Source organism: Oncorhynchus nerka, linkage group LG23 (genome assembly GCF_034236695.1).
Source record: "Oncorhynchus nerka isolate Pitt River linkage group LG23, Oner_Uvic_2.0, whole genome shotgun sequence".
NCBI classification, from domain to species: Eukaryota; Metazoa; Chordata; class Actinopteri; order Salmoniformes; family Salmonidae; genus Oncorhynchus; species Oncorhynchus nerka.
The window spans coordinates 55074505-55146593 of NC_088418.1; the positions used below are offsets into that span (position 1 = coordinate 55074505).

Below are 72089 nucleotides of genomic sequence, written 5' to 3' on the forward strand. Positions count from 1 at the left end.
ACAAAGGCAAATTATTGCAGAAGGCATTTGTTTGTTTCTTTGGTGTCCCTCCTTTGAGCTGTTGGAACACTGTACAGTGACTCAGGAGGAGATCTAGTAGTGCTTGTTGTGGTAGATAGTGGACGATAGAAGGCACCTGTCGAGGGAGAGAACACCCGAGATAGGTTGCTTGCTGAGGGGGAGAGTGTGCTTGGAGAATTGCTTGACGTGGAGGGGGAAGTGTGTGAGAGAGTTTGTGTGTAAGTTGGGGAGTATGATGAGTGAGAAAGTGTGTGATAAGGTGTGCTCAATGAGGATGAAGGGGATAGTGAGTGAGAGGTACTGCTGGCAGGGAGTGTGTGAGTAGTGGTTGTTGAGCGGGTGTGAGCCAGAGATAGGGGGCCAGTTAAAGGGGAAAGTGCAGGAGACAGGGTGCTGGCTGAGAGAGTGAGTGTAGGAGAAGGGGTGGGGGGTTGGAGAGCCAGTCTACGAGAGGCTGTGCTGGCTGGGGTCGTGAGTGTAGGAGAGGGGTACTGGCTGGGGTAGTGAATGTATAAGAGGTGGTTCTGGCTGGGGTAGTGAATGTATAAGAGGGGGTGCTGGCTGGGGTAGTGAGTGTAGGAGAGGGGATACTGGCTGGGGTAGTGAATGTACAAGAGGGGGTGCTGGCTGGGGTAGTGAGTGTATAAGAGGGGTACTGGCTGGGGTAGTGAGTGTATGAGAGGTTGTATTGGCTGGGGTAGAGAGTGTGTGAAAGGGGGTACTGGCTGGGGTAGTGAGCGCACGAGAGGGTGTACTGGCTGGGGTAGTGAATGTACAAGAGGGGGTGCTGGCTGGGGTAGTGAGCGTACGAGAGGGTGTACTGGCTGGGGTAGTGAGTGTGTGAGAGGGGTACTGGCTGGGTTAGTGAGCGTACGAGAGGGGGTATTGGCTGGGGTAGTGAGTGTGTGAGAGGGGGAACTGGCTGGGGTAGTGAGTGTACGAGAGGGTGTACTGGCTGGGGTAGTGAGTGTGTGAGAGGGGGTACTGGCTGGGTTAGTGAGCGTACGAGAGTGGGTATTGGCTGGGGTAGTGAGAGTACGAGAGGGGGTGCTGGCTGGGGTAGTGAGTGTGTGAGAGGGGATACTGGCTGGGGTAGTGAGCGTACGAAAGGGGGTACTGGCTGGGGTAGTGAGTGTGTGAGAGGGGATACTGGCTGGGGTAGTGAGCGTACGAAAGGGGGTACTGGCTGGGGTAGTGAGTGTGTGAGAGGGGATACTGGCTGGGGTAGTGAACGTACGAAAGGGGGTACTGGCTGGGGTAGTGAGTGTGTGAGTGAGGTTTGCAAATGAGGGAGTGAAATCTGGGCCTAGGGTGGTATCCACCAATTGAGAACTTAGGGCTGGCTTTAAGAGGACTGGAGATGTTAATGGGGTTTGGTCAGGTTTTGGGAGAAACCGCGAGGCGGGAAGAGAACAGGTTGGATTAGAGGAAGTTGTGGCTGCAGTTTTAGATGGACTCAAAGTGGATGGAACTCTCTTCGATGTGGTAGCAGCAGCTGTGGCTTGAATCCGGTTGGATTTTGGGGTTAAGGAAGTGGATTGGATAGAGACAGTCTTGAGTGGAGCTGGAGCCGAAGAGGTCCAGTGCATGACGCCATCATCATATTTGATGAGGAACTCGGGGTACACCTGGTGCTTTTCAAAAACCACATATATGGATGGGTTCAGGACATTGTCCACACAGCTGTCATAGAGAGTGGGGCTTCCCTCACCTTTTGGAGGGGGACGACGGAGCGCCGAATTACCCCGTGTGTAGTCACCAACAAGCACCTGACAAGCAAACATGGACCTCACTCCTGAGTGGCTGGTGAAGCTGTGTGAGTACTTGGCATCCCTGGCAAAGTAACTCCCTTAAACAAACAGAGACGATCATCAGTAAAACAAAATGACTGACTATCATGAGATCATGACTGCTTCTAAAATCTGACTACATTTCTGACAGTTGGTTAACATGAGGTACCTTCGCCATACACAGTTCCATTGGTTCCACACAGCCTCCAGTCGAAGTTATCTCTGCAAATGGCATCTACGTGTTTTGGGTCCGTTCCGTGGAAGAGATGTAGCTCCTTGCTGTTTCTACCCCCGTTGTTTTTCTTCATCAAATCTCTTTTCCTGAGAAAGAGGTAATGACCATTAGCTGCTGTTAAGAATACTATTTTTGGATGGTTATTCCCTATTGGAATTTGGCCTCCAGGTACCATATGTAAAGCCAGAGGTCACCGTAAAGCAGCTCTCAGTAACTGGTATCTGGGCCCCTAAGACATAAAATGGTCTATGGTTGTCTTTAAGCGATTAAGACGTTTTAAATGTATAGTCTATTCAACCCCAAGGTGTCCGCCTTGATTTAATGCTTTGGCAGTGAAAAAAGATAGGCAAGATTATTTAGGTCAGCCCTCCCCTGGGAGGGGAGGGGGTGAGATTTGTTGAAGACCTCTTACATGAACATGTATGTCTATGTCTCTCTTGTCTAATAAACCTTTAAATATAGGAGATGTTCACCTCATATTTTGTGTCTAGCATTTCTACACACCCTGACCATTTCTACACCCCCTGACCATTTCTACACACCCATTTCTACACACCCTGACCATTTCTACACACCCATTTCTACACACCCTGACCATTTCTACACACCCTGGTTTTCAATTCCTGCTTCCCCATAATCTTGTTCAAGCAAGGGTTTACATAGTATTTTGGAAGTAACATGCTAGGATTGTGTGTGAGAGTTGATGTAAACATACCACTGGAAGACTTCCCAGAGGTCCCTGTTTTGGACCCTCTCGATGCTGGTGATTTGGAAGCCCCTCATGGTGTTGTTGAAAAGTCTCTGGACCTTCTGATAGTCCCTGTCAAAACTCAGAAGAGTGACTGTCTGCAGGAGGGGGAAAACAAAATGGTTGTCACAGCTGAAACCAAATGAGAGGAAATGTTAGACTTCCCTGCAAGTCAAAGCAGTAGAATCCCATGTAAACAAGTGACCTTGTATCCAATGTCAGGTATCGCAGACTTGTCCCAAGATCCAGGAACAGCTCTGAAATTCTGAGAGGGGTTGCGTGCTCCATTTCTCCTGAAATGACATATGAAAAATAATCTATTAGGTCAATATGGAAATGGTGTAATAAAAAGAAAAATGGATTCATAACATATACTCATTCTCAGTCCATTCCCATTCATATATTACCTGCTTCTTGCAGCTTGTGCGTCCACAGTTGAAACAAAGACTGGACGTCGTCTGACCATCCTTGTAGTACCAAATCTTTCGTTAAATTGAGTCATGTCTGTAATTACAATAATAACTATTTGAACCAGCATCCTTACAGTTACCGTTCGACATCTCTAACATCTAGGCGACCTGCTGCCGATGTTAGTACTGTAATTTGAGGGGTGTACACTACCGGTCAAAAGTTTTAGAACACCAATTCATTCAAGGGTTTTTCTTTTTACATTGTAGAATAATAGTGAAGACATCAAAACTATGAAATAACACATATGGAATCATGTAGTAACCACAAAAGTGTTAAACAAATCAAAATATATTTTATATTTGAGATTCCATCCTTTGCCTTTGATGACAGCTTTGCACACACTTGGCATTCCCTCAACCAGCTTCATGAGGTATTACCTGGAATGCATTTCAATTAAACATGTGTGCCTTCTTAAAAGTTAATTTGTGGAATTCCTTTCCTTCTTAATGCGTTTGAGCCAATCAGTTGTGTTGTGACGAGGTATGAGTAGTATACAGAAGATAGCCCTATTTGGTAAAAGACCAAGTCCATATTATGGCAAGAGCAGCTCAAAGTAGCTAAGAGAAATGACAGTACATCATTACTTTAAGACATGAAGGTCAGTCAATCCAGAAAATGTCAAGAACTTTTAAAGTTTATTCAAGTGCAGCCGCAAAAACCATCAAGCGTTATGATGAAACTGGCTCTCATGGGGACCGCCACAGAAATGGATGACCCAGAGTTACCTCTGTTGCAGAGCATAAGTTCTTTAGAGTTACCAGCCTCAGAAATTGCAGCCCAAATAAATGCTTCACAGAGTTCAAGTAACAGACACATCTCAGCATCAACTGTTCAGAGGAGACTGTGTGAATCAGGCCTTCATGGTCGAATTGCCTCAAAGAAATCCCTACTAAAGGACACCAATAATAATAAGAGACTTGCTTGGGCCAAGAAACAAGAGCGATGGACATTAGACCAGTGGAAATCTGTTCTTTGGTCTGGAGTCCAAATTGGAGATGTTTGGTTCCAACCGCCGTGTCTTTGTGAGACGCGGTGTGGGTGAACGGATGATTTCTGCACGTGTATTTCCCACCGTAAAGCATGGATGAGGAGGTGTTATGGTGTGGGTGTGCTTTGCTGGTGACACTGTCTGTGATTTATTTAGAATTCAAGGCACAGTTAACCAACATGGCTAACACAGCATTCTGCAGCGATACGCCATCCCATCTAGTTTGGGCTTAGTGGGACTATCATTTGTTTTTCAACAGGACAGTGACCCAAAACACACCTCCAGGATGTGTAAGGGCTATTTTATCAGGACGGAGAGTGATCGAGTGCTGCATCAGATGACCTGGCCTCCACAATCCCCTGACCTCAACCAAATTGAGATGGTTTGGAATGAGTCGGACCTCAGAGTGAAGGAAAAGCAGCCAACAAGTGCTCAGCATATGTGGGAACCGCTTCAAGACTGTTGGATAAGCATTCCAGGTGAAGCTGGTTGAGCGAATGCCAAGAGTGTGCAAAGCTGTCATCAAGGCAAAGGGTGGCTATTTGAATCACAAAATAAAATATATATATTTGTTTAAAATTCTTTTGGTTAGTACATGATTCCATATATGTTATTTCATAGTTTTAATGTCATCACTACTATTCTACAATGTAGAAAATAGTAAAAATAAAGAAAAACCTTGACTGAGTAGGTGTTCTAAAACTTTTGACCGGTAGTATATGAGAGTAGCCTTTTAGACTCTAACTGTAACTTGTTAAGCGCTTATAACTCAAATATATTATTATTATTACTATTATTACAGAAGGATGCACATGAGAGCTGTTTTGCAAGAGTGTTGATGTGTGTTACCTCTGAAACTCAGCTCATAAGACTGCTGGCCTGCAGTGAACTTCACCACAGCACTTTGATCCTCCTGGAACCTTTTCTCAAGGTCTTCACTGGTGATGGACGACAATCTGTGCATCTCTTTCTGTGATTTATAGGAAAAAACTCCAATTCAAGGGGAACAACAGTTTACCGTCTCTATTATTGTCCTCGTAACACATCAGCCTGTTTGAGTGCTTCACACCACTTACGATGGATGCGTACTGGATCCATTTGCCGTACTCGTCCTTCCAGAACCACACCCACTCTGTGGTGAGTACGTATGTGGGCTTGGTCACAGAGGAAACTGTGGAGAGACGGCGAACATCCCATAACCCGCGGCTCATGGAGTCGAAACGCACACGCTCAGATCCCTCACTGTGAAGGCATAACAAACGCAAATGGTTCAAAACTGGTTAATGGTTCAGAGAAAACTTTTGCTAGTTAAAGGTAGACTCAGGGAAATGACGTTGCCACAAGCAGCACCGCAGATATTGAGATGAGCGAGATGCAGGACAGTCACACACAGTAATATATCTGCACATGTGCACGGGTTTGCTTCACGCTGTTACAATGTGGTAGCCACGGGACCAAAACAGCGGGGAAGTTGAGGCTTGCGCTCCAACGCTCTTAGTTGTTGCGGAAATCGCTGAGTCTATCCTTAAGTATGACATAACAACATACTGTACCTGTGTATCTTAGAAGGGTCACAGAAGTCTCTCTCGATTGCTTCGTTTTCTGGCAGAGCTGACCAAGTCTGTCCACCATTCACTTCCCACTTGTAGGGCATTTTGAAGTGGACTCTCGAGCATTTCTCTGAAAGTCATACGTTTGCAGTGAGATGTGATATGATGCTGAGTATCATTGTTGCACCTGGGTAACAGCCAGATTTGTCCCTGAATTATGGTTTCACAGGGTTTGTATTGTGCATCTACTGACAACCTTGAAAGTTATAGACAAACTCATATCCGGCCGGCTGCCATAGCTTCTTCCTGAGTAAAAATGGGGCAAAGCCCTTGCAGCTGCCAAAGCAAACATAGGAAAGCTATCCTCTAGTCACTCTGCCTCCACACACAATATCTCCCTCGTTAAATGTACCTCCTTGTTTGCAGTCCTCCTTGACAAAGAACAGGCAGATCTCATTCCTCACTGTGAATAAATAAATGAACAAACAAACATTTAGTTACATGAAATCAAAGTTGGCAACAGGGTTGAGGTCAATTCCAGTTCACTCATGAAGTAAACCAAATTCCAATTCCACATTTTCCTCACTAGCTAGGTTTCCATCCAAACTATCTGCGCATTTTCCCACCAGAGACGTGTTTCCATCAAATTGACTTGTTGTGGATAAAAGGCTGTGCATGATGACATAGTGCACAGAAACATTACTTTTGCAGTGTACCGAATACTTGTTTTTGCGTTATATAGCGAATGTGCCCACTCAGGTATTGGCACGTGCGCTCTAGCCACCAGCTCGCAGATACAGTTGTGGGTACAGTGATGAGATTATTATGGACAAAAGAGCAAGATCATTTTTATTTGTCAAATGGCAGCCAAGCATTGATGATCATGTCACCAGAATAAGACCCTTGATGTTTATTGGAAAGGAGCATCAAGCGTATCACCTTGCACTTTCACCCCCCTGAGAAGTTGATCATAACTTGTTTCGTCTGTGGCCTAATAAACTGAATGCTTTCCTGAGTCGTAGTGGGAGGACCACACAACATGTCATCCCGTGACTCCAAGTTTACTTCAATATTTGGGAATAAAAGCATTTCCGCCTTTTCTCGCATAATAACTTACGTTGTCCAGCATATTTTTATGTCAACATTTGGAAAGTTTACCAATTATTTTTTCCCAGGCCTGTCATGACATTTTTCATCCAAACATGTACAGTTGAAGTCGGAAGTTTACGTGCACCTTAGCCAAATACATTTAAACTCCGTTTTTCACAATTCCTGACATTTAATTTTAAAAGATTCCTGGTCTTAGGTCAGTTAGGATCACCACTTTATTTTAAGAATGTGAAATGTCAGAATAATAGTAGAGAGAATGATTTATTTCAGCTTTTATTTCGTTCATCACATTCCCAGTGGATCAGAAGTTTACATACACTCAATTAGTATTTGGTAGCATTGCCTTTAAATTGTTTACCTTGGGTCAAACGTTTCGGGTAGCCTTCCACAAGCTTCCCACAATAAGTTGGCTGAATTTTGGCCCATTCCTCCTGGCAGAGCTGGTGTAACTGAGTCAGGTTTGTAGGCCTCCTTGCTCACACACGCCTTTTCACTTCTGCGCCCAAATTGTCTATAGGATTGTGGTCAGGCCTTTGTGATGGCCACTCCAATACCTTGACTTTGTTGTCCTTAAGCCATTTTTCCACAACTTTGGAAGTATGCTTGGGGTTGTTGTCCATTTGGAAGAGCCATTTCCGACCAAGCTTTAACTTCCTGACAGATGACTTGAGATGTTGCTTCAATATACCCACATAATTTTCATACCTCATGATGCCATCTACTTTGTGAAGTGCACCAGTCCTTCCTGCAGCAAAGCACCCCACAACATGATGCTGCCACCTCCGTGCTTCACGGTTGGGAAGGTGTTCTACGGCTTGCAAGCCACCCCCTTTTCCCTCCAAACATAACGATGGTCATTATGACCAAACAGTACTATTTTTGTTTCATCAGACCAGAGGACATTTTTCAAAAAAGTATGATCTTTGTCCCCATGTGCAAACCGTAGTCTGGCTTTTTTATGGCGGTTTTGGAGCAGTGGTTTCTTCCTAGCTGAGCGGCCTTTCAGGTTATGTCGATATAGGACTTGTTTTACTGTGGATATAGATACTTTTGTACCTGTTTCCTCCAGCATCTTCACAAGGTCCTTTGCTGTTGTTTTGGGATTGATTTGCACTTTTCACACCAAAGTACGTTCATCTCTAGGAGACAGAACGCGTCTCCTTCCTGAGCGGTATGATGGCTGCGTAGTCCAATTGTCACGCCCTGGTCTTAGTATTTTGTGTTTTCTTTATTATTTTGGTCAGGCCAGGGTGTGACATGGGTTTATTATGTGGTGTGTTTTGTCTTGGGTTTTTTGTAGGTATTGGGATTGTGGTATAGTGGGGTTGTCTAGAAAAGTCTATGGTTGCCTGAAGTGGTTCTCAATCAGAGGCAGGTGTTTATCGTTGTCTCTGATTGGGAACCATATTTAGGCAGCCATGTTCTTTGAGTGTTTTGTGGGTGATTGTTCCTGTCTGTGTTTGTTTGCACCAGAATAGGCTCAGTCACTTTGGTTTTTATTTTTTCCTTGTTTTGGAAGAGAAGAGAACGAACGCCATTCTCCTTGCGGAGATGGTGCTAAATACATCAACACGGTCGGTCCCTGGGATTGGGCTGGCCAACACGATTCGGTTTGCTTGGAAGGAAAAGGAGTTGGAGCTTTTAGGACGGGAAACTTTTGGAAGGATAATATTGATGGGGATTCTAAAGCTGACGTGAAGGACGTGTTTTGTTTCCAAGGCAACTCGTTGGAGGGAGCATACGACGTGGCACTATATACAGAGGAGAAACACGATGATATCCTGAGAAGGGCAAGAGCAGTGAGAGGTGAGAGGCCGATGAGCCACTATGAAATAACAAGCCTGGCGAAGAACAACTTTAGGGTTGTAACTGTTAACATTTACAACCCATACGTTAAGGACGAAGAGGTGAGGGCCTTTTTGGGGAGATACATGGATAACGTCTCCTCAGCAAGGCACCTCAAAGACTCCCTTGGGTTTTGGAATGGGAGGAGAGGCTTCCAGGCCCTCCTCAGAGAGGACCCAAAGGGACATGGTGGCTACCTCCATCCTCCTGCTATGTTCTCCCTAGGGGCTGACAGGGGGACGTTGTTTTATGCACGTCAGCCCCCATTTTGCAGGCGCTGTATGGCCTATGGACACATATTCGCCTCGTGCAGCACAAGAAAATGCAGATTTTGTGGATCTGAGGAACACGAGGCGAGGGATTGTGACAAGCCTAAGGCGTGCCACGGGTGTGGCTCGTCAGCACACCTGTGGCGGGGGTGCCCGGCTCGTCAGAGGTCATATGCGTCTGCGGCTGGGGGGGGGAGCAGGAGCGGGGGATGGGGGAAGAAGAGGAGGGGAAGGAAGCACGGCTCATGACCAGAGTACAGGTCCAGAGGGGAAGGCCGCAAGGAAGGAGGAGGAGCAAGAAGCGGCGGATGGAAGAGAGAAGGAAACGGAAGGCACGGGAGTAGGAGAACCAGGAAAAGGGTCGGAAGAAGGCAACCGAGTGGAGGAGCATGAGAGAGAAGAAAGCGAGGGGGGAGTGGTGGAGAAGGAGACGGTGGAAGAGCAAGTGGACTGGGGGGACTGGGAAAGTGCCCTGGTGGAAGAGATGAAGGGTATGGTGGAGGAGCTGGCGGGGGGGAGGGTGCTCTCCACTGCCGCCATCACCAAAGAAGAGAATGAAGAGGGTGCGATTGGCCGACAGTGAGAGGGAGGGGATGGCCAAGAGAGTGATGGGGGTGGGAGAAACCTCTGGGTTGCTGCTGGTTTCCCCAGGCCCTCAACTTCTGTTGGGTGGGGACACACCTAACAAGACTCAGGACTGGGTACAGGAGGAGGTGGGGAGTTTTTTGTTTGGGGACTCAGCCTCCCCGATTTTTTTCCAAACCAGCTGCAGCACTGGGGAGGGGGAGGAGTGTGGGGGTAGACCCAGGGTGCAGGGCACCCCGGAGCCAAACACTATTCCTGCATCCTGGGTTGGTGAGATGGAGGAAGAGGGGGGAATGTCGGGAGTACGGATGGTGTTCTCACCGGTAGATATGGAGCAGGGGAGCATCGGGTGAGTCTCCTGGTTTAGTTTTTTTCTGTCTGGGTTTAGAATTTGAGCGTATTACATGTTTTTATTTTATTCTTTCATGGGGTCTAATTTTACTTTTGTTAGTTTAAATGTAAGGGGTTTAAGGGATTTTGTTAAGAGGAGGGCGGTTTTTAGTTATTTGGAGGGTGTGGGGTTTGATTTTGTTTTTTTACAGGAGGTTCACCTGAGGGATAGAGGGGATGTTAGTAGGTTTAAGAGGGAGTGGGACAAGGGGGAGTCGGTTTGGGGTATTGGGGGGGTGCACTCATCGGGGGTAGGGATTTTGTGTGGGCACAGGGAGGTAAAAGTGGAGGATTCTTTTGTGGTAATGCAGGGGAGGGTTATAGGGGTGGATGTCACGATAAGGGATTGTAAATTTAGATTAGTGGTGGTGTATGGGCCACAGGTGGTGGCAGACAGGAGGGAGATGGTTGACTGTCTGACGCCCCTGTGTGTCACAAATAGGAAATTAGTGATAGGGGGGGATTTTAATACAGATTTAGGAATAGGGGGGGATAGCAGTGCAGGCGCCATTGCCGGGCTAATGGCTTGCCATGGTCTGGTAGATGGTGGTCTGCACACTACTCCGAAAATGGCCGGTCCTACATGGCGCAACTCCAGGGGGGTTGAGCGGAGGCTCGACTATATTTTTGTACCCAGGTCTTTGGGTAAGTTGTCTGGGCGGCTGTTGCCTGTTTTCTTTTCGGATCACGACGGGGTGCTCCTGCAGGTGGGGTCGCCAGACTGCCTCTTTGGTAGGGGGTACTGGAAGTTAGATCGGGATGTGCTGGAGGAGCAGGCTTTTGTTGATGGGTTTTATGGTTTCTTTTGGAGGCTTGTGAAGGCCTCCAGTCCATGTGCAAGGGGGTGTTAGAGTGGTGGGAATTAGTTAAGGTGAGGATTAGGGCTTTTATAATAGGGTATTGCAAGAGGGAAAAAAGGGAGGAGAGGAGGGAGGTGGATCATATCCAAAGGTTAATTGAACTCGAGTACGAAGCAGGCAACCTCGGCGGTTCCTTTGATTAGGAGAGATCCGGAACCCTAAAGGCGCAGCTCAGGGAGTTGCAGGAGCGGAAGGCTCGAGCTTTCCTGGAGCGTGCGCATAGTGGCTTTCTAGAACATAATGAAACTTGTTCTGCTATGTTCTTTAAGTCGGTTAGGGCCAGACAGAGTAGGAAGGTAATGCATGGCGTTAGGGAAGAAAATGGTAGTATAGTTAGAGAACCAGAGGATATGGTCAGGGTGACAACTGATCATTTCCAAGGTTTATTTAAGGAAAGGGAAATAGATGTAGAGCAGGGAAATGTGTTTTTAGAACACTTGTCCAGGCGGTTGCCGGAGGACATTAGAGAAGTGATGGAGGCCCAGATTTCACTAGAAGAGGTTGAGAGCGCTCTTAGGAGGACGGGAAAAGGGAAGGTGCCTGGGATGGATGGGCTGCCGGTTGAGTTTTATCTCAAGTTTTGGGGTATACTTGGACCAGTGGTCCTCGAAGTCTTGAAGGCCATCCTTGAGACGGGGGTCCCGGGGGGATCAATGGCTGTTGGTGTGCTGTCACTTTTATATAAGAAGGGGGAAGTAACAGACCTTGGCAACTGGCGGCCGTTGACCATGCTGTGTGTAGATTACAAGCTACTTGCAAAGGTTTTAGCAGACCGGTTGCGCACAGCCCTCCCCTACGTCGTCCATGAGGATCAGACGTGCGGGGTAGAGGGCTGCTCTATTAGATGGAACCTACAGTTAATCAGGGACTCCATCGCTTGGGTTGAAGATAGAGGACTGCCTTTAATGGTAGCAGCGCTAGATCAGGCGAAAGCCTTTGATCGCGTGAATAGATCCTTTTTATTCAGAGTGTTAGGTAGATTAGGATTTGGGGAGAAGTTCATAGGATGGATTCGTACATTATATGTCGGAGCGGGGTGCCGAGTTAGTGTAAATAGTCACTTGGGTGACGTTTTTGACCTCTCGTCTGGGGTCAGGCAGGGGTGCCCACTCTCGGCTCTCCTCTTCGTTCTGTACATGGAGCCTCTGGGGGCTGCCATTAAGGCAAACACAGGGGTGGAAGGATTGTTGATCCCTGGAAGTGGTGGGCTGCGTGTTAAGATGACGCAGTACGCCGACGACACTTCCTTGCTGCTGTGCAAGGACTCGTGCCTGACAAGGTCCCTTGCCATCTTTGGGGATTTCACCCGAGCGTCGGGAGCAGTTCTGAACCATGCAAAGTCTTCCGTCAAGTTTTTCGGAAGATGGCGCAGTAGAACGGATGTGCCTGGGGGGTTATCTCTCTGTGAGGGGGCCCTGAGGATTCTCGGGGTCCATTTTGAGACCTCTGGCTCAGCGACGCTAAACTGGAACATGCGTATCGCAGTGGTACAGAGGAAGCTAGCAATGTGGAAGGCTAGGTATTTGTCTTTTATGGGCAAAGTCCTGGTCCTAAAGGTGGATGTGTTGCCATCTCTTTTGTATTTGGCGTACATCTACCCATTGCCGGCTTGTCTGAGGAGGCCTCTAGTGAGGCTTGTGTTTCAGTTCATGTGGAGTGGCAGGTGCGAGTGGGTCACCAGGGCACGCATGATCTGTCCCATCGGGGTGGGAGGTAGGGGGGTACCACATTTCCCCCTCAAGATGGACACAATTTTTGTTTCTTTCTTGTTAACGGAGCTTGCTCATCCAGTGATACACCCGTCCGGTTACCTCCTGCGGGTGTTCTTCTCGTATCAGGCGAGAAGCGTAATGGTGTGGTCTAACACGGGTCCTCGGGCGGAACAGCTGCCGTGGCACTTTGGTCATGCGGCCAAGTGGTTGCGTGCACACCCTGAGGTTGAAGTTGCCCGAGTAGGTTTAGATCACAGGCATCTGTACGAGGAGGTCAGAAAGGCAGGGAGTGCGGCGCCTGTAGTGGGCATCTCGGAAGTGGTCTGGGAGGGAGTGCAGGCGCGGGGTCTGGACAACAGTCTCAAGGACCTGAATTGGTTGAGCCTCCATAAGTGCTTGCCGGTACGTTCCATCATGTACCGGTATAGTTTGGTGCAATCCTCCACCTGTCCAAGATCCTCTTGTGGCAGGGAGGAGACTGTGCGCCATGTCTTTTGGGACTGTGCCTTTGCCGGAGTAGTATGGGCTAGGGCACGGGTTTTGTTAGGTTTGGTAAGGGGGGATTTTGTTTTGACGTGGGCCAGGTTAGAGAGAGGTGTAGGGAGAGCGAGAGGGACGGATAGGGACAGGTTTCTGCTCTGGCTTCTCATGAGTCTCTTTAAACGGGGGCTGTGGGAAGCCAGGCAGAACATGGTGAAGACAGGGAGAGATTGGGGGGGTGGAAGGGATAGTGAGGAGGGTGGAAGGAGATTTGAGGGGGAGGATGAAGAGGGAGGAGAGGAAGTGGGGGCAGCATGCTGCTCGGGAGAGGCGGAAGGGGGGTTTAGGGCTGGGTGTCATTTAGATTTGTAAGGGGATAGATTAGGGACGGAGAGATAGGGAAAGGTAGTTTGTAGGGTGACGGGGAGGGAAGATGCTCCCCTGAGGTTTTGTTTGGGGTTTTTGTTTTGTTTAGTTAAATTAAAATACCATTGTTAGAGTATGTATGAAAATTATGAGTTGTAAAGAATGAATGGTATTAAAGGTAATAAATTATTTTTTATAAAAAAATTTAAAAAATAAGGCTGTTTAGGTTTTCACGTTATGTTTATGTTTATCTTTTTATTAAACATGAATCGAAATAACCACGCTGCATTTTGGTCCTCTCCTTCACCGCAAGAAAACCTTATACTTGCGTACTATTGTTTGTACAGATGAACGTCGTACCTTCAGGCATTTGGAAATTGCTCCCAAGGATGAACCAGACTTGTGGAGGTCTCCAATTTTTTTCTGAGGTCTTGGCTGATATCTTTTGCTTTTCCCATGATGTCAAGTAAAGAGGCACTGAGTTTGAAGGTAGGTCTTGAAATACATCCACAGGTACACCTTCAATTGACTCAAATGATGTCAATTAGCCTATTAGAAGCTTCTAAAGCCATGACATCATTTTCTGGAATTTTCTAAACTGTTTAAAGGCTCAGTCAACTTAGTGTATGTAAACTTCTGACCCACTGGAATTGTGATACAGTGAAATAATCTGTCTAAACAATTGTTGGAAAAATTAATTGTGTCATGCACAAAGTAGATGTCCTAACTGACTTGCCAAAACTATAGTTTGTTAACAAGAAATTTGTAGAGTGGCTGAAAAATGAGTTTTAATGACTCCAACCTATGTAAACTTCTGAATTCAACTGTACTTTACTTGCATAAAAAGGTTTCATGGAAACCTAGTTATTGAAAAGCATTTCAGAGAATTGGAATTTCATTGTACTTATTTAATTGACTGGTCTGGAATTTAAATAGAATTGACCCCCAACCCTGGCTGGCAAGCAAGTCCATAGAGAAATACTTCCAAATAAGGGTTTGCAGACAACTACGGTGGGGCAAAAAAGTATTTAGTCAGCCACCAATTGTGCAAGTTCTCCCACTTAAAAAGATGAGAGGCCTGTAATTTTCATAATAGGTACACTTCAACTATGACAGACAAAATGAGAAAAAAAAATCCTGAAAATCACATTGTAGTATTTTTAATGAATTTATTTGCAAATTATGGTGGAAAATAAGTATTTGGTCAATAACAAAAGTTTATCTCAATACTTATGTTATATACCCTTTGTTGGCCATGACAGAGGTCAAACGTTTTCTGTAAGTTTTCAAACACTGTTGCTGGTATTTTGGCCCATTCCTCCATGCATATCTCCTTTAGAGCAGTGATGTTTTGGGGCTGTTGCTGGGCAACACGGACTTTCAACTCCCTCCAAAGATTTTCTATGGGGTTGAGATCTGGAGACTGGCTAGGCCACTCCAGGACCTTGAAATGCTTCTTACGAAGCCACTCCTTCGTTGCCCAGGCAGTGTGTTTGGGATCATTGTCATGCTGAAAGACCCAGCCACGTTTCATCTTCAATGCCCTTGCTGATGGAAGGAGGTTTTCACTCAAAATCTCACGATACATGGCCCCATTCATTCTTTCCTTTACACGGATCAGTCGTCCTGGTCCCTGTGCAGAAAAACAGCCCCAAAGCATGATGTTTCCACCCCCATGCTTCACAGTAGGTATTGTGTTCTTTGGATGCAACTCAGCATTCTTTGTCCTCCAAACACGACGAGTTGAGTTTTTACCAAAAAGTTATATTTTTGGTTTCATCTGACCATATGACATTCTCGCAATCTTCTTCTGGATCATCCAAATGCTCTCTAGCAAACTTCAGACGGGCCTGGACATGTACTGGCTTAAGCAGGGAGACACGTCTGGCACTGCAGGATTTGAGTCCCTGGTGGCGTAGTGTGTTACTGATGGTAGGCTTTGTTACTTTGGTCCCAGCTCTCTGCAGGTCATTCACTAGGTCCCCCCGTGTAGTTCTGGGATTTTTGCTCACCGTTCTTGTGATCATTTTGACCCCACGGGGTGAGATCTTGTGTGGAGCCCCAGATCGAGGGAGATTATCAGTGGTCTTGTATGTCTTCCATTTCCTAATAATTGCTCCCAGTTGATTTCTTCAAACCAAGCTGCTTACCTATTGCAGATTCAGTCTTCCCAGCCTGGTGCAGGTCTACAATTTTGTTTCTGGTGTCCTTTGACAGCTCTTTGGTCTTGGCCATAGTGGAGTTTGGAGTGTGACTGTTTGAGGTTGTGGACAGGTGTCTTTTATACTGATAACAAGTTCAAACAGGTGCCATTAATACAGGTAACGAGTGGAGGACAGAGGAGCCTCTTAAAGAAGTTGTTACAGGTCTGTGAGAGCCAGAAATGTTGCTTGTTTGTAGGTGACCAAATACTTATTTCCACCATAATTTGCAAATAAATTCATAAAAAATCCTACAATGTGATTTTTCTGGATTTTTTTTCTCATTTTGTCTGTCATAGTTGAAGTGTACCTATGATGAAAATTACAGGCCTCTCATCTTTTTAAGTGGGAGACCTTGCACAATTGGTGGCTGACTAAATACTTTTTGCCCCACTGTATAGTGACTGTTCTGAAACATTATTCCTCACTGAACACAACCCTGATGTTTGTTCCTGCAGCCGTCTACCTGTATTTCTCTGAGGACAGCTCTGGGGCCTGTTGATAGAAGCAGCACCGCCGGCACCTTCACTTTTCATGGCCTGGATGTTCTGGTAGGTGGACAACATGGACACCATTAGATCGTTTGGCACCCCCCTCTGCTGCAGGGTCCTCAGTGGGTGGGGCTCAAAGAAGTCATGACTCCTGTTGCAGTTGGCTCCCGAGGAGCAGGTTCCTCTGATGTACCTGTCACACACGTGAAGTCTCCTGCACCCCTCCTGATCCGGGCAGTTGCCATATGGCATAGTGCCTTTGTTATAAGAGTTGCACACCTGAAAGAGTGAGTGACAAGGCTTTCAAAATACTTGTTTATGCAAGAAAGCACAAGATGAACACACAGAGCTATTGGGTAAATCCATTTAAATTCAATCACTTTTTGACAGAACCCCTATTAATTTGACAGAACATTCCATACATATTTACCCAATGTAGAAGTGCTACAGTTTTAAGACCTTAATGCCAAAACATTCAAGAGATTAAAAATAAAAAATTGTTTTAAGTGAGAATAAAACAGCCTAATTCATACTCTTAGAACAGGTGCTTCCACAATAATGTGGTTTGTACCGCATACAAGGTAAAGCATTGGATTCTTCACCCACCACAGTAAGACATTATACCATTGCGCTACCTTTTCATGCTTTAAAAAAAAACGCCACGCAGTCGTGGGCGAACAGGGAGTACAGGAGAGGGCTCAGAACGCACCCTTGTGGGGCCCCAGTGTTGAGGATCAGCGGGGTGGAGATGTTGTTGCCTACCCTCACCACCTGGGGGCGGCCCGTCAGGAAGTCCAGTACCCAGTTGCACAGGGCAGGGTCGAGACCCAGGGTCTCGAGCTTGATGACGAGCTTGGAGGGTACTATGGTGTTGAATGCCGAGCTGTAGTCGATGAACAGCATTCTCACATAGGTATTCCTCTTATCCAGATGGGTTAGGGCAGTGTGGAATGTGGTTGAGATTGCATCGTCTGTGGACCTATTTGGGCGGTAAGCAAATTGGAGTGGGTCTAGGGTGTCAGGTAGGGTGGAGGTGATATGGTCCTTGACTAGTCTCTCAAAGCACTTCATGATGACGGAAGTGAGTGCTACGGGGCGGTAGTCGTTTAGCTCAGTTACCTTAGCTTTCTTGGGAACAGGAACAATGGTGGCCCTCTTGAAGCATGTGGGAACAGCAGACTGGTATAGGGATTGATTGAATATGTCCGTAAACACACCGGCCAGCTGGTCTGCGCATGCTCTGAGGGCGCGGCTGGGGATGCCGTCTGGGCCTGCACCCTTGCGAGGGTTAACACGTTTAAATGTTTTCCTCACCTCGGCTGTAGTGAAGGAGAGTCCGCATGTTTTCGTTGCAGGCCGTGTCAGTGGCACTGTATTGTCCTCAAAGCGGGCAAAAAAGTTATTTAGTCTGCCTGGGAGCAAGATATCCTGGTCCGTGACTGGGCTGGTTTTCTTCTTGTAGTCCGTGATTGACTGTAGACCCTGCCACATACCTCTTGTGTCTGAGCCGTTGAATTGAGATTCTACTTTGTCTCTATACTGACGCTTAGCTTGTTTGATAGCCTTGCGGAGGGAATAGCTGCACTGTTTGTATTCGGTCATGTTACCAGTCACCTTGCCCTGATTAAAAGCAGTGTTTCGCGCTTTCAGTTTCACGCGAATGCTGCCATCAATCCACGGTTTCTGGTTAGGGAATGTTTTAATCGTTGCTATGGGAATGACATCTTCAACGCACGTTCTAATGAACTCGCACACCGAATTAGCGTATTCGTCAATGTTGTTATCTGACGCAATACGAAACATATCCCAGTCCACGTGATGGAAGCAGTCTTGGAGTGTGGAATCAGCTTGGTCGGACCAACGTTGGACAGACCAGCGTGGGAGCTTCTTGTTTTAGTTTCTGTCTGTAGGCAGGGATCAACAAAATGGAGTCGTGGTCAGCTTTTCCGAAAGGAGGGCGGGGCACGTAAAAAAAACAAAAAACTGCATAGTTTCCTAGGAACGCGAAGCATTTGATCTACTGTAGTAGCTCAAAGCTGTGTGCTGGAAAACCTTGGTAGAGCATGGGTGGAATAGGCATTGTGGTGCTCATGTGAATTTCATTTATTTTTCGGCTTCAGACCAATGCCTATTCTCACTTAAAACTTAGTTTTTTGTTTTTAATTTCCATGTTTTTTCACCAGAAAGTGATTTTTCAACATTATCATACAGCTTAACACATGCTCTCCTTGTGAACCCTCACAATGTTGTGCATTTTATTTATTGATAAGATCCCAGCTCATAATCCTACTGATCATTGCTCAAAGCAAATTGGTGAGAGCAAGGAAACAAAGACTGAAGCAAATATTTACTATGCGATTACAGAATGTGGCTAGATGACTACAGGAGTGCAAAAAATGGATGACCTGTGTTGTGGAATGATCAGAATTAGTTGGGTAACATAGATAAGATGTTTTATTTTCATGATATGCTTATGAGTTATTTCTCATAAGAATGTATTTTGTTGTACTATAGTGGTGGCCATTGGCAGTTATCTGTTCTATGTCAGGACTAAGTTGCATGGGATGCAGAAAGGGGAGAGGTCAAGGGGTCATCATGTGTAAACATCTTTTCTGTGTGCCAGTGACTCACTAATTTTCTCATGGGGGGGAAAGGAGGGTGGCAGTGTCTGGAATCATTCTATGCTCCCTCTCAGTTGACCTATAGGGTCACTCCGTGAGTTTGTTGTATTTAGAATTGGTTCTATCTAAATGACAATTTGATATATATCATAGGGTGGGGGTAATGTTTTGGTACCATTTTGTACCAAGGACGAGATAAGAGCTTTGTTTAGGAGACCAAACTGAACGATAATTTATAGCCCACTCTGTCTGACTAGGGGATATTCTCTCTGAAGTAAGGTTTTTTCTTTGTGTAAGTTCCTAAGACCTGTGTTTTGTCATGTCGTCTAGGAGGGGGTGGATCTTTGCTATAAAGGATCCCATTTGCCATTGTGTAAGGGACTCTCAACTTTTCATTAGAGATACTGAACTGTTGAAAGTCAAAATGCTATTGCCAAAGCTGAATTATTATTAAAGGTGAAGATTAAGCATAACTCTGACTGGTGTGATTTGCTCTCTCATCATTTGGTAATTAAGGAAATTTCCACGACACCTGTTCTTAATGGAAGGGTTCTGAATTATTCTCTCTCACCAAGGTGACTGAATGTATCATAGTCATCCACATCGGTGGAAGCGACGTGGGACACACAAAGGAGACAGCCCTGTTGCGTCAGATGTGAGCTGATTTGGAGGTAGTCATCTGGATATCTGACAACGGTGATCTACTCTGACATCCCACAGTGGAGGAGTTGGATGTTTCAGTGGGATGGGGAACATCAACAAGCGCATAGAGATGGCACAGCGCTCTGTCAACCAGCTGGTGTTTGCATTTCTCTGTAACAGGCGCATGCCCACAATTTGCCACTCTGCCATAAAGTACTGTATCCCTGGGCAGTAGAAAAGGATTCATGAATACGTGCCTGTGCAGCAGCAAAATAAATTCACAGTGGACAAACATAGGCTTATTCTGTTCAGGGTATGATGCCATGTCATATTGTAACTGTACAAACAGTGATCATAAACGTTGATACTGTATATGATATGAGTTTTATGATAAGAAAATGTGAAGTGCACATTTGGACAGGTCATACAAGCAAGCCAAACACATCAAAGCAGCATTTATTATAATCCTCAACGTCTCATATTTCAAGATATTGTACATTGAGTCCTCTTAACAGCATTTCTCTCACTCAGTCAACAGAACATTTACAAAAGTTGCCCAATTAGCGGGAAGGATGGGGGCAACTTCGTGTCGCGCGCGGGGCTCAAGTTGAGAACGTCTGTCAGTCAAAACCCATACAGCGCTGTGAAGCACAGAGCCTGAGGTCTGACGACATGTACAGCCACTGCGTTCCAATTTATGCTTGCCCAAATCTGCCATTTTCAACCTGTATACAGGTACGAGTGTAAAGGGTTAACATTTTTTACAACAATTATAAAAAAATATAAAAAATATATTTGCATATGTAGTAGCTTAGACGCTATTTTAGATCATATAAAGTTGCCCGCTATCTGTTGAGACACAACATGCTTTAGAATACAGAGTGGGTGTCATGTTTTGGCTGATAAATGTACTAAAATGGGAATACAATTTAAATGTCTACTTTCTTACCAGAAAGATTATTGGAGGTGTACATATCAGATAACGTTGACTTGAAATGGAAAATCTGTGGTTTTAAATTATACTGTCAACCCTCCACAGGAAACCTATTGAAATCATAAGAAATAGACAATAGAATAGACAACATGACCATTTTAAGTTGACATTCAACGGTGTGTGGACCTGTGGTCATCTTTTGTCACGCCCTGACAATAGAGAGCCCTCGGTTCTCTATGGTGTTTAGGTCAGAGCGAGACTGGGGGGGTTATTTAGTTTTTAGATTTCTAGATTGGTGGTTTGTGTGGTTCCCAATTAGAGGCAGCTGGTAATCGTTGCCTCTAATTGGGGATCATATTTAGGTAGGATTTTTCCCCACCTGCATTTGTGGGATATAGTTTGTGTTAGGGCACTTCAACTTCACGTTCTTTGTAAGTTTTGGTTCTAGTTTCACTTTGATTTAAAAAGATGTGGAACTCAATGCACGCTGCGCCTTGGTCGCTCATTTTGAAGAACGTGACATCTTTGTGGTGGAAATTAGAAGTTAAAATTTCAATTTATATTTCAATGGTGTACTTGCTAAATTGTTCTGTAGTAGCAATGTGAAGTAGCAATGTGCGGGTTGAATTATAACTTGCAGTCCTCGTGCTTATATCCGCGGGGAGGGCAGGTATAAGGTCATTAAATATTGTGTGGCTGAATGGCGGGTGTGTGGCGGGTGGGTTGAATAAAGAGAAAACAATACCATTAAAAATCCATACAGTGCATTCAAAATATTCAGACCGCTTGACTTTTTCCACATTTTGTTACATTACAGCCTTGTTCTCCCTGTCTATGGACAATTCCTTCGACCTCATGGCTTGGTTTTTGCTCTGACATGCACTCTCAACTATGGGACCTTATATAGTCAGGTGTGTGCCTTTCCAAATAATGTCCAATCAATTGAATTTACCACAGGTGGACTCCAATGAAGTTGTAGAAACATCTCAGGGATGATCAATGGAAACAGGATGCACCTGAGCTCAATTTCGAGTCTCAAAGCAAAGGGTCTGAACACTTATGTAAATGAGGTATCTTTTAATTTTTTTTTATAGATTTGCAAAAAACAAAAAAATACTGTTTTCGCTTTGTCATTATGGGGTATTGTATGTGGATTGATGAGGGGGGGGAAACTATTTGATCCATTTGAAACTTCTTCAGGATCGGTGTCCCGTCCGAGGGACGGTTGAGCTAATGCGATTAGCATGAGGTTGTAAGAAACAAAAAAAAATCCCAGGACAAAGACATATCTGATATGGGCAGAAAGCTTCAATTCTTGTTAATCTAACTGCACTGTCCAATTTACAGTAGCTATTAGAGTGAAAGAATAGCATGCAATTGTTTGAGGAGAGTGCACAATTCTGAACTTGAAAATGTATCAATAAACCAATTAGGCACATTTGGGCAGTCTTGATACAACATTTTGAATAGATATGCAATAGTCCATTGGATCGCTCTAAAACTTTGCACATACAGTGCTGCCATTTAGTGGCCAAAGTCTAAATTGCGCCTGGGCTAGAATAATTCATTATGCCCTTTCTCTTGCATTTCAAAGATGATGGTATAAAAAAAATGCAAAACAAACTTTTTTTCTCTTTGTATTATCTTTTACCAGATCTAATGTGTTATATTCTCATACATTCCTTTCACATTTCCACAAACTTCAAAGTGTTTCCATTCAAATGGTATCAACAATATGCATATCCTTGCTTCAGGGCCTGAGCTACAGGCAGTTAGATTTGGGTATGATATTTTAGGCAAAAATGGGAAAAAAAGGGGCGGATCCTTAGAATAAGGCTGTAATGTAACAAAATGTGGAAAGAGGGAATGGGTCTGAATACTTTCTGAATGTACTGTAAATGTATAATTCCTGTGCAATTTATATATATATATAAGCTACATTGAGGTTTTTCTTGAATGACAAGCGACATGCCTGGAGGAAACCTGGCACTATCCCTATGGTGAAGCACGGTGGTGGCAGCATCATGCTGTGGGGATGTTTTTCAGCGGCAGGGACTGGGAGACTAGTCAGGATCAAGGAAAATATGAATGGAGCAAAGTACAGAGAGATCCTTGATGATAGCCTGCTCATGACCTCGGACTGGAGCAAAGGTTCACCTTCCAACAGGAAAACGACTCTAAGCACACAGCCAAGACAACGCTGGAGTGGCTTCAGGATAAGTCTCTGAATGTCCTTGAGTGGCTCAGCAAGAGCCCGGACATGAACCCAATCGAACATCTCTGGAGAGACCTGAAAATAGCTGTGCAGCGACGCTCCCCATCCAACCTGACAGAGCTTGAGAGGATCTGCAGAGAAGAATGGGAGAAACACCCCAAATACAGGTGGGCCAAGCTTGTAGCGCCATACCCAAGAAGACTCAAGGCTGTAATCACTGCCAAAGGTGCTTCAACAAAATATTGAGTAAAGGGTGTTTTTTAAATATTTTTTGATTTGCAACATTTTCTAAAAACCTGTTTTTGCTTTGTCATAATGGGGTATTTAAAAAAATATATATTTTGGAATAAGGCTGTAACGTAGCAAAATGTGGAAAAAGTAAATATGTTTTGATTCAAATCATAGGCCTATTATATTGAATGTAGGCTACCTGTTCTGCGTGTGTTCACGTGTGTAAAATTGTCTCGGGTGACAGGGTAGGCTACCGGCAGTGCTGTGGGCCTACTGGAGGATAAACGCAAGTAAACGCCATTTACCCACCTTTTTCAGAAAAATGCATTGAAAGTATAGTGAGCATTACTTTTTTTCACCGTGACCGGCAATCAGAGTTCACCCACCTATTTTTTTTTTTTACCACTACACAGTGGCTACCGGTAGGCATATTTGAAGTTCATGGTAATTCTAGTCTAGTAAAGTTGACCGTGTGTGTTAGGGTGACCATCCCAGTTTTCCCAGGACAGTTTCAGCCCCATTTCAGCTGTTAACCCCCATTTCAGGCTACAAAAAAGGTACATTTGTCAGTTAATGTAGGCTAATGAATGGTAATCCCTGAATGTCATTAGGAAACACTTTTTGGTGTTTTGTAACAGATGTCTATTTCCATTCATCAAATGGCACGAATGTACATGAAGTTTGGATGCCGGAATTATTTTGGAGTGGACGAACATGCACAGGTAGCCTACTGTTCAAGTCCAGAAGATCACTTTCTGACCACTTCTTCCATGGGCAAACATATGTAAAGTTTTATTTACATAAAATGGGATTCTGTCAAAGAGTAATTGAATTCAAATGGATTTTAATATGTGCAGACAGCACCTCTTCATCAGTCACACACACACACACACACACACACACACACACGGCAGGTTATATCCTTTTGGGGCCTCTAAGAGAGATTTGGTTGCCCCCTCACACATTTTGCCATGATTTATCCCTTGTTAATGATATCTGAGAGTAATATGAGAGTAACTAACAAAATCAATGGGGGCCCTCCGGAGGTCAGTGGCCCTGGGCATGTGTACTGCATGCCAGGTTGGTTTTAAGCAATGACTACTACAAGTTTAGATAGCTGGATAAACTAACGTACCAATCTCAAAATGGTTAGCTGACATGACTAATTGAGTGACTGTCAATGACTGACCTAATAAGAGAAGAATTGCTGATACACAAACAAATTTTGAAATTGCACCTTGTGTATTACACTATTCTAACTCTCAACAATAAATTGAGACCCGATAGATTCCCCCACCCCCTTGCTTATGTCGCTTATGCCTGTAGCTGGCCCTGCACGCACACACACACACACACACACACACACACACACACACACACACACACACACACACACACACACACACACACACACAAACATTTCACTGATCCACATCAGCACTTAGAGGTAAACGGTTGGCTCTTACCGGTGGAAGGAGGGAGTTGTCATTCTGTAATAATAGCTGCCGGAGTTCCTGTCTACTCAGCGTCTCAAGTTTATGCTCTCTCAAAACTATGGAGTTGTGTTCGGAGTGAAGGTCATGGCCAAAGCGGCATGTCCGTCTGGGAATCAAAGTGTTAATAAACAGGTCAATAAACATGCAAGGCACAATTCAGTTTGCTGAATTAATTCAACATCTAAACCCCATTGAATCTTTCAACACTGTTGCAGTTTCAAGTTTTGGCCTGAAATACCTCAAATGTAATAATAGTAATAACCAGTTGCAATGATACATTTAATGTGTTGGCACGCAGTCTAACATTGGGCGAGTTCGTTTTGCATGGCCTGGTGCCCCGGATGAGTTTAACCAGGCCATGCAAAACAAACTGTCCTACTTTAAGAATTCTCTGCTTTTATCGTTGCGTTTAGACAGGCAGCCCAATTCTGATCTTTTTTCAATAATTGGTCCTCTGTCCAATCACATCAGCTCCAAAAAAGGTAAGATTATGGAAACAAGTTCAGAATTGGATTGCCTGTTTAAACGCAGTTTATTTAGCCCATATCGTATAAAACATATTTTATGCTTACCTTCCGATACTATTCTTGCAGTCCCCAAATAGATACAATTTACATAGATGTAAATCATTGCAGCCATCACATTGCTGAGCCTTGCAGCGTCTAACTTTCGTTTTCGCAAAAATGCGTTCATTTCCATTACACACTGCTATAGAACATAAATCGTTTTCAACAAGTTTATCAAGAGCGCAGATCATATCTGCCCCACACCCAATATCTGCCAGATCTGCATAGTTCAATGTTCCCTGATGATTGCAAATTACTTTTAATAACAATTGTTGAGCCATCTCACAATGACTTACGCGACTGTTTTTCCTGGTTTAGGACAGCGAACCACAGGATACCACTACATCAAAGACAGTACAGTATGAAGATAGGCTAAAACTGCCCCTCCAATTGAAATCCCCGATCACACTGGGCGATGTCATGACGACTTTGTCTAGCAAAGCGCATGCGTAGAAGGACGTCGTTGCGTCTCACGACAAACTGCGCATGTGCGGGGTGTCAAATCAAAGGCATTCCTTCCAAATAAAGTAGTTTTGACGAAAATGAAAAGGTGTTAGTTTGTCGATTTCAGGAGGTCGGAGTAAAAACATGTTAAAATACTTAAGACATTGTATGGAATCTAGGTTGTGTCTTTAGATTTCGAGAAAATGAACAACTCAGGAATTTAGTCCAACCTTTCTCTCATTAAATTCTCAAATCCCAAACCCGGTGTGGTCTGTTTCGCAAGCGTTCCTGGAAGTCTGGCAATGTTGATGTGGCTACACTCTTCCTCATCAGTTTTGATGAAAGAAAAACGAAATTTAGTGAAAAACACCAAAGCAACGACAGTAAATACAGTATCACAGTTTATAAATGGAGGACCCCCCCGCCTCGAGTGTCATGGGTGTAATTCACACACACAATTGATTGTTTAAAGGGGATTAGCCATATATGGATAATGAATATATGATACATATGGAAACATGATATATGGCTGTTTTGGCCTATATCTCCGTACGCATTCAAATCAACCCGGTAGTTGCGGTGACTCCGTATAGTGGCCTTCATTAGGAAAACCGGGCAATTATGGTTCTCCGCAATCAATGGGGGAATCAGGCTTCATGTGATCCGGACTAAAGCGGATTAGACCAGAATATTTGTTTTCGGTCATCCAGGTTCAAATTGTGAGAAGCAGTCTCCTAATATTTTTGAATGATTTATGCGCTCAAAGATATCTATTTCGTCCTGCAGAATGAGTATGATAATGCTGCACGTTTTTGATTAGAAATACATCCATATTTGTCCAAGATAGCATCAGAGCATTTTGGTTTGAGTTGACACTACTACAACAAGGTAAATAACCCTGTTATTGAGATATATTTGCGACACTGTCGGATATTTTTTGAAAATTGGACACAAGCAACGAAAAGAAGCCGTACAGAAAATTGTAAAGGTGCGTGACTTTTTTGAAACATTGATTTTTCTTTCACCACCTGGGCAGTGTTTGGCCTACGTTTCTAAAACACTGATTTTTCTTTCACCACCTGGGCAGTGTTTGGCCTACGTTTTTAAAACACTGCTTGCGATCATTGCTTTAAATACAACGTGTATATAGTGGAACTTTCCGAGTTTTCTAGTGCCGACCTGAATGCAACATTATATAGTTGAGTCTGCTATGCATCTGCATGCGGGTGCCATCCTCCTGAGCCTTTATCCTGCAGCTCATATTTAGTTTAGGCAATGTGCAATTGTTTAAAGTCTGCAATTAATTTGACGTGTCCCATATGTTCGCCAACACAAAGGCTTACTACTAATGAATATTCTTAAATTTAGTATAAATTCAGTCCTATGATGAAATGTCTTTGGAACAGCAAATACCCAATGTGTTGTGTTGATAAAAGGATATTAGAAGGGTGAGCCGGTTAAGGATCGATTCAGACCAGGTGTTAAAATTGTACGACAAGCGACAGTTTATTTCAGAGGGAGAATATCTGGTACACGTAAATACGGCTCTTCCGTTAGTTCGTGTTGGAACAGCAGGCAGAGAGCGTAAACAGTCAGCACAGCCCTTATATACGTCACAGAAAGTAGGTTGACCCTAGGAAGATCGGATCTCCGGATTGGTTCAGCTGGTTGTAGTCTGTAGTCTTCCGCCATTGGCTCAGTTGTCTGTCCGTCATCGTAGGATCTTCTTCGGGCACAGTGTTCGGTTAAAAAAGGGAGATTATGTGTGTAATGTGGGAGCTATCCTGTAGGGGACCCCACAGGCTTTTACTGTGAGTTGTAGCCATGTAATTAGCAGTAAGTTTAGTCACCTGCATACGAAATAGCAATTCCTTACAAATCCCTCTCTTCACGTCTCCTCAGAGACGTGACACCACCTAACTAGATCCAGACACAACACAAAAAAAAAACAAAAACAAACAAAAAACTTCTCCCTAAGGGACTATGAAATAAGGCACGGTACTAAACAGAAATAGATATATATGTATTCCCATCATGTTCTCCATTCAATCCCACTATGTACTAAGTTGGCTTACAACCCTCATTTAACAGAGCGGAGAACAGCTCAAAATAAAAGTAAAAATTATTGTCCACATTAGCCAGCTTTTCCAGCAGGAAAAAGTTTCTGATACCCTCTCTTCACATCTCCTAAGAGATGTGATATAGTCCAGATACATTACTCCAAGCAAAAACGAAGACATAATCCAAAAAGGAAAAATATCCTAAACTAGGTATGTCTATCCGGAAATGGCCCACAAAGAAAAATAATTTCCCCCTCTTCCCATCCCAGATGGGACACGACATACAATGGAGAAGCTTAATCAATAAAAGCAACTGGATCCCCCTTTTTACTCCTGCTAGGGTGTCACTCAATTATCCTTTATTCCAGCAGTCATAGCATTTCATGAAAATAATAAAAAGTTTATTACTAATAACAAGTTATATATGCCTTTGTTGTATGCCTTTGTTCCCCCAAGGGTGTCACTTATCAAAAACAGGATAAAACTTTATTGTTATTGACATGTAAGATGTAGGATAAAACTTTGGTCATGGAAAACAGAGTAAAGAATTATTAGAAACCATCTGGTCCTCTCAGCTACTTCTATCCTGTACCAAGTGGGCACCTTGCCACCCAGGGACTCCAAACCATGTGTCATCATCAGTCAGTCCCATCCTCCCTGAAAGCATGCTTCCGTATCGGCATCGCCAACTGGAGCATCAAGCAAAGGCATCATGCCTGAAGCCCTCACCACATCTGTAACAGACTTGTCAAAACACAGTATGATGCAAACAGCACATCACATCAATAACAAATAATACAAGAATTAGGGTCAGAAATCCAGTAACCATCCTACCAGTGCACTTACCAAACCAGGCCAAGAGAACAGACTCCTCCACCCCCCGTGGACCTCATCTTAGCAGATAGTGCATCAACCCCGCCTTAGATTGTGAAGTTTAAAAACTATCATCTGGACTGGTATTAGGAATATACGTGCAACATTGTTTACCGAACATCTTGCAGACGTCCCCTGACTGGCAAGAAGCATATCCAAGGCAAGTCTATTCTGTCTGGAAACCCCAAATGTGGCCTCAAGCTGTTCAGACATACTAGTGAGTGCATCACGGGAGTAATTCACAAAACGCTGTTGATCATAGTAGATATAATTAATCCATGCAGTCTGTCCAGCATCCACCATGGCTGGACCCATAGTAGGTAGTAAGTGCCAGAGTCCATCATTCCTACCCAAGGCCTGAAACTCATGAGGAATCCCCACTGGCACTCCCATCAGGTTAGTGTATGTCAACTACATCCTCTGTCCATGGAGCACTACTACATCTGTCTCCCATGGGATGGAATGTTTTCAGGTCCCCTGGTTACAGAACTCAGCAGCTGTTCAGCAACAACATCAACAATGGTCCGTGGAATTATCAAACTGGTCAGACCACACGTACCTTGCCATTCTCCTCTAAGAATGGGTCTCAGCCCTCTTTTGGCTCCACTGGTCCAACATACATCAGCCAGACCACTCGTTTGGTTTAGGCCTGTAACTGGCCAAGTGGAATTAATGGTTATGTTACTCCTGCAATCAGCTTCAGGCAATCTCCCATAATCAATGCCATTACCTGTACCCGTGATGCACTCGTAATTGCCCCCATATGCCTCAACACCCCAAGAGGCCCGATGAGGAGGTACTGCAGGAAACACAAGGCTCAAAGAGGAACAGAGGGTTGAATTGGGCTTAACCTGGTAAAAACTTCTCAAAATACACAACCACCCCTCTCCTTCTCCTACAGCAAATGGGTGTAGCCAGAACAGGTCTAGCATAACTTCAAATAATACAGTCCTTTCCTCTCAGGGTTTTAGCTGTGTACCTCATATAAGACAGCCACAAATTGTCCCTACTATCAAAACCAGTCTCAGTTTCTAATTGATCAATAGCCGAATAGACTCTAACATTAATTACCTGAATGGTATTTTTAACACAGTGGTGGTAGAGGAGTGTGTCCGGTTACCTCTGGTCTTGGCAGTACCTTGATAGAAAACACACCCATCATGTCTGTCCTCGTCCTTTGTAGTCCGAGGGTGTGAGTGCCTGCATCAGAGAGCTTAATAGTTTTGATGGTTAGTAGGATTTCATCACCTTTACAAAGTTCAACATTGCTCCCAGGTTTCCCCATATCATGGAAAACCTATCCACCCTTGTGGGATCCTCCATGTTATACGGATATCCTCTTCTCCAATCCTAGAACTGTCCGAAGTCGGTTACCGTGTAATCTCTATTCTAACTTCTTATCTACCCAGATCTAGGGATCTCTTATGCTTATTTTGGAACAAAATACACATCACTTAGCCAGAGCCAGACACATCTTCACTTCTATGAACAAAAACAGGGGTGATAGGACAGGTAGGGTTACTTCATTCGAGAGTTGGCCCCCGGAATTCTGTTAATTCCAGTTCTTCTCCCGAACTCTGTTTATTGTCCGACAGTGAAAAAAGTGTCTTACCCTTCCGCCGTGCGATATGAATCTGGGTAGCTCTTTCAGCTAGCTGTCACCAGGGGTCTTCTATGGTCCCCAAGCCTCTGGGACTGGATTGAGTGACTTCACCTGTAGTTCACCTGTAATGCATACAATCCTGGACATACAGGCTTGGTTAACAAACAATTTCTCATATGTTTTATCTGATTATATCTTTAACTTCTATGCCCAATTGTTAGCTTACATTTTTTTTTTTTTTTTTTAGTTTCCTATCCAATAAGCCCCATCCTATCCTAGACCACAATTTACCCATCCCCCTTTTGATACCTGACTCTGCCCAGGTATCAACCTTACCTACTCTAAATAATGACTTAGGTAAGATTAGTATATTATCTTTATGTCTGACATCATGAAGGAGCCCTTTTAGTTTTCCACAATGTCCAATTCTCCCTTGGGCGTCAATCCAGTACCAATTCCCTGTCAAGTTTCTTATCTACTTAAGAACTATCTGCGCTACTTATATATTTTCTTAAATATATATTTACCAATTTAAACCTTTTCTCTCATATTTCTCAAATACCACTAAGCTTCTAACTGTTTGACTTTATCCAAAATCATGTCTATGAGTGTCAATCTCTAAAGTCCTTACATTTCCTTAATCAACCTAACAATAATCCTAAATCATCACAGATGTCCTATATACCTGTTAAATTTAATACTATATATTTTTTTTTAAAACCCCTAATGGTCAAAAAAAAAAAAAAAATTTCAAAACAAATGCTTATCATATCAAAATCCTTCCTTCAAGGACTCTTAGTATTCTATCTGACAATAACATGAATTTAATATATGTTGCAGAGTGCAGAATTCCTTGTCTACAGTGATTTATCACCCCTAAGAACTGAAACTTATTTTTCTATGTAATTCCCTGCCCTATTGGCTTAATATATATCCTATCCTAACCTCCTAACCTAAACTCCTTTATAATGAATTTACCTTAAAACTAGTACTCAATATGACCACATTCATTATACCACCAATGACTCTCCCCAAGGCTGATCAGACCTTAGAAGACAGTCATGATAAGGTCCATGAGTCAACCCACCCTTTTATAGTCAAGTTCTATACTACACTAGACATATTAAAGAACCCTTTATCCTTAAAATCCAAATTCACTTGTGTAATTTAAAACTCATAAAATAAAAACTCATAAAGTTCCATATTTGAGCGTGTCTCTTTAAAATACCTTTGCACCAAAACAAATAGTCCTAACAAATGTTTTATGTGTATATATTTGCAAACCTTAATGATTAATCAAAACTTCCAGGCCTTTCCAATTTGGTCGTTTATGGCCTCATTCTCCCCAATATTATAATCCCTGATATTTAATAAAAATAACGTATTTTCCCTTGGCTCCTTCAACTCACATTTACATCTCAATATAACAAAACACCATCTGCGTGTTCCTCAAGGAAAAACAACTTGCCCCTGTTACGTATGTCTACGTATCAAGGGAAATGTTCAAATAACCAAATTCAACCTCGCTAGTTTACCGAAACATGTACAATGTTTTACCATAGAGGTTGCTTTTCACCAGTAAATACCCTGACACCGTTCCACATAATGGAAACAGTGCTCAAATTCACTGGTGCTATTCAAACGATCAAACCAAGAATCAACAACCATCAGAATCCACCATCACGATGTTTTATGACTCAGACATCCAATCCCTCTCTCTCACGGCCCAATTACAGTCCAAATAAACGCCACAAATCAATGATACCCACCCAGCGAATCAGCTGCTAGTTTTTAGCATCTTTCCTGACGATTTACATACTCCTTTTAAAGGACACTAACCATTTTCTCTGTCACCCCCAGTCAAGACATCATTTCCGTGGCGACGGAAACCTCGCTAGTGATGTCATCAACAAGCGCTCAATCTTACTCATTTCGCAACGATTTTCAACTCATTGTAAATAATGGTTGGCCTTCTGCAACAACAGTATTTCGGGTTCGATAAACCAAACCTAATTTATCACATCTGTTGAATCCTGATTTAGAGTTTACAACATCAATCAACATCTCTCAATTCGCTAATCTTATAAAAACATTTCGATGGACACAAATCTATCGTAATTGTTCCCCGTTATTATTCAGAATTAATTTGATTTAAATTACTGTCTCGTCTTTGAATTAGCATTTTAATTACGACTCTTTTCCCAATGTATTATTCCCAACAAATCATTTAGTGAACAGACATCGCCTTGCATCAAAATCTCCGTTCTTATATTAAGTTGAATGAATTAGTCTTTCAATTTGAACCAAACAAACTATTTAAAACGTTCAGTTTATATCTTATACCAATACTAGTGACTATAACTTTCTCTGCAAAAAAACCAGTTCAATTACAACCAAACTCAGACATATATAACTAATTCTTTACACCTCAGCTGGGAACCGAACCCCGGCCTCCCACGTGGCAGGCGAGAATTCTACCACTGAACCACCAATGCTTATGGAGATTCTCCGCAAATAGACCCAATTTACAGTTATCTGTATGTGTTAAAAATAGCACTAATTTAAACGCCCAAAGTTTTCCCTTAATTAGGATTCTCATTAATCTCGCTCCCTTCGTATCTGACCCTTCTTTCTTAAATACGTGAATTTTGTTCTTTTCTGCCTCTTTCTCTCTTAACCCACATTCAATTGTTTTCAACTGGACCCCGGTTGGCAGTCCCCCTCCTAGGTAACCTGCTTGCGTCCATCTTAACTTTACTCCCTCCCAGACTTTCTTTATATCCTTCCACTGTCCCTTTCCCCCTGATCTATATTCCATATTTTTTTTTCTAGGAACTCATTAAACTTCAGCTTTGGAGTATTGGGGGTCGCCATTGTGAATTTTTAATCGTGATTCAATTTAATTCAATCGGAATTTTACCAGACTACTTGAATATAATTAGAATATACTTAGTCCGTCGTTAGTTAATAACAACGATGTATTCGAGGAGACACTATTGCTCACACTCTGCCTTATCTCAGAGCTTTTCCTTGTATATTCAGTTCGAGAAAAACGATTGGGTTGGTATAGCTTTCGTGGAGCGCGCAACCAAGGGATCTATTCGACTATATAGTCGCAATATTAAATATTATATTCAGATCTTATTTCAATTATACATCAGTCATTTTGTTCCTGATTATACATTTTACACAGAAGTTATAGATACACACAACATGGAAGTTTACATATTATACATTTTACACAGAAGTTATAGATACACACAACATGGAAGTTTACATACAACACAGAATTTTCAGATTTATTCAATAACCCTTCTTGAGTTCTCTCTCTCTCTCTCTGTCTCTCAAACCATCAACAATCTTAATGGAGACGATTACAACCACATTACATTTTAATATAAACCGTTACAAATACACGTCATCTCTCTGACCCCTATCAGCTTATCTTTATCATTGGACCTCTATCAGACTGGACTTCGACCGAGCAGCGGGACAACCTCGGCGCCAGGTTTAATGAATAGCAATTTGCTATTCCCTTACCGATATCTATCCCTATGGACCCCCTTATCAGACTGGACTTCGACCGAGCCGCTGGACAACCTCGGCGCCAGGTTTAATGAATAGCAATTTGCTATTCCCTTACTGATATCTATCCCTATCTCTATCGTGCTGATCCCTTATCAAAATTGTACACATGTCCGACCCCTATCGAAACTGAATGTATATATATATATATGTTCGACCCCTATCGGAACTACAGGCCTCAAAAGTGATCCCTCATCATTGAAAGCTATCAGACTGCGCTGACCGGGTCACGGGACAAAATTACACAATCTATCCCCTCGCTGATATCTCATCAATGATTTAATCACCCGGCCGTCGCCGGTTCGTACCACATATGTTCACTCTACTGTTCTTTGACTCGTCAGCAAATTATAAATTTACACAAGAATTCATACTTACTCGGAAATACTGATCAGAATTTAGACAGACTATACGACAATATGCAAAGTTTGATTTAACAGGTTTTGCTTACCTTGTTTATGGTGCACCTTTAGATCAGTTTCCCGAGTTGAGCAGAATTATTGTCCTCCCCGAATTTCTTTCACCCGTCTCTTTTTTGGAACCGTCCTTCCGTCACTCTCCTTCTCACACCCAATCAACTCACTTCGACCGGACCGTTTTCAACCATCCTCTGCTACCATGTTTTGTTGATAAAAGGATATTAGAAGGGTGAGCCGGTTAAGGATCGATTCAGACCAGGTGTTAAAATTGTACGACAAGCGACAGTTTATTTCAGAGGGAGAATATCTGGTACACGTAAATACGGCTCTTCCGTTAGTTCGTGTTGGAACAGCAGGCAGAGAGCGTAAACAGTCAGCACAGCCCTTATATACGTCACAGAAAGTAGGTTGACCCTAGGAAGATCGGATCTCCGGATTGGTTCAGCTGGTTGTAGTCTGTAGTCTTCCGCCATTGGCTCAGTTGTCTGTCCGTCATCGTAGGATCTTCTTCGGGCACAGTGTTCGGTTAAAAAAGGGAGATTATGTGTGTAATGTGGGAGCTATCCTGTAGGGGACCCCACAGGCTTTTACTGTGAGTTGTAGCCATGTAATTAGCAGTAAGTTTAGTCACCTGCATACGAAATAGCAATTCCTTACAGTTGGTAGATCTTAGTAGTGTTTTAATGTGAGTATAATTATTTATCTCTCGCAGATCCCCTTTCTATCAATTTCTTATTTACGCATTTCGGCTCCACCCCTGCAACTTCTGTCAGCTGCTATGTGGCAAGTTGTGCAGAAAGGACTTGTCATGCATTATGGGATGCTGGAGGAGTTTGTCACCTCGGTGACAGAGATGGTTCCAGAGCTGCTGAGTTACCGGCAGAGGGCCCAACTCATCCTGTGTGGGTGTGTGTGGATGTGTGTGCATGTGTGTCTGCACATGGATTTGTTTAGTGACTGAAATTTAGTTTATTTTTGTACATTTAACAACTGTATTAGTTCCCTCCAATCTGTCTAACAGTGGTTGATAGTTGAACCAGTAAACCAGTAGTGCACTGGTGCCAATGATAGCGTTGAAATACTTTTTTTGTGACCATAGCTGGTTCTGGAGTTGTGTCGTGGTGATCACCAAGTCAACCCTGAGACCATCCAGCCCCACCTGGACAGAATCAAAGCTTCCATCACTACACCCAGGGACCACTGTGTGGGTGATTTTACTATGCACATTAACCCACAGATGGCTGTTGGCACCTTAATTGGGGAGAACAGGCTCATAGTAATGTCAGCAACGGCATAAACTGAATGGCATCAAACACATGATTTCCATGTGTTTGATGCCATTCCATTCACTCCATTCCAGCCATTATTATGAGCTGTTCTCCCCTCAGCGTCCTCTTGTGCAAAAAAATACATGTAATCAATAGGAAGAAGGAATACAGCATGTATTGTATTAAACTTGAACCTACCACTGCTAATGCACACCCGTGATGACTAAGGGCACTTTCTCAGGTGGTGTCATGGCTTGATGGGGCCTCCTCAGTTCTGGATGAGTGTTTGCAATCTGCGACTCCGCCAGAGGAGATGAAGGCTTTAATTGAACATCACAGAAATCTTGGACACATTGATGTAAAAGGTAAGGCAGGCTCAGTGGATAAATATGACTGATTATGACTCATGTGTCATGATCTTTGCTTTGATTGTTAGAATTATAAATGTATGATTTGACTAGCAAACGGGTGAGAAGTCGCAGTGATTTACTAAGCCTCTCATTCTCTATTTCTCTGACACTTGGTCTTTACCTATGGACGACTGCATCCTCTCCTCTCTGTCCTTCCCTCCATTCATGAGAACAAGTATGTCAGTTATAGTTTAACAATAATTTTCTTTGTGCATTGGCAGTCCCACAGAGATCTATGCTCGGGCCTTTGCATTCATGTTTGATATCCTGTCATGGCTTACATTTTGTCTATTTGAGACAGAAAAATGCTTTGCTTTGAAAATGTGCTTTGTTTTCTTTCCCCAAATGCAGCATGAAAGGCAGAGAGCAAGTAGAATGCAAATTATATGACCTGCTGGAGAGAATACTGAGGAATGAGCTTCCCTCACATGTGGAGATGTCAGAACTGTCTTGACATGGAGTCTAGAGAATCATCATCAGCAGACAACGAGTGCTCTGTTTACTCTTCCCAGGAGAGGGGTAAGGTCACATTCTCTCTACTGGTTAACCAGTTCCTCTTTCACTAGTAAACTATAATAAGATCAACATGAAGACCCCTGTATGGGTATGGAAGGACTGGGAAGAAACTCAACCTAGCATATCTGACTCATTCTTTGATATCTGTGAGGAGGAGTCAACAAGAGTTTAGGGATAAGGGTGAGTGGATGGATTGTGCCAATATTTCTCACACACTCTTTCCCATTGACTGATCCATCCAGGGGCTATGGTGGGCATGCCAGAGGACAGGAAGAAGATCACCTGGGCGGACGGCGAGACGGTGATCCTCCTGGAGCTCTGGGGAGACGACACTGTGCAGCAGAACCTGAAGCGCTGCCCGCACAACAGTCACATATACTCAGAGATTTCGGGAAAGCTCAACTTCCGTGGTTATTACAGAACAGTGCCACACCAGGATAAAGCGATTGAAAGTCGGCTATCGGCAGTGCCAGGAAACCATCTGGTAATCATTGCATTTCAGCTTCTATTATTGATACATTTGTCATTTTGCTAATGTAAATTGAATTAAAGATTGATTCTAATTTTGCAATCTCTCTAACTGTGCACTTCCTAGTTAATCTGGATCTGAGAAGGTTGATTTTAAGTTCTATGATATTTTAGATCAAATACTTGAGATGCAGCCTCCCTCCACCAGCACAGTATGTTTGTACCACACAGATTTAAATTGGACACTTTCTGATGTTTTTATGTTGATATTATTTTGCAGAAACATACAAATAAGCTTACTCTAGTCTAACCCATAGCCAGAATACTCCATCTCAAGTTTTTTAAATGGCTTCCTTTTCTGTCTGCTATTCTCAGATGTGGAAGAAAGGGGAGCGGAACACAAGTTCTACAATCAGTTGGAGCAAATACTTGGTCATGAAGTGGTCTCCATTGATGAGTATGATGAAAGAGATGATCAAACAGTAGACCAGGACACAGGTACATTGGCAGTGCAGACGGTTTATCTGTTTACATTGAAGACTCAGTCAATCAAATCAGCAGAGCCGTACCTATGATCTGGATCTAGCCGTACCTATGATCCCGGAGCAGGTGCTGAAGGGATGAGATATACCCCGTAGTCAGAGTCCGAGTCGCTGGCCCTCATTGAGCTGTGGGGGAACGAGGAGGTCCAGAAGAGCCTCCGAGGTTGTGTTGGCAAAGGGCACATTTTCGCCGACATAGCGGAGAAGCTGGCCACCATTGGGCACTTCAAAACGGCTGAGCAGTGCCACTCGAGGGTTAAGCGGCTGAGGAAAACTTACCGACGGTGTCTCAACAGCAGGACGTGAGTGCAAAGCACAGATTATTTGTGGGTAAGGTGAGTCATGGTGCCTAAATTGGGACCTGTTACAAATTAACCCTTCACCTCTCACTGTTCTCCACCTCCCTCTACCTCTGGTCATACCTACAGAAACAGAGGGGAGCCCTTACTCTTCAGATACTACAGGTTCCTGGAGCCGGTGCTAGGCAACGACACTCTCTCCCTCGATGCAGAGATTGTTGATTTTTGTGATGACTTCAGTCCATATCCCACTGAGGAACCAGATCAGGAAACATGTATGGTGCCCCCTCATCATCCTAAACCTCTAAGTCTAATGTTATTAGGGTCCTGTGTTTTTCCTGTGTATGTGCCAGCATTTGTCCCGGTCAGGTCAAATCAGGACCTTAGTCACAATCAATCTTTAAAAATATATTTTAGTAGCCACCTAAAGCCTCCCAAAAACATATTGCGCAAATGAATCCCTGCCGCTCATACCTTCCATATGCGTGTCTCATTTTTGTTTTTTGAAGGCCAGGGCTCAGTCAGTTACGCTGTGACAGAGTCCAGCAGAAAGATGCCCTGGTCCGATCGGGAGACCAAGGCTCTGCTGGAGGTCTGGGGTGAGGACCACGTGCAGCTCTCCCTCCGCGGCTGCTTGAAGAACAGACATGTGTTTGAGTACATCTCATGGAGGATGACGGCCCAAGGATTCATAAGGACGGCTGAGCAGTGCCACACCCTCATCAAACGACTCAAGGCCAGCTTCCACTGTGACAAGTGAATGCAAAAGATTTATAACTACTGTTTTATGTCTAGTTCTTTACTTTATAAATTACACCTCAACATCGGATATAAATTGAGATGGAATATATTTAATTAATCAAATCAATGCTTTACTTAATTTCATCACAATTCCCTTCCCATTGTAAACAATGTGTTCATTGGGTGTCACCTGTCTTCAGCTAGCCGTCCTTTCCAAGTTCCCCTGGAGCGCCAGTGAGACCGGGGTCCTCCTCAGTATCTGGGGGAGTGACGAGGTCCAGCAGGATCTGAAGGACTGCACCAAAAACAGACACATTGTCACTGAGATCTCTCAGGCAATGGCCAACGAGGGCTAACTGAGGACAGCCCAACAGTGCCAGTCTAGAGTGAAGCTACTAAAGGCCAACTTCCGCCAGTTCTGTGAGAGCAGTCAGTAAGCCACGGGGGATAAGATATGGATATGAAATTGATAACCACTATATATAATTGTGAATTGATTATGAAGACGCCATACTGATGGAACAGTTGTGTATTCATGGACAGAGGTTTGCCATGCTCATGTTAGATAAGCAAAGCTCATTAACTAACCAGATATGAGGAATAAGCATTGAGTCAACAACCAAATATTACGTTCTATTTTCCCAGGGTTGGAGGGGAAGAAGAGGAGTGCAAATTCTATGATCAGTTTGTGCAAATATTTGGGAACAAGTGTCTATCCTGTGATTCTCTGGCTGAGAAATCGAACGGCGACCACAGACATGCGAGAGGTCCCAGGTGGACAAGTCCAAGGAACAGGTAAGCAAACAATCTCCTAATCTCTTTTTAGGCTCTCCAGAATCAGGCAGCTGTCCATCACTGTGGGAACTAGATCTCCCCTGGAGCATTGAGGAGACTGAAGCCCTCCTTGACATATGGGGCAGTGACAGAATCCAATAGGACCTGAGGGGAAACACTGAACTTCAACACATTTATACAGAGATCTCTCAAATGATGGCTGACCAGGGCTTCATGAAAACAGCAGAGCAGTGCCAGACGAGGGCAACGCAACTGAACCTGAGTATTATTTCAATCTGACAGAGGAAGCATTAGGGATCATCTCAAGACAGTTTTGTAGCACCACAGGAAAGCTGCAATGACTCGACAATGATTTCTGGAAAAGAGGTGTTTAAACAATGACCTGTGTCTCTTCTCTCCTGTGTTGTTTTCGGAGAGGTTCTGTAATCTATCAAAGAGGCACTGTTGCTTTGTTAAGAAACTCAACATCCATCCCACTTTTTTTGTCTGAAATCAGACACTTATTTAACCCTTTGTATAGGTGATTAAATCTAAGTGTAATGTACTATCTGAATGCATTTCTGTCATGTATAGAACTTAACAAAACCTTTCAATGGGATTGGCTTGAGTGAATCCTTTAACGAGAATTGGTCAAAACAATAAGATTTGCAAAACAATAGGCTTGCTATTATGCATATATTTGTGTATTTTATGCACATTGGTGTTTAAGCAATCTTTGTGCTTTTAGGCCTAGTTTCAAGTGAACTCATTTAGATTTAAATTCCTCTGAGTGGGGTTTGATGGCCTGACTGTTATGCTACTGTATAATCTCTGTTACTGTGGGATATCTTTCTCTCAGTGGGTTTTTATCTCTATCTACGTTCACCGAAACACTGAGGTTTCTGTTACCAGCTCTAACCACTGGAGGGAGACAAACAAAATCCTATTTTATCCTCAACAGATTGTCTGGAGCCCCACAGTAAGTAGCCACTAGAATTCTGGAAGCACAAGCACCTACTTTTTGCTTAATCATACGTTATTGTTATATACCATGGTGAGATAGCCGTTGAAACAAATCCGGTTCTCAGCATTGATGGTGTTGGTTGTTCCTCGGATTACCATTTGCATAGAGAGGACACTTTGCATTAGCAGTGCATGCTTCAGTGGTCTGGGAGTGTTTATATCCCTGTGAGTTTACCACTTCATGACTGAGAGCTGTCCTTCATGATAACAGAACCCACAACAACCATGACTTTTATCACCATCTTCATCTGGACACTGGCCCTCTGCTTTCAAGGTTACAATGTTGTAGATTTTTTCATGTTGCACAAAACATAATTCAAGATACGTACACAAATTATGAATATATATGACTTTTTAATATGTATATTCAGAACAATATGTATTTAATAATTAATTGTGTTTTTAATTCCTTTTTCAGAATCCAGAGGACAGATAATTGTAACTCAGACTCCTGCAGTGAAAGCTGTTCTCCCAGGACAGACAGTCTCTCTGAACTGTAAAACCAGCAGTAATGTGTATACAAATAACCATATTTTCTGGTACCAACATAAACCTGGAGAAGCTCCTAAACTCCAAATATCCTGGGCTAAATTCCTTCAGTCTGGGACTCCATCTAGATTCAGTGGCAGTGGATCTGGGAGTAACTTCACTCTGACCATCAGTGGAGTCCAGGCTGAAGATGCAGGAGATTATTACTGTCAGAGTGACCACACAGGTGCAGTGTTCACACAGTGATACAGAGCCGTACAAAAACCTCCATTAGTCAGACTGCACAGTGACTGTACTGCTACAGCTGGGACCTACTGCAGGTGCTGAGGGGAGGAGATGATCCAGTACAATGACACAGTGTGTAGAAGAGCTGAACAACAATATCTATTTCTGATCTATTAGATCTGTTAGATTTTCAAATCTGTTAGATTATATTCAGTCCTTCATTGGTTCCTTATTTAATTTGAACAAATTTTTCTTGAGTATCTCATGGAGAACCATGAACCCATCTATCGTCAAACGTTCAAATCTGGTATATTCCAAAACAGACTTATCGAAATTCCTTTTACATTCAACATCTCTCTAAAAAGCTTAAACTTAAGCTGACCTTTTCCTTAAGGAACAAGTCTTCTTTTTCTTTCAATCTACAAAAGTCCTGGTTGCAGAAACTATCTAGCCTGTGTTGGACTATATTAATATATTAATACTAGACACTCTACCATGATGCTGTTAGATTAGTAACCAACACAATACCTCTAACACATCACTGTATCTTGTCTCAGTTCCAAACAAAATAACTGAGTTTGGTAAGAGTTCCTGTAGCGTTGCTGCCCCATCTTGTAATTTGATAATTTAATTCTGATTGAAGATTTTAAATGCAAGTTGGAGGACTAATGCTGATCACTGTCTGCACATGTTTTAAACCTGCTCTTTGAAACTATTTTATGCACTTCGCTCTGTTTTTAACTTCCATTCATTGTTATGTTTTATACTGAGCAAAAATGTAAATGCAGAAAATCAGTCAGTTTCTGGTGTGACCACCATTTGCCTCATGCGATACATCTCCTTCGCATAGAGTTGATCAGGCTGTTGATTGTGGCCTGTGGAATGTTTCCCCACTCTTCAATGACTGTGCAAAGTTGCTGGATATTGGCGGGAACTTGAACACCCTATCGTACACATCAATCCAGAGCATTCCAAACATGCCCAATTGAAATTTGCCACTGAGTATGCAGGCCATGGAAGTACTGGGACATTTTCAGCTTACAGTAATTCTGTATAGATCCTTGCGACATGTGGTCGTGCATTATCCTGCTGAAACATGAGGTGATGGCGGCGGATGTATGGCACGACAATGGGCCTGAGGATCTAATGCATTCTCTGTGCATTCAAATTGCCATCAATAAAATGCAATTGTGTTAGTTGTCCGTAGCTTATGCCTGCCTGCCCATACCCCACCTCCATCATGGGGCACTCTGTTCACATCGTTGACATCAGCAAACTGCTCGCCCACACAACATCATACACGTGGTCTGCAGTTGTGTGTCCGGTTGGACGTACTGCCAAATTCTCTAGAACGACGTTGGAGGCGGCTTATGATGGAGAAATTAACATTAAATTCTCAGGCAACAGCTCTGGTGGACATTCCTGCAGTCAGCATTCCAATTGCAAGCTCCCTCAAAACTTGAGACATATGTGGCATTGTGTTGTCTGACATGACTGCACATTTTAGAATGGCCTTTTATTGTCCCTAGCACAAGGTGCACCTGTGTAATTATCATGCTGTTTAATCAGCTTATCATGTTTCAGGAAAAGAACCAGATGCAGACAGTGTCGAAGTAACAAAAGTGTATTACAAGAACAGGGGCAGGCAAAATGACAAGTCAAGGACAGGCAGAGGTCAGTAATCCAGATCCAAAAGGTACAGAATGGCAGGCAGTCTCAGGGTTGGGCAGGCAGAGGTCAATAATCTAGGCTGGTGTGACAAGGTACAGAATGGCAGGCAGGCTCAAGGAAGAAATAATGGTCAATACCAGAAAACAGGAACTAGAAAACAACAGGAGCAAAGGGAAAACCGCTGGTAGGCTTGGCGAACAAAAGGAACTGGCAACAGACAAACAGAGAACACAGGTATAAATACACTGGGGATAATTGGGAGGAAAGGTGACACCTAGAGGGGGGTGGAGATAAGTACAAAAACATGTGAAACAGATCAGGGTGTGACACCGCTTCTTGGAGAGAATATGGAACATTTCTGTGATCTTTTATTTATTTCCCCAGGTAGATGTTGTAATTGAGAATGTGTTCTCAGTCAATTTATCTGGTAAATTAAGGGATAAATAAATACATATTTCAGCTCATGAAACATGGGACCAACACTTTACATGTTGCGTTTATATATATTTTTCAATCTCAATTTGTGATGCAACAAAATGTGAAAAACAGAGTCAGTCAGCAGAATCACAGTCAACAAACAGATTGCAGTTACTGATCCTGACCACTGCAAAGAGACAGAAAGCCAATGTTATCTGGTCTAATAACACAGTATTAACAATATGATCCATTTGTCAGTCAATAATCAATATATCAGTCCCCATTCAGCACTTATATCAGAAATCATTTCAGTGATTACATAGCTATCATGTTTTGACATCACATCAGTCTGACTGTCCAAGAAGCCTAGTCACATATTGGACTATTTCCATATAGAACAGTACATGCTTCAGTGGTCTGGGAGTGTTTATAGCCCTGTGACTTTAACACTTCATGACTGAGAGCTGTCCTTCATGACAACAGAACCCACAACAACCATGACTTTTAGCACCATCTTCATCTGGATACTTGCCCTCTGTCTCCAAGGTAATATATTTTTCAGAAAATGTTCAGGAAAATTGCAATATTAGGCTATATTACCTCATTACAGTTTATGTTAATATGCCATGAGGACAAATTAATGAACAATTGAATGCTAATTCTACATGCCATCTCTGTTTCAGAGTCCAGAGGCCAGTACACTGTGACTCAAGACTCCTGCAGTGGAAACTATTTCAGTGGGACACTCAGTCAGTCTCAGCTGTAAGACCAGCAGTGCTGTATACAGTGAAGGCAATGGACACTATTTGCACTGGTAACAACAGAAACCTGGAGGAGCTCCTCAACTCCTGATATACTGGGCTAAAGCCCTTCAGTCTGGGACTCCATCTAGAGTCAGTGGCAGTGGATCTGGGAGTGACTTCAGTCTGGGGGACCTAGTATGGCCTGTGTCCCTTTGTCTAGATGTGCCCTCTCCAGGGTCTTGTGTGTTTGAGGTTAGTTTTCCTTTTATTAGGTTAATCAACCTTCTCATATTTCCTTGTGGATCAGGTAGAGCAGCTTCATTTCTACCTCTTCCCTCTCCAGGAGCTGCTTTCCTGTCCACCAACATGTGGCACGAGTATACACAGTCCAATTTGGTTTTGGGGTCCTGGGCAATGTATATTTGCCAGCCCAATTTCACCATGTGCCTTTTTCTTTTGTCACCCCTGACGGGTTCTGTGTCCTCTATGGTTATGTTCTCTCACTGGCTTACATGTTCCTTCAATTATTTTATGTGTGTTCTGACTCTCTCTATTTGGTCTGGAACAAAAAATGGTTCATATTTACAACTACCCTTACTTGTAATTATTTAGCGTCCGATAAGCTGAGGAGATTTTCTTCTCCTTGTAGCATATTTATCCCTAAGTGGTTTATTATTTTCATATCTTTTTTAAAGTCCATCCTGAAGTTTTACCCTGAGGTGTCCACTCTTTGCATGATTTACTTCCCTGTAACGTCCCATTCCCCTACTCCTGTGTCAGTGTCTAACTGACCTAATACATATGCACATGGGTCACTATCTGTCTCAGCTCTTTCAATGTAGTTATGTCTATGTTTAACTTCCTCTTAACAGCTGCTTTTAATGGCTGTGGTTTAAAACCGGCATTTTTCGCTTCCGCATCTGCTTCCTGTTTCCGCAGCTAATACTGACAGTACCAGATATGGTCACTGTTTCCAAATATTGGCTGACTGTCTCACTGTCTCCCTGTTTACACTAATGAATTTTATAGAACTCAACATTTATATGTAGTAACCTATAAGATAATTATATAGATCAACTTAATTAACCCGATACTCTCAATGACCCTGGGTCACAACAGATGCCATATATTCTTGTCATCTTTCTACTATTTGAAGACAAACCTTCAAATGATTAGAAATGGCCAAACGCTGCTAAACATAGCCTATGTTTTCTGTACTAATGAAATCTCTCTTTCGGGAGTCCACTGTATTTTATCTAACAATAACCTGGGTTAATCTTAACGCAGTCTCATCAATAATTTTATATATGTTGCGTAGTATGGGATCCATTACCTACAGTACTTTATTATCCCTAAGAACTGCAACATATTTATTTTCAAAATTACATTTAATGCTTATAAAATCACTCTTTTTGTACCTTCATCTTTTTTTCTGCCCTGTTGGCTTAAAATATATCCTAAATACTTAACATAAATCTTCCTGCATGGCTCTCAACATTACACTAGTGTCTCTTAGATTCGTTGGAGTCCCGTCTTGTAGCAGGGCCATTGCCATGGGGTACCAGGGCTGTGCATAGAAGGCCACTTTGCCACAATACACACTTACATCCTCTGGTCCCCCTTCTTTTTCTGGGATGACTTTTATTAGAACCCAATTTCTGTCACGCCCTGGTCTTAGTATTTTCTTTATTATTTTGGTCAGGCCAGGGTGTGACATGGGTTTATTATGTGGTGTGTTTTGTCTTGTTTTTTTTGTAGGTATTAGGATTGTGGTATAGTGGGGTTTTCTAGAAAAGTCTATGGTTGCCTGAAGTGGTTCTCAATCAGAGGCAGGTGTTTATCGTTGTCTCTGATTGGGAACCATATTTAGGCAGTCATATTCTTTGAGTGTTTTGTGGGTGATTGTTCCTGTCTCTGTGTTTGTGGCACCAGATAGGACTGTTTCGGTTTTTCCACATTTCTTGTTTTGTAGATTGTTGTATTTTCATCTTTATTAAAGATGTACAAAACTAACCACGCTGCATTTTGGTCCGCCTCTCTTTCCCCAGAAACCGTTACAATTTCGTATTACTACGAGGTCTGCCTGCCTTGACGGCGTTGAAAATAATTCACTCCTGTTGCCATATCTCCACCTTGAGGTTTGTATAAATTTCATATTTTAGTTATAAACTCTATAGTATTTTCTAGTTTCCTCAGGGATTTTTTTTCTCAAAGAGTAGACTCTAACCCGCCATTGCTCTTTACCTTGAGAATTTATTTAGATTTCCTATTTAGTTAAACTCTATAGTACTTTCTTATTTCTCAGGGATTTTTTTTCTCATACAACGCCCATAGTGACACTTACGCACTGTTAGCTTTACTTTCCCAAGGAAATAATACAATTTCAAAGTAGTTATACACTTTGAATAGAGACTGGTGTTAATCATTTTATAATTAATTTCCACCTGTTCCAACCATTTCTAGTGAATTTGATCAGTCTTCACGGGAAATTCTTAGGATTCAGGGCTATTTCCCTAATCGTGTTATTGGAGGGGCCGTCTGTTCCCTCTTGGTCAGCGGCCCCAGGGTATTCCTGGTACGCACATTGCGAGCCTAGTGCTGGGTAGACCTGCCGTTTGCCTGCGTATCATTTCCTGTTCTGTACCATTATTTTCTACACTACTTTGCTCCTCATGAGCTGCCGTAGTATCTATGGTAGTTGCCATTTAGGGTTCTTTTCTGGAATTTTTTATTATCCCCGAAAGTTGTCTACCCTCAAATCCTAGAAGGTATTTTATGGCTGTCTGGTCTACCGTTCTCAGTTTACCCCATGGTAAACCCGGTACGACGAAACATCCTGATGGTTTGTAAGGCACTAGCTCGCCTAGTCCTTTGTAATTCCTCCTCGTCCGCATGGAGAGCCAATGCTCTTCCTGCGTCTGGGTAGGTTGGTACTGCCGTAGCCATATCTCTAACTCTTTAAAGATACCTACTTTAGTAAGTTGTTTGGAAATAGAGCGCTGGTAGGGGCTGTTAACTCGGGTAGTAGTAGAGTCTTAAATAGAGGTGTGGGGCCCCACGTTGGGCACCAAGTGTCGCGATACGAAACCTTCAGCCCTGTCCCTTGGCCGGCCCTTTCTGATATTCTGCATAGCACCAGGGACATGTGAAAGACAAAGCCTGACCTCTCCCCTCTCTGGGGAGATGTCCCTCAGCTGGTGACTGACCACCAGCTGAGGGAAAAGTTCAACTGCCAACACTTTAGTCCAAAGGGATACATTCTAATGACAATTATCTCACATAAGCATATTATGCAAAAAAACATCTTAATGATCTATGTTACCCAACTAATTCTGATTCATCCGCCACACCTCTGACACCGCCTGGTGTAGACGTCCTGGATGGCAGGCAGCTTAGCCCAAGTGATGTACTGAGCCGTACGCACTACCCTCTGTGGTGCCCTGCGGTCAGAGGCCGAGCAATTGCCGTACCAGGCAGTGATGCAACCAGTCAGGATGCTCTCGATGTTGCAGCTGTAGAACCTTTTGAGGATCTCAGGACCCATGCCAAATATTTTTAGTTTCCTGAGGGGGAATAGGCTTTGTCGTGCCCTTTGTTGTTGATGTGGACACCACGGAACTTGAAACTCTCAATCTGCTCCACTACAGCCCTGTCGATGAGAATTGGGGGGGGGGGGTTACGTTGAAGTCTTGGTTAAGTCTTGGTTACGTTGAAGGATAGGTTGTTATTTTGGCACCACCCGGCCTGTCTCGTCGTTGTCTGTGATCAGGCCTAGCACTGTTGTGTCGTCTGCAAACTTAATGATGGTGTTGGGGTTGTGCCTGGCCATGCAGTCATGGGTGAACAGGGAGTACAGGAGAGGACAGAGCACGCACACCTGTGGAGCTCCAGTGTTGAGGATCAGCGTGGCAGATGTGTTGCTACCTACTAAATGAGGTATACTGCACTATTACTGGCAATAATTCTACCCTGTCTTTCTTGTAGTATTAAATCATGTTTGTCCATTAGGAAGGGGTTATATGGCATGTACCTAGGAAGAAAGGAATGTATTTTGAGATAAGAATAGGACAGGGAGGGCTCCTCCAGAGTTATGGTGTCTGGGGAAGCCTGGAACGGTCAGCTGAGGGGTTATAAACTGTGGTTAGACTCATGAGAAAATCCATGTTGGTGTGTATCTATGTGTGTAGTTTAGGATGGTATAAGAAGGAAGGTATTTGTGAAAACTCGAGAGCTCTCGCAAATAAATTGGGATCTGATCAATTGTGAGCTGGGAATTCTGTCTGTTTTATTTAAGACCAGAACTTTACAATCTCTGGGTATCAGACAGATAGATATAATTGGAATTTATGAACACTGATTAAATAATTACATGACAATTTGGTCATTTGAGCGGATTTCCAAACTTGCATCTGTCGTCTGAAGGTAGTACGCCAAAAACCGTGCACGGGTGGGTCTTGACCCGTAACTTAAAGACTTGGCCCCTGAAAAAGGTTGAACGAGACGGTGATGGAATCGAACATTGCTTTTCCCATCCTACGAACAAGGTCAGTAAAACTTTATTTGGGGAATTGACGGTTAGGCTACATTTGGAGAAATATGGTTAACCCCTCTGCGCACGGAACCCGCTAGCGGGCTATAAATAGTCATGTTAAACATTCATGAAAATACAAGTGTCTCACATGTATCGAAAGCATAGAATCTTGCTAATCCAACTGCGTTGTCAGATTTAAAAAAGGATTTACTGCGAAAGAATACGATGCGATTATCTGAGAACAAAGCCCCATAAAAAACAACTATTTCAACCAGCACAGGCGTAACATACTCACAAACTCCATTCAAATAAATCGTTTACCTTCGATCTTCGTCTGTTTGCAATTCCAATGCACATTGTTACACAATGAATGATCTTTTGTTTGATCAAATCTGTTTTTAATAGCCTAACACGAAACATTTTGTGAACCGCTTGTGTCATGTATTCAGTCTCATTCCATTTTCAACGACACATTCCAGGTAAATAACCCACACAGAACGTGACTTTTCCAGTCATGTTTGGTTTCACAGCAATCAGCTGGTTTGTTTGTACGTGGGACGTATTGACTGAAAGAAACCGATTTGAAGACAACAAGTCATGACATCATTGTGCACCAATGATTTGCCCGCTGTTTCATTGATTGACTATTTTAATCCAATGACCACTGATCGTCTTGAAATCTAGCTGGGTAGATAGCCAATGAGCTGAGGTAAACGGCAATAGGTCATGTTTATGTGTTGCAAGACCAACCCATGTAGTAAGCTCCAGCGTAAAGAGTCATTCGCTATTGAAGTTTCATACCGGAAGGAGAAACACATTACGCACTGCATTGTTTGGTAAACGCGCAGATTCAGCTGTTTATATATCAATCATTATGGCGACTAAGTCAGGGAAAGCTACATTTAAGTCTAGATATACAGATGTACACACAATTTTAGAATAAATTGATTGGGAAAGTGAGACAGATTGTTGTAGGACGATTAATTTTGCGATTGTGGAGGAATATTTTTTGAACGGGAGAGGACATCGTTTTGGACTGGTAAGTTCTTATTATGCTAATGCCCTTGTTTGAAATTAATAATAAAAAAATAATAGTCTGTGTTGCCCAGCAACAGCCCCAAAACATCACTGCTCTAGAGGAGATCTGCATGGAGGAATGGGCCAAAATACCAGCAACAGTGTGTGAAAACCTTGTGAGGACGTACAGAAAACGTTTGACCTCTGTCATTGCCAACAAAGCGTATAACAAAGTATTGAGATAAACTTTTGTTATTGACCAAATACTTATTTTCCACCATAATTTGCAAATAAATTCATTAAAAATCCTACAATGTGATTTTCTGGATTTTTTTTTCTTCTCCCATTTTGTCTGTCATAGTTGAAGTGTACCTATGATGAAAATTACAGGCCTCATCTTTTTAAGTGGGAGAACTTGCACAATCTGTGGCTGACTAAATACTTTTTTGCCCCACTGTACCTAGGTGTCTGGTTAGACTGTCAACTCTTTCCAGACTCACATTAAGCATCTCCAATCCAAAATGAAATCTAGAATCGGCTTCCTATTTCGCAACAAAGCCTACTTCACTCATGCTGCCAAACATCCCCTCGTAAAACTTACTATCCTACCCGAACCTTGACTTCGGTGATGTCACTTACAAAATAGCCTCCAACACTCTACTCAGCAAATTGGATGTAGTCTATCACAGTGCCATCCGTTTTGTCACCATAGCCCCATATACTACCCAGCACTGCGACCTGTATGCTCTCGTTGTCCGGCCATCGCTACATATTCGTCGCCAAACCCACTGGCTCCAGGTCATCTAAGTCATTGCTAGGTGAAGCCCCGCCTTATATCAGCTCACTGGTCACCATAGCAACACCCACCCGTAGCACGTGCTCCAGCGGGTATATTTCACTGGTCATCCCCAAAGCCAACACCCCCTTTGCCCGCCTTTCCTCCCAGTTCTCTGCTGCCAATGACTGGAACGAATTGCAAAAATCCCTCACTAACTTTAAGCATCAGCTGTCAGAGCTGCTTACCGATCACTACACCTGTACACAGCCCATCTGTAAAAAGCCCTTCCAACGACCTCATTCCCATATTGGTATTTATTGTTTTGCTCTTTTGCACCCCAGTATCTCTACTTGCACGTCATCATCTGCACATCTGTCACTCCAGTGTTAATGCTAAATTGTAATTATTTCGCCACTATGGCCTATTTATTGCCTTACCTCCCTAATTTTACTACATCTGCACATAGATTTTTCCATTGTGTTATTGACTGTACGTTTGATTATCCCATGTGTAACTCTGTGTTTTTGTCGCACTGCTTTGCTTTATCTTGGCCAGGTCGCAGTTGTGGAAAATATTTTTTTTTGGAGGACATGTGATTTCTATGATACTTCCCAACCATTTTCAAAGTTGCCCTCTACTGATCAGTGTTCCATGTCTGTGTCTTCCCCTCAGCACATGCAGTAGGTCCCAGTTGTAGCAGTACAGTCACTGTGCAGTCTGACTGAGGGAGGTTTTTGTCAGGCTCTATATCACTGTGTGAACACCCAGGCACTTAAGTAGTGTGCACTCTGACTGTAGTAATCTCCTGCATCTTCAGCCTGGACTCCACTGATGGTCAGAGTGAAGTCACTCCCAGATCCACTGCCACTGAATCTAGATGGTATCCCAGAGTTACGGGTACTAATGAAATATGTAAGGAGTCTAAGAGTGTCTCCAAGTTTCTGTTGATACCAGGCCAACCTCTGTCTATGTCCGTAAAGGTTTACAGCCCTGCTGGTCTTACAGCTGAGACTGACTGAGTGACCCACTGAAACAGTTTTCACCTGGCACGCCTCCCCAATAGATCCACAGACATTGCAATCACCATCGCACTGCACACTGCCCTATCCCATCTGGACAAGAGGAATACCTATGTAAGAATGCTGATCATTGACTATAGGTCAGCCTTCAACACCATAGTACCCTCCAAGCTCATCATTAAGCTATGGGCCCTGGGTCTGAACCCCGACCTTGACACTGAATAGTAAATCTTAAATCTGAATCTGTTTACTGCATGTCTTTGTAGACGTAGGGGCAGTTTCCTGGACACATTCATCCTAGTGCTGGACTGAAAGCAAGCTCAGTAGATAATCTTCATTGAATGTTCTTTTTAGTCTAGGACTAGTCTTCATCTGTGTCCAGGAAACCTCCTCCTAGTGTTTTACTGCTCTTGGTGGGCTAAACTGTAGAGCATGAATGTGACATCTTTTTGCCTTTATCTTTATAGATTCATTGTTATTTAGTTGTTCTCTGTATTGTAGCTAATTGTTTATCTTGTGTGTATTGCCTCTCTCCTCTCTAGCTGGCCTCTGTCAGGCCCACAGTGTCTCTGCTCCCCCGTCCTCTGAGCAGCTCTCTGGGGACTCGGCCACACTGGCCTGCCTGTTGAGTACCCCCAGGGGGTGATGGTGAGCTGGGATGTGGACGGGGAGGAGGGAAGGAGGGGGTCCTGACCACCACAGACGAAAAGGGCTGCCGCTACAGCCGAAGCAGCTCCCTGACCCTGAGCAAGGCATGCTGGGAAGAGGGAGAGGTGTATAACTGCACGGTGACATCAATTATGACAGTTATTCAGCAACCTTCCGTAAAGTCATTGGGGAGTACACCACATCAGTCACTAGCTTTATCAATAAGTGCATTGAGGACGTCGTCCCCACAGTGACTGTACGTACATACCCCAACCAGAAGCCATGGATTACAGGCAACATTCACACTGAGCTAAAGGGTAGAGCTGCCGCTTTCAAGGTGCGGGACTCTAACCCGGAAGCTTACAAGAAATCCTGCTATGCCCTGTGACAAACAGGCAATGCGTCAATACAGGGCTAAGATTGAATCATATCACACCGGCTCCGATGCTTGTCTTACGTGTCAGGGCTTGCAAGCTATTACAGACTTCAAAGGGAAGCATATCCGCGAGCTGTCCAGTGACACGAGCCTACCAGATGAGCTAAATCACTTCTATGCTCGCTTCGAGGAAAGCAACACTGAGGCATGCATGAGAGCATCAGCTGTTCCGGACGACTGTCTGATCACGCTCGCCGTAGCCGACGTGAGTAAGACCTTTAAACAAGTCAACATACACAAGGCTGCCGGGCCAGACGGATTACCAGGACGTGTTTTCCGGGCATGTGCTGTCCAATTGGCACGTGTCTTCACTGACATTTTCAACATATCCCTGATTGAGTCTGTAATACCAACATGTTTCAATCAGACCACCATAGTCCCTGTGCCCAAGAACACAAAGGCAACCTGCCTAAATGACTACAGCCCCGTAGCACTCACGTCCTTGGCCATGAAGTGCTTTGAAAGGTTGGTAATGGTAACACCATTATCCCAGAAACCCTAGACCCACTACAATTTGCATACCGCCCAAACAGATCCACAGATGATGCAATCTCTATTGCACTCCACACTGCCCTTTCCCACCTGGACAAAAGGAACACTTATGTGAGAATGCTATTCATTGACTACAGTTCAGCGTTCATGTCATGTAATTATTTAATCAGTGTTCATAAATTCAAATTATATTTATCTGTCTGATACCCAGAGGTTGTAAAGTTCTGGTCTTAACTTATGGTATAGGGGACGGTTGTGTCCCACTTTTTAAAAAAACAGGGAAAATGCAGCACGGCAAATTAAAAAAATTATATAAAAATCTAACTTTCATTAAATCACACATGTAAGATACTCAACTAAAGCTACACTCGTTGTGAATCCAGCCAACATGCCAGATTTTAAAAAGCTTTCCGGCGAAAGCATAAGAAGCTATTATCTGATGATAGCACAATGTCAGCAAAGAGTAGCATATTTCAACCCTGCAGGTGCTACACAAAACGCTGAAATAAAATCTAAAACATGCATTACCTTTGACGAGCTTCTTTTGTTGGCACTCCAATATGTCCCATAAACATCACAATTAGTCCTTTTGTTCGATTAATTCCGCCCATATATATCCAAATGTCCATTTATTTGACGCGTTTGATCCAGAAAAAAAACAGCTGCCAAAAAACGCAACGTCACTACAAAACATTTCAAAAGATGCCTAAATTTTGCCAAAATATTTCAAACTACTTTTGTAATACAACTTTACGTATTTTAAACGTTAATAATCGATCAAATTGTAGACGGGGCTATCTGTGTTCAATACAGGAAGTAAACAAACCATGCTCCTTTTTACGTTTTGCGCAACTCTCAATAGTGTAACGTTGTTCCAGGATGTGCTTCTTCTTCGTTGCATAAATGAATAACCTCAACCAAATTCCTGTTACGATTTTCTTCTGTTGAAAGAGAGGACAGAAATGCAGCGTGGTTATCTTTATACATCTTTAATAAAGATAACGAACAATTACAAAAACAATAAACGTAACGTGAAAAACCGAAACGGCCCTATCTGGTGCAACAAACAGAGACGGGAACAATCACCCACGAAACACTCAAAGAATATGGCTGCCTAAATATGGTTCCCAATCAGAGACAACGATAAACACCTGCCTCTGATTGAGAACCACTCTAAGCAACCATAGACTTACCTAGACTACTCTACTAAACACAACCCCATTCATCTACAAAACCCCTAGACAAGCCAAACACATAATTACCCATGTCACACCCTGGCCTGACCAAAATAATAAAGAAAACACAAAATACTAAGGCCATTGGCGACCCTCGCCGCCGACCTTGGCCTAGTAACCCTAACAAAGGGCCCCACTGGACTGAGGGTAGCTCGGGACTGAGAGGAAGCTCAGGCAAGTTGATGGCTCTGGCAGATCCTGGCTGACTGGCGGCTCTGGCAGATCCTGGCTGACTGGCGGCTCTGGCAGATCCTGGCTGACTGGCGGCTCTGGCAGATCCTGGCTGACTGGCGGCTCTGGCAGATCCTGGCTGACTGGCGGCTCTGGCAGATCCTGGCTGACTGGCGGCTCTGGCAGATCCTGGCTGACTGGCGGCTCTGGCAGATCCTGGCTGTCTGGCAGATCCTGGCGGCTCTGGCAGATCCTGTTGTGGTGGGTGATTCTGTTACGGTTTTCTTCTGTTGAAAGAGAGGAGGACAAAAATGCAGCGTGGTTATCTTTAATAAAGATGATAATGAACAATTACAAAAACAAACGCAATGTGAAAAACCGAAACGGCCCTATCTGGTGCAACAAACACAGAGACAGGAACAATCACCCACGAAACACTCAAAGAATATGGCTGCCTAAATATGGTTCCCAATCAGAGACAACGATAAACACCTGCCTCTGAGAACCACTCTAGGCAACCATAGACTTACCTAGACTACTCTACTAAACAAAACCCCATTAATCTACAAAACCCCTAGACAAGTCAAACACATAATCACCCATGTCACACCCTGGCCTGACCAAAATAATAAAGAACACAAAATACTAAGGCCAGGGCGTGACAATTCCAAAGACTGGTGAGATCCAGTGGAAGCAGTAGGAACTGAAAAGAGGTTCCTATGAAATATCCCTTGGCAAAGACAACTCGGGGAACAGTCAGAGGCAAACAAATAAAATCTGAACAGTTCGTCCTCTGGGTTTTGCCTGCTACATAAGTTCTGTTATACTCACATACATAATTCAAACAGTTTTAGAAACTTCAGAGTGTTTTCTATCCAAATCTACTAATGATATGCATATTCTAGTTTTTAGGCCTGAGTAGGAGGCAGTTTACTCTGGGTACCTTTTTATCCAAGCTACTCAATACTGCCCCCCAGTCGCAAAGAAGTTCCGCGGACCCATAACAGACGCAGGCAATGAGGCAGTGATCGCTGAGATCCTGGTTGAAGATAGTACAGGTGAATTTAGAGGGCAAGTTGGTCAGGATGATGTCTATGAGGGTGCCCATGTTTACGGATTTAGGGTTGTATCTGGTAGGTTCCTTGATAATTTGTGTGAGATTGAGGGCATCTAGCTTAGATTGTAGGACGGCCGGGTTGTTATTAAGCATATCCCAGTTTAGGTCACCTAACAGTAAAGATAGATGGGAGGCAATCAATTCACATATGGTGTCCAGGGCACAGCTGGGGGCTGAGGGGGGTCTATAACAAGCAGTGAGAGACTTATAAATAAACAGTGAGAGACTTATTTCTGGAAAGGCGGATTTTTAAAAGTAGAAGATCGAACTGTTTGGGCACAGACCTGGATAGCATGATAGAACTCTACAGGCTATCTCTGCAGTAGATTGCAACTCCCCCTTTGGCAGTTCTATTTTGACGGAAAATGTTGTAGTCGAGGATGGTGGCCTTCCTAAGCCAGGATTCAGACACGGCTACGACATCAGGGTTGGAGGAGTGTGCTAAAGCATTGAATAAAACAAACTTAGGGAGGAGGCTTCTGATGTTAACATGCATGGAACTGTTATGCAGGTGAGTGAGGACCCAAAAGCGATTTAACAGAAACAGAGTCTTTTAATGTCCAAACAGGGAAAACATAAATCCTCAATCTTTACAGGAGATGTCCAAACAGGGAAAACATAAATCCTCTATCTTTACAGGAGAGTCCCCCTTCTAGTAGTAGAGGAGAATAGCAGGGCTAGCGGCAACAGACTGCTGGTCCCTCCGGGTAGGCGCGGGCCGTAGAGGACAGAGACACCTGCTCACACGCAGCATCTGATGAAGAGGCAGATTACGACAGGACGGGACAAGGGCAAAGCAAACAAGAATCCGACAAGGACAGAAGCAGAAACAGAGAGAGAAATAGAGACTTAATCAGAGGGCAAAAGAGGGGACAGGTGTGAGAGAGTAAACGAGGTCGTTAGGAGAATGAGGAACAGCTAGGAGCAGGAACGGAACGATAGAGAGAGAGAGAGAGATAGAGAGAGAGAAAGTAACCTAATACGACCAGCAGGGGGAAACGAAGAGAAGAGAAAGCACAGGGACAAGACATAACATGACAATACATGACAGGAACCAAGGCTTTTACGGTTACAGAAGTCAACAAATGAGAGCGCCTGGGGAATAGGTGTAGTACTGGAGGCTACAGGGCCTGGATTAACCTCTACATCACCAGAGGAACAGAGGAGGGGTCGGATAAGGGTACGGCTAAAGGCTATAAGAACTGGTCATCTAGTGCGTTGGGAACGGAGAATAAAATAAGCAGATTTCTGGGCATAGTAGAATAGATTCAGGGCATAATGTACAGAAGGGTATGGTAGGATGTGAATACAGTGGAGGTAAACCTAGGCATTGAGTGACGATGAGAGAGGTTTCAGCTCTGGAGGCACCATTTAAGCCAGGTGAGGTCTCCGCATGTGTGGGGGGGTGGGTCAAAAGAGATCTCTAAGCCATGATGAGCGCTACTGGGGGCTCTACAGTGAAATAAAACAATAAGAACTAACCGGAATAGCAGTAGACAAGACATATTTACATTAGGGAGACTGATAGAGGAATTCTAAATTCCTGTTTGCTTTAATTGCCGAAACCAATTAACACATCTAATTCATTAATGAATTGTAAGTTAATTAATTATGCATGAAATAGATTGAGACCAGTCTTGAAAGCCAGGTAAATAGCGTTTAATTCAAGTGAGTACTGACCCAAAATACAAAGAACATGACATTTTAAAGAAAGAAGACATAAAATGACGTCATCAGTTACACCCCCTCTCTCCGATTCTCACAAGAACCCATTGTTTTAGGAATGGAACATTTTCCCAGGCATTTCTTATCTGTCTGAAAAGCCACAGCATCCCTCCCTAACCTTCCCAGTAGACACAGACACAATTCATTTCTGCTTACATTTTCAGTAACAGTACAATTAAGAACCCATACTTTTCAAATCATAACATAAGTATTAGCATGAATGGTTCTAATCATTAATGTATACATAATTGATTATCTAAACTATATTTTCCTCTATCAGAGACGCATAAAGCAATCACAGGTGTTGATCGGGAGAGCAAAGACGACAACGGGTAAATGGTGATGAATGGGCAGAGAGGGTCAGTTAGGTATACCTGAGTTCGAGGCTGGGGCCGACAGATAAACTAAATGAGGTACCGTGGTAGTGAACAGTCCAGCAGGCATCATCTCTGTAGCCGAGGGATCATAGGGTCTAATGAGCAGCAATAGATGAGTCAGGGAGCCGTTCAGTAGTCGCTACTACGCTAGGCGAGCGGGAGACACGGTGTTCAGAAAGCATGCGGACCGGGGCTAGCAGATGGGTCATTGGCGTCTTCTCAACGGAAAAGCATGTTGAAGCCACATCGGACGATTACGTCGGCAGACCAGTCGTGATGGATCGGCAGGGCTCGGTGTCGACAATAAAGGGTCCAGGCCAAATGGCAAAAGAGGTATTGTAGCCCAAGAGTTTGTCGGCTTACTATCCTGAGTAACCTGTATATTTAGATCGTAGATGGAAAGCGCGATTAAAATATATACGAAAGAAACAGACTATTTACATGGGACAAGACAAACATATGTCACAATCACATCATGGTTGTGACTCGTTATATTTTTCATGACTTCAAAGATCATCTAAAAGTTATTTGAGGTTTTGAAAACACAATACCAGTCCAAATGCAAAGTAGGAAGTAAAACAAAATGTGTTTTTACAACATTACCTCAATGCTATAATCACTTCAGCCCCCAAAACAAGTCACGAAATGGAGCTCACAACCAAATGTCTGATTTAAATGGATTTGATCTAAAAACATTACATTAACTATTTTCTTGAGCAGGTTCCTGACTGTTAGATCTGTGAATGAGACATGATGCTGGGTTCAAACATGAGACAAATGTTCACTACATGCTTCAAACCTAGTCTAGTCCCTCAAATCTGGCTCAGTCCAGGGTACTTCAGGCAGTGAAACTGAGATTTGCATAGACATGTCTGGCTGGTTCTGCTTGCCCCAGAATAGAGCAGCACTGTCACCATATTAGGAATGAAACATTATGAATATATATTTCATGTAAAGTAATAATTTAGCAGTGTGAGTTCTGAGAGCAGATCTTACATGTTTATTATCAAATATCACACATTTTTCTCCATAGTATTGGAGCTACAGTATAACAGGATCATTCAGTTGTAGAAATGATTGCAGAGTATTTGTTTTATCATATGCCTTTTAAATTATGTTTGAAATCATGAGAGTAGCGATATGCTACAATGCTGAAATTATAAATGTAGCTGATTGATGCAAATTACTATGAAATGTGCTGCATATTCATGAGATAGTGATCACTGGAATCATGATTAAATTAAGTATTGGGGTTATTTTTCAATCAAAACAATCTTTATCTCAGAGGCAAGAAGATATATACAACTTAATCTCAAAATAGTTCATTTAGCACACAGCACTACTGATATTATTCACTATTATACTGTAACATTCAGCTCTTAAACACTGTTTCCAGAACAGTGTGGGGACTCTCTTGCCCCTTACAATTTCCTCTCCAGTCTCTAGACACTACAATGACTTCTCCGGAAGGCGGCCGAATCACTGGTGTCATTCTGAGCGACCCAGCAGGTGTACACCTCCCCCTCTTCCCAGCGTACCTTGTTCAGGGTCAGGGTGCTGCTGCGGCTGTAGCAGCCGCACTTCTCTTCTTCTGTGGTGGTCAGAACCCCCTCCTTCACCTCCGCTCCGTCCACCTCCCAGCTCACCATCGCCCCCTGGGGGGAGTAGCCACTCAGCAGGCAGGCCAGAGTGGCCGAGCCCCCAGAGAGCTGCTCAGAGGATGGGGGGAGCAGAGACACTGTCAGCCTGGCAGAGGGACCAGCTGGAAGAGAGGAGGGAGAGGAGAAATGCAGTAAACAGATATCACATATTCAGATTTAATAATCAGGTTCAATATTCACAGTGTAAATTTCCATATCAATTTAGTCAATTCTACTCTGAGACACAAGACACAATGACCTCAAAATACTGTTCAAAACTATAGATGACGTTCACTTTTAAACCATGTCAGTGTTAATATCTACCATAAATAAAATACAAAGTGTTGCTCTTGTTATAGAAATAGTAGTTGCTACATGTCTACAGAAAGATGAGCTGACATGCAATACTGTATTTCAAAATGTGCTCTTTTTAAATCACATGTTAGAATACTTATGATTTTATTACCAAATTAACTTGGTGGTATGTGAATAATTCTTTCACTTCGGTGACTCTGCCCTCTACCAATCTGTCCACAGAAATCTCTAAAAAGATATAGCCTAAGAGTCTTTCCTCTGAACGTTGTTCAATAGCATGATTACATTTTGTTTAATGAGAGAATACAAAAATATAATTATTTTTCAGCAACAGTTTTTGCCGCTTCCAAAAGTGTACAACAGTGATTCATTGTGGTGTAGTCGCCGTGAGAACCTTTACACACAGAGCACTCTCAGTACCACCCTAATAGTACTGAACTACTAGTATAATACAATAGGGACCGATTGTACTGAAGTACTAATATAATACAATCAAATCAAGCTTTATCAACACAGCACATTTAAGACATGGAATGCAACACAATGTGCTTTACAGGGGAAAAAAATAATTAAAAAACATTGAAAATAAAAGCTGAAATATTTACTACACAACAAACATAAGATATAAACAAAATAATGACACAAACTGAACAACAAAGAAGCACCATAAGGAAAGGAAAGGTAAAAATGTGTTTTAAGACCTCTTTTAAATATGTCTACATTTTTGGTCCCCCTCAGGTTCTCTGGCAGGCTATTCCAGAGGCTGGGGGAATAATAACTAAAGGCTGCCTCTCCATGCCACTTGGTCCTAGGTTTTGGGATAGTTAAAAGGCCAGTACCAGAGGAACAGAGGGACCTACTGGGTACATAACTTAAAAGCATGTTTGACATGTATTGGGGTGCACAATAATGGATTGATTTTAAAAATATCTTTAAATGAATTCTAAAACTCATAGGCAGCCAGTGCAGAGACCTTTAAAATCAGTGTAATGTGTACTCTCCGTCTGGTCTTGGTCAGGACCGTGCTGCAGCATTTTGGTCACGTTCCTAATGTGTGATTTAATATTGTGTTCAGAATCTAAAATAACAACTAGATTTTTTACCTGGTGAGTGGATGGTTTGGGATTGGGCTATCTTTCTCACACACTCTTTCCCATTGACTACGATCCATCCAGAGGCTTCGGTGGGTGTGCCAGAGGACAGGAAGAAGCTCACCTGGGCGGACGGCGAGACTGTGATCCTCCTGGAGCTCTGGGGAGAAGACACTGTGCAGCAGAACCTGAAGCGCTGCCTGCACAACAGTCACATATACTCAGAGATTTCGGGAAAGCTCAACCTCCGTGGTTATTACAGAACTGCAGAGCAGTGCCACACCAGGATAAAGTGTTTGAAAGCCAGCTATCTGCAGTGCCAGGAAACCATCAGGTAACCACTGCATTTCAGTTTCTGTTTTTGATACATTTGTAATTTAGCTAATGTGAATTGGATTACAGATTGATTCTAATTTTGCAATCCCTCTCTACCTGTGCTCTTCCTAGTTCATCTGGATCTGAGCAGGTTGATTTGAAGTTCTATGATATTTTGAAGCTAATATTTGAGAGGCAGCCTCCCTCCACCAGCACAGTGGTGACAGACTTGACCAATGACATATCAGAGGAATCAGACAGTGACTCACTTCAAGGTAAAAAGTTCAGCTCACATCAAACGATGCAAACTTTCTAATGACACTGAGTTTATCACTTCATGACTGAGAGCTGTCCTTCATGACAACAGAACCCACAACAACCATGAATTTTATCACCATCTTCATCTGTACACTTGTTTTCTGCTTCCAAGGCGATGATTGTATTTGCTTGGTTTTATGTTAAACTATTTTGATACACTGAAATTATGATATGATTTACACACTAAGATGTGTTAAAGGAGGTACTTGCTAATTGTTTGATGCCTTTTTTTCATAATCCAGAGGGCAGAACACTTTGACTCAGACTCCTAATGTGAAAGCTGTTCTCCCAGGACAGATGGTCTCTCTGGGTTGTAAAGCTAGCACTGATCCAGTTGGGAATTGTGGTGGTTCAGGTAAACTGTGTCTAGCTTGGTACCAACAGAAACCTGGAGCAGCTTCTAAACTCCTCATTTACTATATAAGCACACTTCAGTCTGGAACTCCGTCTAGATTCAGTGGCAGCGGATCTGGGAGTGACTTCACTCTGACCACCAGTGCAGTCCGGGCTGAAGATGCAGGAGATTACTGCTGTCAGAGTTTAAACTGCAGTCCATGTGTGTTCACACAGTGATACAGAGCCGTACAAAAACTTCCCTCAGTCAAACTGCACGGTGACTGTCCTGCTACAACTGGGACCTACTGCAGGTGCTGAGGGGAGGAGATGATCCAGTACAATGACACAGTGTGTAGTAGAGCTGAACAACAATATTTATTTCAGACTCAAAGCTGTTAGATCATATTCAGCCACTATCCCATGGGTTCTTTGACACATTTTTCTTGGAGAACCATGAATAAATGTATCTTCAAAAATCTAGTATCATACAAAATAGACTTCCTGATACCTTGACATTTAAAAAAAAATAGTGGAGCACTAACACAACTCTCCCTGCAGGGGGAGGCACATTACCATAAAAATGAAAAAGAAAAGATAGGCAAGCCAGTTAAGTTCTGTGCACACTGAGGTCAAAGCCATAATCAATGCCAGACCTCTAGTTCCTGTCTCCACCGATCCAGACTCACCATTCATCCTGATTCCCACTATGCTGCTTACCCAAAAGGTTGGGGCACCCCCTCCTCCCAGAGACTTCACTGACAAAGACCTTGAGTCGTGAGCCGTGAGTACCTTTCCGCCGACGCAAGTGGACTGAAGCTCACCACAACCTAAAAGAGGGAGATCTCATGCTCTTAAAAGACAATCAATTAACTTTCAACGAGTGGCCCATGGCACTGGTCACTTCCACCTTCACCAGCAGTGACAGTAATGTGTTCAAAGTGGAACTCAAGATTACTGCTCAGGGGACCACTAAGGAGTTTCTGAGACCCGCCTCAGAGGTCATATTCCTTTTAGCCATGGAAGATTGAAGGTTTGCTAGTCTTTGGGCACCAACACGATGGGGCTGCACTGTGGGACTCTTCAATGACCCCCATCCTCAGCATAGCCTCCACTTCTTGTTTCACGGCCTTCTGTCGGGCTTCCGGAATCCAATACGGCCTCTTTCTTTCCCCGGGCTGGGTACGGATGTGGTGTTCAATGAGGGTCGTGCGGCCCGGCTTCTCGGAGAACACCGCCGTGTTCCGATCGACAAGCTCCCTGGGCTCTTGCTTCTGGGCCAGGTCGAGGTCCTCATTGCTCGGGACCACCACTGGTAACGTTGGCGTCCTGGGTCCCGACCATAACACGTGGCAAATCTGTTGAGGTTTCCGTCTCCCTGGTTGCCGTACGTGGTAATTGACAGGTCCCAGCTTTTCGACCACCTCGTATGGTTTGTGCCATGTTGCCAGGAACTTACTTTCGGCCGTGGGGATCAATACCAACACCCTGTCTCCCACCTGGAATTCTCAGGGCTGGGCTCCCCGATTGTAAACCTGGGCTTCTCCATATGTTCCCTCACGCCTGGCCATATGGCTGTCATCCGCTCCCGCATAGTCTCCACGTGGTCTACCACGCTGTGTAAGGAGGTTGGTTGGGCTTCCCACACCTCCTTGGTGTGGTCCAGTAGGACACGTGGCCTCCTCCCATAGAAGAGTTCGAACTGGGAAAACCCAGTGGAGGATTGGGGTACTTCTCAGATTGAGACCATTAGGTGGGGTAGTAGTTGGTCCCAGTTCTTCCCGTCCTGCTCGATGACCTTCCACAGCATCTGTTTGAGCGTTTTGTTAAAGCGCTCGACGAGCCCATCCATCTGCGGGTAAAAAACGGAGGTCCGGATCTGCTTGATCTGCAGTAGGGCACACAACTCTTTCATGAGGTGGGACATAAACTCTGTACTTTGGTCTGTCAGGATCTCGTTCGCGATGCCCACCCAGCTAAAGAGGTGGAACAGCTCCAGGTGGGTGTGGGCCAGCTGAAGAACAGTTCCTACGTACCGTCAGGGCAGCAACAATACCTCTCGAAGTTCCACCTATTGGCGCGACACACGATACAAAAGGTTATTCTTAATTTGGAAATGGGGGTATCACCAGTCACTCACCCCCGGAAGTAGCTGTCCATCCACCGCTATCACTTGGGCTGCGGCGGCCTTCAAGTTACGATCCTTCCACTGAGCCGTCCCGAATTGTCCCCTCAGTTGGCCCCCAGCGGGGGTCTCTACTGGCCCCTCGAAATCGAGGAGGGGGAGGACGGACTCCTCCTCCAGGGGTTCTCCAGAGGGTTCAGGGTTCTGACTCCAGAGCCGTAGACAAATGCTGGTTAACCGGTTGCTTCCGGGCCACACAGGCTATTGGTCGTCTCAGCTCTCTTCTCAGCCGACTCGTACCTTCCTCCTTAATTCATGCCCCCGTAGGGCCGCGAACAGCGGACAATCCCGTCTCACTACGAGAGGTAACGGCAGCTCTGGTATTGCACCCACCATCATCTGACAGCTCCCTTGTGGCATCACGATGTTGGTCCATACGGTGGGATGCCGCTTTGTGTCACCGTGAACACAGGAAATGGACATCTCCCGACCCCGTTCGGTCTCCTGGTTCAGCAGGCTCGTGGTTAGGAGCGTAACCATGCTTCCGGAGTCTAATAGCGCTTCGTGTCATGCCCGTCAACCTTCATCGGGACCATGGGTGCAGTTGACTCGTAGTGTGCCCAACAGGAGGTGACTTAGTTCACTGCGTGACCCACCTCGTCAACCCCGATCTGACCACGTTATCAGATTGCACACATTCTCCACCACTTGTGGCAGACCAGGGGGTTTGGTCAAGACGTTTACATAGATCAGACACGGACAGAGTATGATTAGCTCGGTTTCAAGGATGTTTATTATTAAATAATAATTCAAAAAAGAAAAGGGTAGGTCTCCCCCATGAGAACCTCTCCGGGATACCGTCTTCTGGGCTCCAGGTCTTGCTGTATCCTGTCGGGCACACAAACTTAACTCCCTCGTCTTAGCTCGGGTAACCGTCTTCCAACTACATGGAAGTCACCTCACTTCCCCCAGTCCTTCCTGTGTGCTGCCCTTCTGGCAGCTTTATGGGCCTCGCACAGCTGGTGAGCAATCCGCCTTTGATTACTCACCAGCTCCCAATCAGCCCCAATTAGTCCTGTCCGGAAAGCCCGTCGAGACCTGGCACGTCCAGCAGATGGAGCCACTGCCTCGTGATGTATACTCCATCTGTTACCAGGCCTCGAGGAGTCTCCCCCGGTGGCTGACCTGCTGTACTCCACATGACATAAGCATTCATTACATAAGCAATAAAAACCCGTGTTTGCTTTGTCATTATGGGGTATTGTGTGTATTGATTGAATGATGAGGGAAAAAACAATTTAATAAGGTTACAGAATAAGGCTGTAACCTAACAGAATTTGGAAATAGTCAAAGAGTCTAAATACTTTCTGAATGCACTGTACATCCCATATGTTACCAAATTAGGCATACATTATCTTTTCATCTGGACACTGGCCCTCTGCTTTCAAGGTTACAATGTTAAGATTTTTTCATATTGTAGAAAAAAACATTCAAAAATACACAAATGAATAATATATTTATGGCCTTAAAATGTATATTAAAAACAATATGTATTTAATCATGAATTGTGTTTTTTATTTATTTTTCAGAATCCAGAGGACAGATCACCGTAACTCAGACTCCTGCTGTTAAAGCTGGTCTCCCAGGAATAACAGTCTCTCTGAACTGTAAAACCAGCAGTAATGTGCATTCAAATCACTTTCTAGCCTGTTACCAACAGAAACCTGGAGAAACTCCTAAACTCCTTATTTACTATGCTAAAACACTTCAGTCTGTGACTCCATCTAGATTCAGTGGCAGTGGATCTGGGAGTGACTTCACTCTGACCATCAGTGGAGTCCAGTCTTAAGATGCAGGAGATTACTACTGTCAGAGTTACCACAGTGGTAGAGCGTTAACACAGTGATACAGAGCCGTACAAAAACCTCCCTCAGTCAGACTGCCCAGTCACTCTACTGCTACAGCTGGGATCTACTGCAGGTGCTGAGGATAGGAGATGATCCAGTACAATGATAGTGTGCAGTAGAGCTGAACAACTAAATCTATTTATGATATCGAAAATCTGTTATATCATATTCCGTCATTCAAGGGTTCATTATATCATTTTTACAAAATGTTCTTGAGTATCTCATGGAGAACCATGAACCCATCTATTTTCAAAGGTTCAAATCTGGTATCTTCTGAAACAGACCTTCTGAAATGACTTTTTACATTCAACAGCTCACTAAAAAGCTTAAACTTAAGCTGGTCTTTGTCTTAAGGAACAAGTCTTGTTTTTATTCCAATCTAGAAAAGACCTGGTTGCAGACACTTTCTAGCCTGTGTTGGATTATATTAATATTCTGGAATGTTCCAGAATACTAGACATTCTACCATGATGCTTTTAGATTTGTAACCAACACAAGCCCTCTTGTCACGACTTCCGCCGAAGTCGGCTCCTCTCCTTGTTCGGCGATCGACGTCACCGGCTTTCTAGCCATCGCCGCTCCATTTTTCATATATCCATTTGTCATGTCTTGTTTCCATACATACCTGGTTTTCATTTCCCCAATTAATTAAGCTACTTGTATTTAACCCTCTGTTTCCCATCATGTTTTGTGTGTAATTGTTTCATGTTGCTGTAGTGTCTTTTTAAGCGCTTTACTTTTATGTTCTGTGTTTTTTGAGCGCATTTTATTTATATTGTGTTCTGTAACGGTTTTCTTGTGGTGAAGGAGAGGCAGACCAAAACGCAGCGTGGTTTCTATTCATGGTACTTTAATAAAGCGACTACACATGAACAATCTACAAAACAAGAACCGTGAAACACTAACCACCACTATCTGGTGCAAACACAGAGATAGGAACAATCACCCACAAAACCCAACACCAAACAGGCTACCTAAATATGGTTCCCAATCAGAGACAATGACTAACACCTGCCTCTGATTGAGAACCATATCAGGCCAGACATAGAAATAGACAAACAAGACATCCAACATAGAATGCCCACTCAGATCACACCCTGACCAAACAAAACATAGAAACATACAAAGCAAACTATGGTCAGGGTGTGACATGTTCTCATTTTGGAATGTTAATAAAGTAGCTTTGCTGCCCCATCATATTGGAACACTTTATAAAAGGACTTAAAATGTGATCATTTATTTCTGATTGAGGATTTTAAATCCCAGATTGGAGGACTGCTGCTGATCACTGTCTGCACATGTTTTAAACCTGCTCTTTGAAACTCTCTTTTGAACTGTTTTAACTTCCATTCATTGTTATGTTTTATACTGTACACAAATATAAACGCAACATGCAACTGTTTCAACGATGTCACTCCCTGACCATAGAGAGCCTTTTTATTCTCTATTTTGGTTAGGTCGGGGTGTGACTAGGGGGGTGTTCCTATCTAGGTGTTTTATTTCTATGTTGGCCTGGTGTGGTTCCCAATCAGAGGCAGATGTTTATCGTTGTCTCTGATTGGGGATCATATTTAGGCAGCCATTTCGCCACTGTTTTTTTTGTGGCATCTTGTTTTGAGTTAGTGCCTGTTGCACCGCTTAAGTTACGGTTGTTTGTTTCCTTTTTGTTTTGTAAGTTTCACAACAAAAAAAAAGATATGGAATTCAGAGCACGCTGCGCCTTGGTCTTCCTCTCCACACAGCCGTGGAAAACGATTTACTGTTCATATAAGGAAATCAGTCAATTTAAATAAATTCATTAGGCCCTAATCTATGGATTTCACATGACTGGGAATACAGATATGCATCTGTGATTGACAGATATTTTAAAAAAAATGGTAGGGGCGTGGACCAGAACCAGTCAGTATCTGGTGTAACCACCATTTGCCTCATGCTGTGTGACACATCTCCTTCGCATAGAGTTGATAAGGCTGTTGATTGTAGCCTGTGGAATGCTGCCCCACTCCTCAATAACTGTGCAAAGTTGTTGGATATTGGCAGGAACTGGAACACTATTGTACACATTTCTCCATCAATGGATGACATGTCTGGTGGGTATGCAGGCCATGGAAGAACTGGGACTTTTTTACTTTCCAGTAATTCTGTATCCTTGCAACATGGGGCCATGCATTATCATGCTGAAACATGAAGTGATGGCGGAGGATGTATGGCACGCTAATTGGCCTCAGGATATAATCACGGTATCTCTGTGCATTCAAATTCCAATCAATAAAATGCAATTGTGTTTGTTGTCCGTAGCTTAAGCCTGCCTGCCCATACCATAACCCCACCTCCACCATGGGGCACTCTTTTCAAAACGTTGACATCAGCAAACTGCTCACCCACACAACGCCATACACGTTGTATGCAGTTGTGTGGCCGGTTGGACCTATTACCAAATTCTCTAAAATGACAGCTTAGTCTTAGGCACAACGCATCGCTGTGTGCCTGGACACAGCACTTAGCCGTGGTATATTGGCCATATACCACAACACTCTGATGTGCCTTATTGCTATTATGAATGTGTTATCAATGTAATTAAGCAGTAAAAATAAATGTTTTGTCATACCCGTGGAATACGGTCTGATATACCACGGCTGTCAACCAATCAGCATTCAGGGCTCTAACCATCCAGTTTATTTATTTTATTTGATTTATTTTACCTTTATTTCACTAGGCATGTTAAGAACAAATTCTTATTTTCAATGACGGCCTAGTAACAGTGGATTAACTGCCTGTTAGCTATAATAGTGGATATAACATGATTATAACTCCCTAAAACATCCCAATGTTTTGTCAATGTAAAATCTCTCTCCTGCATACCACGCAATGCTAGAACCATCCAGCACCTTTCCAGCCTTTAATTGAGCTCTGCTGAGGCTCGTCAGTCTTTTACCAATCAAGGACATGGTAAGGCTCACCCTTTTAAAATGTTGCTAATCATGACGTCAGAGCTCTGGAGATCTCCCACTTTGAGCAGAGTCAGTCATCAGCATCACAGTCCACACACAGACTACAGTTACTGACCCTGACCAATGGAGGGAGACAGAAAGCAGATATTTTCTGGTCTAATAACACAGTATTAACTATATGCTACATTTGTAGATGTCTATAATCAATATATCAGTCCCCATTCAGCACTTATATCAGAAACAATTTACTTGATTACATAGCTATCATGTTTCTACATCACATCAGTCTGACTGTCCAGGAAGACTATTTCCATATAGAACACTTTGCATTGTCAGCACATGCTTCAGTGCTCTGGGAGTGTTTATAGCCATGTGAGTAGAACACTTCATGACTGAGAGCTGACTTATATCAACATCTTCATCTGGATATTTACCCTCTGGCTCCAAGGTAACAGATTTTCATAGAAAATGAACTATAATGAGGTTATATAGCCTATGTTAATATGCTATGAGGACAAATCAATGAACAATTGAATGCTAATACCACATGCCATCTCTGTTTCAGAGTCCAGAGGCCAGGTCACTGTGACTCAGACTTATGCAGTGAAAACTATTTCAGTGGGACACTCAGTCAGTCTCAGCTGTAAGACCAGCAGTGCTGTATACAGTGAGGGCAATGGACACTATTTGCACTGGTATCAACAGAAACCTGGAGGAGCTCCTCAACTCCTGATTCACACTTTCAACCAATGTCAGTCTGGGACTAGATTCAGATTCAGTGGCAGTGGATCTGGGAGTGACCCGTCTGAAGATGCAGGAGATTACTACTGTCAGAGTGCACACTACTTAAGTGCCTGGGTGTTCACACAGTGATACAGAGCTGTACAAAAACCTCCCTCAGTCAGACTGCACAGTCACTCTACTGCTACAACTGGGACCTACTCCAGGTGCTGAGGGGAAGACAGTGACATGGAACACTGATCAGTAGAGGAGGTCAACTTTGAATAGGGTTAGAAAGCATCATTCAGATCACATGTTCTCCATCATCATCATGGTTTTAACTTGTTATATTGGTCATGAACTGAAAGTGTATATAAAAGTTAGACGTTTTGGAACACATTACCAGTCCATATGTAGAGTAAGAACTACTGATGTTAAATCAGCATCAGCCCCCCAAACCAAACCCCTACATGCACTTCACAACCAATTATTGGTCATCATCTAGAATGTATTAACCCTTTTCATGAGCTGTTAGATCTGTGAATGGACATGATGCTGGGCTCAAACCTGAGACACATTTACATAGATACATACGCTACAAACTATTATCATAAAGTATAATATCCGTTTTATCTGTCATTAATTACATGCTGCCATATCTGTTATGTCTCCCTCTCTGAATCCACCAGGGTTATGAAACCAGTCCACTCCCTCACATCTGGCCCAGTCCAGGGTATTTCTGGCAGTGAAACTGGTCAACTGCTAGACTGGTAGATGTCGGAGTGAAACTGAGATTTACGTAGACAGGGCTGGGTGGTTCTGCTTGTCCCAGAATAGAGCATCACTGTCACCAGATGTTCACTCTGTTGCCAGGGGGTCGGAGGTAGAGAAGACAGGGGGAAATATAATTGTAGCGGTATTTATTAGAGAGGGGTAAAGAAAGATTTTGTTCGGGCGCCAGGCAAGTATTAACCATGCCGAAAGGAAAAGAGTAGAATAGAGAGAGTACCACTACCAGACCCACACACATCAGCAGAAGACTGCCTAGAGTGTAGCCTGTTTACCAGATAGCCAGTGGAGAGAAAAGAGAATACACACCATATAAAACCCACATCACAGCACAGGGGTAACCCAAACAAGAATACCTCATACAATAATACTAATACTAATAATGGCAGAGCAATTCAACAGCAACTTCATACAAGAACGAACCCAGTCATCAACATAGGATTTGCAATAATCGGTATTATTTTCTAGTGGATGAGTGCAGAGGGTATGAATGTGGGGGGTGTTCATCGACACAACAAAGGCCTTAAAAATGTCCACAGTCTTCTCGGCCACATGTCATTAGTACACCCCACCTCAATACAGTTCACATAATATACAACTTGCAAGCAACCTACTAAAATGTCCATCCAAATACTTCTGGCAGGGAAATAATAGTCCAGCTCTAATGAACTTCAATGGGAAGTGCATTTAAAAAATAGAGAGTCTGTTGCAGGGTAAAGCACTGGAATGAGAGGGAAGAGAAAGAGATAGAAAAAGATAAATCTTAGCTGTGGTCTTCAGGCCTGCCGGTGTCTGACTGTCCGATGGTTTGTTTGTTAAAGCTTCGCAACAATGTTGCTACTAATCCATGCGATCCATAACGGGCGCGGTCCCAAACAAAAACAACCACGATCTAAAGCGATCACACCGATGATTGAGTTAAATACTTTATAAACTACAAACGCTGAAAACAAACAACTTCTGCAGCACAGCACACACAATCAAACTGTCGCGCCACACAATAGCTCCTCCCCAAAGAGCTGAACGAGCTCTCTTTATTTCCTCCTTCCTTACTGCTCATGCGCTCTTAAAGTGGCAGTGCACGGTGAAGGCTCCGTGCAGATTTCGCCACACTCCTCCCCCCATGAAAAAACAATGCTTGTGGAAACAAAGAGGATGCAGGCTTTGACAAGTTCATGTTCCTGCTACACAAAACCAGGGAAGTCCTCCTCATCAGAGTCCTCCACGAAGAGGTCCTGCAGGTGTTGCTTTTGCCTGCGATCCAGCTCTTCTGCCGTAGGGTAGCAGGGCTTTAGGTCAACAACATGCACTGTCCTGACATCTTCCCCAGTGTCCTCCAAACAGACCAAGTAGTTCACTGGTCCAAACTGCTGCACTACACGGTATGGACCTTTCCATCTCGAAGCTAGCTTGGCAGTGAACTTCTTAGATGCCTTTGACAGATGATGTGAACGTATCCAGACACGAGACTGGGGTGGAAAACACACGTCTCGTCTATGTTTGTCATAGTTTCTCGGCTGTCGTTGTTTGGCTTTGGTTTTGCTGGCCTCCACTCTGGCTAGCAAGGTGTGGTGGTGTTGTACGGCATCAAACGCTGGGCAGTCAGGTGAAACATTTGAACTTTGCAAGACCCTGTCCATCGGACCTTTTAGTGGTCTTCCCAGGTGGAGTTCGGCGGGAGTGACCCCAGAAGTCTCCTGCACGGCAGAGTTCAGTGCAAAGCGAAATTCAGGGAGATGCTGATCCCACCTTGTGTGCTGATCCCCCACGAATGAAGCAATCATCCCCTTCAGGGTTCGGTTTACACTCTCGGTCAGGTTGGTCTGAGGATGATAGGCTGTGGTCAACTTGGCAATTACACCCCAGTAGGTACAGAGCTCTTTGTAGATTCCTGATATGAACTGCGGACCTCGGTCAGAGAGGATTTGGTCTGGAATTCCAAATCTGGTAAAAACCTCCCTTCGCAGAATTAGAGCAATGGCTGATGCAGTAGCTTTGCGGAGGGGAAACAACTCCACCCAGTGTGTGTAGTAGTCCACTACCACCAATAAAAATTAATTCAGTGTCCCCCGGCTGGGAGGAAAAGGTCCCATGAGGTCAATTCCCAACATTTCATTTGGATGGTTCACCACGGTCTGTTGCATTTTCCCGGCAGGTCTGCCAATGTCTGGTTTGTATTTCTGGCAGACTTCACACTGCTGTACAAACTTCCGGGTATCAACCCACATGCCTGGCCAGTAAACCACCTCTTGTAGTCTTCGATAAGTTTTAAAAACTCCAAGATGGCCACTCATGGGATTGGCATGATAAGCTTGGATTATCTGGTCACACAATGTAGAGGGAATGAAGACGCGATAATGGGTGCAGTGTATTCCATCTCCTCTTGGAGTTTTTCGATACACTTTATCCTGAATTATGCTATACTTATCATTGAAGCGACTCTTGGAGTCTTCTTCAGACAGACTCTTGTGGATCGCCATGATGGCAGCATCCTTCTGCTGTGCTCTCCATACACTCTCATCATCCAGAGGAAAGGAATCATCCAGACATTTAGCGGTAGTATAAGTACTGCACAAGGGAGGACAAACATTGGCAGTCTCTGTAATCCGAGAAAGGGCATCTGGTACAACGTTCAGTTTTCCTTTGCGATAC

At 43.5% G+C, this 72089-nt stretch overlaps 1 protein-coding gene and 2 long non-coding RNA genes across 3 annotated transcripts; 1 reads left to right on the top strand and 2 right to left on the bottom strand.

Moving 5' to 3' along the window:
* Nucleotides 1–2727: 2727 nt before the first annotated feature.
* LOC115106129 (protein mono-ADP-ribosyltransferase PARP12-like) lies at nucleotides 2728–25232 on the bottom strand. The gene is made up of 10 exons (XM_065008408.1): nucleotides 24824–25232; nucleotides 24222–24357; nucleotides 16088–16391; nucleotides 6216–6266; nucleotides 5807–5933; nucleotides 5330–5495; nucleotides 5103–5223; nucleotides 3202–3298; nucleotides 3000–3087; nucleotides 2728–2892 (listed from the first exon to the last, which is right to left on the bottom strand). Exons 1-10 carry the CDS (start codon nucleotides 25096–25098, stop codon nucleotides 2728–2730), a joined length of 1530 nt encoding a protein of 509 aa, XP_064864480.1. The 5' UTR covers nucleotides 25099–25232.
* A 15354-nt stretch (nucleotides 25233–40586) lies between these two features.
* Nucleotides 40587–47058, top strand: LOC115107088 (uncharacterized). The gene is made up of 3 exons (XR_003860153.2): nucleotides 40587–43190; nucleotides 43328–43639; nucleotides 45436–47058. It is a non-coding gene; the product is annotated as an uncharacterized LOC115107088 (long non-coding RNA).
* A 9416-nt stretch (nucleotides 47059–56474) lies between these two features.
* Nucleotides 56475–58465, bottom strand: LOC135563977 (uncharacterized). The gene is made up of 2 exons (XR_010460748.1): nucleotides 57537–58465; nucleotides 56475–57309 (listed from the first exon to the last, which is right to left on the bottom strand). It is a non-coding gene; the product is annotated as an uncharacterized LOC135563977 (long non-coding RNA).
* Nucleotides 58466–72089: the final 13624 nt, after the last annotated feature.

What these genes read in the sequence shown, in the direction of transcription:
- LOC115106129 (XM_065008408.1), bottom strand. Translation starts at nt 25,098, where the DNA reads ATGGCTCAACAATTGTTATTAAAAGTAATTTGCAATCATCAGGGAACA. An exon ending in ACAACTCCCTCCTTCCACCG is followed by an intron (nt 16,392 to 24,221) that starts GTAAGAGCCAAC and finishes TCACTCTTTCAG; the next exon opens with GTGTGCAACTCTTATAACAA. An exon ending in GGAGGACTGCAAACAAGGAG is followed by an intron (nt 5,934 to 6,215) that starts GTACATTTAACG and finishes TATGACTTTCAG; the next exon opens with AGAAATGCTCGAGAGTCCAC.